Genomic DNA, 69672 nt, shown 5'->3' on the forward strand with positions numbered 1-69672 from the left:
GATCAACACGTGGCGTGTTAAACTGGCTTTCTGGGGAAAAAACCAAAAAAGTTCTGATGCGTAGCATTGCTGGTTTCTGTAGTATAAATGCTTCCACCACGGTCAATGTCAAGCTACCAATGGTTAACAGTTGCCTCTCAAAATTCCTGAATGTTTTACAATCTGCTCTTGTTAGGCTGTTCAAGACAGCCCCAGCACATCACTTTTCTTTTTTAAAAAGAGATATTCATGTTGTATATTGTCTTTACCTCTTGGCTTCATTTATTTCTTAACTTTACTTTGTCTTTGCTCTAATTTTCTTTCTCTTCTCCTCCTCCTCCCCCTCCCCCTCTTCCTTCTCCTTCCTTCCTCCCCCCTCCTCTTCCCCTGCTCCTCCCCCTCCTTCTCTTTTTCCTCCTCCTCCTTTTTAAATTGTAAGCTGCTACAAGCCCTTTTTTGGAATGAGGGGCGTAAGGATGCAGTTTTTTGGCCAATAAAGAAAAAGATAGCCATCTAATTTTAAAAGATTTACATCTTAATTCAGTTCTCAAAGTCTTTGCTGTTTTGTGCTGGTTGTGTCATATGTGCAGCTCAGGAGTAACCCGGCTGTCATGAGGATTCATACCTAGAATTAGGGAGCCCTGTCCCCAGCTCTCTCATCTGGGAGATTCCCCTACACTCTCCTGCCCACAGGGGCCCCTTTTCTCAGTTCCTCCAGCCAGAACGGCAGTGGAGATTCAGCTCAGAAGTGCAGCTCTGTAGCTGATGCCTGACTTCAGGGCAGAGCCATGAGAGGAAAGAGAAAAAACATTGAACCCTCCTTTTCCCCCCAGAGCGTTGCCTTCCCAAGTTTTGACTCTCTCCACAATCCCCCTGCTTTTGTTTATTTTTCAGAGTGGTTTAGTACTTGCTTTTGTCCACTCTCCAGAGTTCGAGTTGGGGAGTTGTGATCGGCAGGAGAGACAGGCTCTTAAACTATTATGTTAAATTTCAAAATAAGTTAAATCTCATGGCTAGAAAGAACTCAAGGCTCTAGTAATTTATTTTTTATTTATTTTTCAGTTTAAACGGTTGATCTAATTTTTATTTGAAATGTACAATTTATTTATTTAACATCTTTATTGGAGTATAATTGCTTTACAATGTTGTGTTAGTTTCTGCTGTATAAAGTGAATCAGCTATATGCATAGATATATCCCTATATCCCCTCCCTCTTGAGTCTCCCTCCCACCCTCCCTATCTAGAGGGCTAGGTGGTCACAAAGCACCGAGCTGATCTCCCTGTGCTATGCGGCTGCTTCCCACTAGCTATCTATTTTACATTTGGTAGTGTGTATATGTCAATGCTACTCTCTCTTTGTCCCAGCTTACCCTTCCCCCTCCCCTAGGCTCTAGTAATTTTAGATTATTTTTCTCCAAACCAAATACACACTACCAAGGACATAGGAATGTCTTAGGGTACTTTGAATTTGTATGTTGAGCCTGAGATCCAGAAAGAAAAGCAGACAGACGCTTCCTGGGTAGCCTACTAGGATTTCTGTTAAATACACCTCTTAACTGCTCACTTATGAGCAAAATGGCATTGAATGTCAAAACTATAAAGCATCTTAGAAGTCACTCAACACCTTCATTTGACAGAAGAGAAAATGAGGGCTCAAAGAAGGGGAGTAATTTGTCCTCTCACTCAGAAAGTGCCTGGCAACGATAGGACCAGAACTCAGCCTGTTTCATACAGTTACTCAAACATCTAGTGATGACTCTGTAAGAGTCAAATCATGGGCTGGGCTAATTATTGCAGATTTCAAGGAGGAGATACCATATGAACCTTGCGGGAATAGAAGGTTTCATGTTGTGGTAGAGGAAAGGCATATGGTAAACTAAATCCCACATCTCAGCTTTTGAACTTGCCATGACTTACTCTTCCTAAGTTCCCATCTATCCGTACACAGAAGTAGTTGTCCTACCTACATAAGATTTTTTTGTTTGGGTTCTAAGAAATAAAGTTTATAAGCATGTAGCTAATGCTTGGTTCAATAAATGTAGCTTTTTTGGTTCTTGTTATTATTCTTTGAAATTCACAAGTACCCCCCCCCCCACCAAATATTTAAGTACTTATCAGTTTTTGGTCTCTAATGTGAATGAACGCATTATGAAAGGAATTCTTTTCCATGTGAGTTTGCTGGTGCTCTTAGCTAATTCTCACGTGTGTAGCTGTCTTAGCTACCTATGGCCTGTCATGTGTAGAGCTCTTCCTAGTTCTAGTATACACCCCGCCTCCCTGCCCACCTGTCTCTCCTGTGGGAAAGATGTTTTAGACCTGGGGACAAAAGAGTAAAAAAGATATGCTAACATCTGGGTGGGAAGAAGCCCCCTTCCCAAGCTTTATCTCCCTGAGTGACCATGACCATACCAGCTTCCGGTCCCAGAAAGTTTATTATAAAATAAAGAAGGGAAGTCTGAGAAAGATTCACTCGTCATAGAATTTCGGCAGCTCATTGCCCAAGATGACTCGATGGTCCACACCAGCGGCTGTGATCGTGACCAGGTAGATGACGCCCCCACTGGAGCCATCCCGGTTCATGGCCAGAGCAATAGCTGCAGAGGGTTTCAAGTTGCAGAGACGAAGAGAGAATGGCTTAGCTTCAAATATCGTTTCCCTTCCCTCCGGTCCATATGCCTATGACCACTTTCAGACTTCAGAGCCCATCTCCTAGAGATGCATATTTAGTGGTGGTCAACCAACTTTAAAAAAAAAAAGTCTTCACATGATGTCCATGGTCTCAATACTCCCGCCATGATTGATTTCAAGTTATAAATAGATAAATAAGCAGCTCCCCAACCTTGAATATTTAACAATCGACTCTTATGAGCGGGCCCAAGCTAGCTCACCACTGGTTCTTGTGGTCACCCATAAACCTAGTCCTGGTTTATGCCTTTTATCCTGAAAGCCCATCTAGTTTAGCCTTTGTCCTGCCATCTCTCACTCTCAAAAGTGTCCCAGTTTCCCAGTTTGGACATTTTCTCTCTCTCTTTTTTTTTTTTTTTTTTGGCCGTGCCGCATGGCTTGCGGGATCTTAGTTCCCCCACCAGGGATCCAACCCGGGCCCAGGGAAGTGAAAGCGAGGAGTCCCAACCACTGGACCGCCAGGGAATTCCCATTGGACATTTAATTAAATGGTCACCCACGTATTCCTATTCCTCATACTCTACCTCCTTCCCACATTTAACAACCCCTGCCCCAGGTACCCTTCCACTTGCTGAGTTACCATTCGTGGTGAAGCGCCTGCACTCCTCTGGGGACATGCCTGGTTTGTACGCCGCGTCCACGTAACCGTAGATATAGGTGCTGCCAGAGCCACCGATGGCAAAGGGCTGTCGAATCAGCATCCCTCCCATGGTCCCATATACCTGGGGGAGGCATCCTCAGGTCAGACTCTAGAAGCCTCCCTCCTCTGCTCACCACTGAGACAAGCAGGTGGTGTCCACACTCTGCAGTGAAGCCCCAGCATCTCATGCCCTTCTCCTTTGAGACTATCCTGCATTTTCGAGGCAGTGTCTTTGGAACTCTTGGCGAGAATGCCATATGACCTCCATCTCCCTCTCTGCGGGAGAGGGGAACCCCAAGGGACGGAGGACATTGGGAGAGACTCACCTGGCCCCCTTCGCGTCGGTCCCAGCCTGCTACCATGAGATGTGCAGACAGGTCCTCCCGATACTTATAGGTGATATTCCTCACCACGTTTGCAGCAGCCAGAACAAGTGGGGGTTCCTCCAGTTCCATTCTAAAGGAAGGGTTAGTAATAGGCAGCAATATGATTTTCCTGAAGTTCCACCCTCCTGGGCCATTACCATCATCGCTGCCGGGGGAACACCCGAAACCTATAGCTGCAAGGATTCAAACTCTAGCTCCCCTCCCACATGTGCAGGGGAACCAGAGTCTCACATCACCCACTGGGAAGAAGGCTTCAATTGCTAATTGTTCTCCCTCCTTTACTCTGTCCCACCCCCAGCCCGCAATGACATAATTCTCCTGACTGCCAGAGCCCTGCCCATGTGGGTAAAAGCAGGTAAACTTTACTTCTGCCCTAATGACCTTGGTTTCCCCCACGGTCACCACCTGATATTATGGTGGCCCACGTCCTAATCTTCTTCCCCACTATTTATATTAGGAGAGTGATTTGCAGTTTTTGAACTACTTTCACTCATATTTTTTGATTCTGGAAATAACCGTCTGGTGAGGTAGGGTAGGTACTATTAGTTATCTCTACTCTACAGGTATAGAAACCAGCTTCGAGAGATTCAAGTGCCAGTTCAACACTAATGAAAGCCGGAGGCAAAGCAAGAATTTTTCATTTTCCACAGCAGTGCTCCTGGAACAGGACTCTGTATAGGGGTTCACTGGTTGGGGGAACTCTAGGTGGTGTGGACTGGGGACCCCAAAACTTCATACCCATGGAGCTCCAGCTGGTAGGCAGCCATGTCCGCTATGGCCTGAGCATCAGCAGCCGAGCCAGAGAGAGCACAGTAGATGCGCTGGTGCAGGGGGGACAGCTTGTCAAACACTCGGTTCACCACCGCCTCTCTGTCACGAAGGAGTCAAAAGTCATCAACGTTAGAGATGCCAATTTTTTACAAAATTTTATTGAAGTATAGTTGATTTACAATGTCGTATTCATTTCTGCTGTACAGCAAAGTGATTCAGTTATACATATACATATTCTTTTTCATATTCTTTTTCATTATGGTTTATCACAGGATATTGAATAGAGTTCCCTGTGCTATACAGTAGGACCTTGTTGTTTATCCATCCTATATATACTAGTTTGCATCTGCTCACCCCAAACTCTCAATCCAGCCCTTCCCCACCCCCCTCCCCCTTGGCAACCACAAGTCTGTTCTCTACGTCTGTGAGTCTGTTTCTGTTTGGTAGATATGTTTATTTGTGTCATACTTTAGATTCCACATATAAGTGATATCTTTTGGTATTTGTCTTTCTCTTTCTGACTATGCTTAATATGATAATCTCTAGGTCCATCCACGTTGCTGCAAATGGCATTATTTCATTCTTTTTTATGGCTGAGTAACAGTCCATTTTATTTAAATATATATATATATATATATATATATATATACACACCACATTTTCTTTTTTAAAAAAATTTTTTATTGGTGTATAGTTGATTTACAATGTTGTGTTAGTTTCAGGTGTACAGCAAAGTGAATCAGTTACATATATACATATATTCACTCTTTTTTTTTTTTTTTAGTATAAAGACAACCCTCAGAATGGGAAAACATATTTGCAAACGAAGCAACTGACAAGGGATTAATCTCCAAAATATAACGGCTCATGCAGCTCAATATCAAAAAACCAAATAACCCAATCAAAAAATGGGCAGAAGATCTAAACAGACATTTTTCCAAATAAGACATACAGATGGCCAAAAAGCACATGAAAAGATGCTCAACATCACTAATTATTAGAGAAATGCGAATCAAAACTACAATGAGGTATCACCTCACACTGGTCAGAATGGCCATCAACAAAAAATCTACAAACAATAAATGCTGGAGAGGGTGTGGAGAAAAGGGAACCCTCCTACGTTGTTGGTGGGAATGTAAATTGGTACAGCCACTATGGAGAAGAGTATGTAGGTTCCCTATAAAACTAAAGATAGAACTACCATATGACCCAGCAATCCCACTCCTGGGCATATACCTGGAGAAAAACATAATTCAAAAAGATAGATGCACCCCAATGTTCATGGTGTACCACGTCTTCCTTACCCGTTCCTCTGTCGATGGACATTTAGGTTGCTTCCATGTCTTGGCTACTGTAAATAGTGCTGCTATGAACATAGGGGTGCATGTATCTTTTCGAATTATAGTTTTGTCTGGATATATGCCCAGGAGTGGGATTGCTGGATCATATAGAGAGTTGCCAAAATTTTTGATGTTCATCTTTCGGTGTTTCTCAAATTTATTTCACGAGAGAATGGCTTCAGAGTACATGAAATTTAATGCTTGGATTAAAGCAGGAAGCAAAGAATTGTCTCAAACAAACGAAACACTGCAAGTAATGATCAAAATTAGATTTATTTTCAGGCTTAGATTTTTATAATAAAACAAAAAATACGAAATTAAGCTAAGAATAATCTTCCCCTTATTAATTTTTCTTTGTTATTAACCATCTTGAGAAAGTTATGTGTTCTATGGAACATAAAGTAAGTACTATTGATCTAATCCTGTATACTTATTTTCTATGTGAGGAAACTGGCCAGAAGGGAGAAAGACAAACTTAGTTCAACATGTGATGGATCAGAAACCAGAATATCTGCTTGGCAGGACCATCTTTTCTATCTCTAAACATAGATGGAAGGTGGGCCCCTGAAATCTCTATCTCCTAAACTCTTTTCAGACCCGATTCCGTGACTCCCTGGGACAGGCCACATTAGCATCCAGGCCCCAGATTCTTCCCCATGAATTCAGAGACCCAAATACCCACCCAATATCTTATCATAGTGGCCTTTCTGAAAGGTTCACTCAGTTTCTCCAATGCTTCAGTTTGCCAGTCTCTTTATGAATGGTTAAGAAAAATGTGCACTGGGGGCCATTAGCTTCCTTCCAAAAGTACACACCGGCACTGGTACTCACCCTGCAGACACCCGGGAATCAGATCCCACCACGACGCCCCCATCAAACTCTACCGCCATGATGGTTGTCTGCAGAGACACAGAGGATGGAACGTCAGAGCAGCAAGAGCCTTGATCCCTTCATGTTACAGATGAGGAAACATTCTCAGAATGGGGAGGCGACTGGCTCAAGGTTATACAGTAATTTAGGCCAGAGCTGACTCCCAGAATGGGATTTTTTTGTTCATCTTTCCATTTTCTCTCGTCTCTCCCAGCAGCAAGGGAATGTCAGAGCCTGGCAGTGGTATCACACAGAAAGAATGGCATCCCTAGAATCCTTTCCACTGTAAAGAGAGAGAGGTGGAATGAGGCTCCCAGAGGCATAAGTGCTCCCTTTGAGTGAAGGGCTCAGGGGGGGCACTTCCAAGTCCCGGTGACGCAGCTCCACAAATGAATTACCTCCGCATGCGCTTGTTGTGTGTACAGATGTGCTACAGACCTCCCCACGCAGCGAGTGACCGTGACCTTGGGAAACAAGCTCAAGCCCTTTTTTTGGGCCCACAATCATCCACCCCACCACCCCTTAATCAGAAGTGAGCTCTTTCAGTTTACTGAACAACACAAAACATCTCAGGGGTCAGTGGTTAGCATGGCCACGTGTCAAGGAAGGAGGAAAGCAGTAAGAAACACATGGGACAGTTTAAAATAGAGGTCTCATTTAAGGATTTCTTATCAAGAGGTAAATAGCCAGGGGAAGAGAGTAGCCAGGGAAAGAGATCTGTACCAAAAGAGGATTTGATTGGGGAGTTTGAGATGACTTTTTCAGGTCAAGAAAAGAAATTAAACAAAAGAATTAAGGAAGAGTGAAGGAGGATAAAGCTACATTTTTTTACTCCTGTTGAACTGGAAAGAGCCTTAAAGATCCTACAAATGAAGAAACTGAGTCATAAAGAACGCAAATGACTTGTCCAAGGTCACACAGGACTAAAACCCATGTCTAGCTCCCATGCTTTGTTTTGACTTCTACTTCTTACTTTTCACTGCTCATCTGGCAGTGAGGAGAGATATTCTAATTTATAAATGGTTTTACGGCTATACTTCTCACCACTCCATAAGTTACTCTGGCCTCCAGGGATGTTGGCCGAGTGTTCATTTTGACATACTGATTCATCATGAATAGCACAGCAGAGAACAGGGGCAACCCCATCCAAGAGGTTATTCCTATATAACAAAGCTGCCCCAAAGCTAAGCTTGGTGGCAGTAGTTTGAGAGCAGAAGCCGGCCTGCCTTGGGCTGCTATCTGCCCCAGGGGTCCAGCCTGGGCAAAAGTCGTCCAGCAGGTTGTGGAGGTGGGTGGGGAAGACAAGGGGAAGGGAACACGGTGGCACCTGGGCCAAGGAGGAGCCTTCCTGGGCCAGGCTGGGGAAGGGCACCTCCAGCTCACATGGAACCCCCATTATCAGTGCTGGGGCTATGAGTTACCCACGGGCTAGTTTATCAAAGGTCTGTGTGATGCGTCCCTTCTCAATCAGTGCCCATACTCCCCTCTCTCAAGTGCTGTCCTACTTAACCCAGGGCACCGTTTCCTCTTCTCTGTGCACCTTCTCCAACCCCCTCCCTTGATTTAACCAGGCGCTCTCTCTAGCCTAGAGTGAAAGCGAAAGCGCTTTAGGGCAGCTTCTCCTTAACGCTTCCAGCTCAGAACCAAAGCACCCCTTCTCCGCCTGCCTCCCGTGCCCAGTCCCTTCGCGGACCCCTAGACGACCCCTTCAGAATACAGACGCCCGTGTTCATTTCGGGATGTGAGCACTGGCTGCTACAAGCTATCTCCCCACTCTTGTTAGTCTCCAAATTCACTCTTTGGCGCTTCCAGGGTCCCCCTATCGCTCCATTTCTTCCACCCCTCCGCTAACCCTCAAGCCCAGACTCATTACCCCGGTGTGGACTTCTCTGGCCCGGGGTAAGTCTCCGGTGGGTGCTCCCGCCCGCAGCATCCCGGCGCCGCGCTCCTCGCCGCCTGGGGCACTGGTTTGCGACCTGGGACAGCGCGCCGCTCGCTGCCTACAGCTCCGCCCCTTCTCTACGCCCGCCAGGGGGCGCCCGCGTCCATGCCGCGAGGCTTCGCATCCGGGCGCTAACTTGCGCGGGGCAGAACTGCCCGGAGACAGATGACGTAGGAACCCCACCCAGAGGCTGGAGTGAGAAAGTCGCGACAAGTGGATCCCGCAAGTGGAGGCGAGGACAGGAGGGTCGGGTGTTGGGAATGGAGAAGGTGGGGCACCAGGGCTGCTCCCCTAAACCTCGGATCTGATGTCGACGCCCTCCCCCCACATAGTCGGGGCGGACCGCCTTCGGAGTGGGCGGGTCTGGAGAGCCGGAGACGCTTTCGTTTTCCCTTTAGCGTAAACCGCTCACTTCTGGCCGGCGCCGGCGCCGGCGGGTCCCGGGACTTTCCGAAGCCCCGCCCCGGCTCGCCCTGCTCCCTGCCCGCCGCGGTCCGGGCGCCCGCCCTGCTACGACTCCGACAGCTTCCAGAGACTCCGTCCTGGCGAGGACGGCGAGTCCCAGGACCCGGGCCGGCCTCGAACCGCGCGCGCCCATGGCCTGCTCGGAGTCCCCCGCTCCCTGCGGGTGTCTCCGCCTCTCCCGAGCCTCCCTCGCGTGCCTGGGGACAGCGCTGCTGCTCCTCGCAGACTGGATGCTGCTCCGGCTGGCGCTGCCCCGAATAGCCTCCCTGCTGGTACCCCCTGCGCTGCCGCTGCTCCGGGTCTGGGTGGCGGGCCTGAGCCGCTGGGCGGTGCTGTGGCTGGGAGCCCGAGGCGTCCTCGGGGCAGCGCTGGGCTTCCGGAGAGAAAGCGCAGGAGTCCGGGGATGGCTGGCTGCTTTGGAGCCGCTGGCGGCGGTGCTGGGCTTGGCCCTGCCGGGACTTGCCTCGTTCCGAGAGCTGGGCTCGTGGGGAGCCCCCAGGGACGCTGACAGCACCCGGCCACTGCACTGGGGAAGTCGCCTGGACGCCTTTGCGCTCAGCTACACGGCGGCACTGGCCGCGGCCGCCCTGTGGCATAAGATCAGGAGCCTTTGGGTGCAAGGAGCTCACGGCGCTTCTGGAGTGGCGGTGAGCCGGCTTCTAGGCTTCCTGGGCCCAGAGAAAGAACGCCTGCCGCTCATTCTGACCCTGTTGGTACTCTCCTGTCTTGGTAAGGGGGATGCAGGGGGAGAGGGACGAGGCTAGAGGACTGGGAAGGAATCGAGAGTAATGGTCAGTGAGATAGATTGGTATGAGTTCTCGGAAATGTGGATGAGGGGAAGGGGACCCAGCTCAGGTCTTGAGAAGAGCCCCCACTCCCCATCCCAGTGGAGAGGGAAGAGCCCTGTACTGGGTAGGAGTCAGGAGTCCTGGACTCCAGGGCTGCCCCGGGCGTTGCTTCACTGGCCACCTTGGACAAGGGCTTTCCTCTGGGGCAGCCCATCCTATGATCCCTAGCCTTCCTCATTCAACCTCTAAAGGTCTGGTGGGGCCACAGGGTTTTGAGTTCCCAAGTGGCCTGTTTAGGTGTAGATTGTGTCTTTCTGCCACTGCCCTCCAGGATTATGGGCAAAGGTGAAAGGAGGGTGGGCCGGGGGCCATCTGGTTAGAGCTGACCTGCTTAGACTTGATATTTCTCTCCCTCCCCAGGGGAGATGGCTGTTCCATTCTTCACGGGCCGTTTCACGGACTGGATTCTACATGACAGGACAGGCGCTGCCTTCACTCGAAACATAACTCTCATGTCTGTCCTCACCATAGCCAGGTCTGGGGGCTGAAGTTGGAAGGCTGGGGATGGGGGAACCCTGAAAAAGAGGGAGTTGAAAGTTGGGGCTACCGTCCAGAGTGCATTTCTGGGGGGCCCCCTGACCATGCCCGGCCCTCCTTCTCTGTCTCCCTCTAGCGCAGTGCTGGAGTTCATGGCTGATGGAATCTACAACAGCACCATGGGCCGCGTGCGCAGCCACCTGCAGGGAGAGGTGTTTCGGGCTGTCCTGCGCCAGGAAACAGAGTTTTTTCAAAAGAACCAAACAGGTTTCTCGTGAAACTCTTCACTATCCATCCACTTACTGTTTACATCCCCATACATCTTTTTACTTATAACCTTGATCCTTCTCTCACACGTAAACATCGTCATGTCTTATTCTTGACGTACCTCAAGAGCAAAATACATATACTCCTTACCTTCAAAAAAACCTAGTGTTTCCATCCAAGATTTTCCCACAAATATATCCCTCTGTGTGTACTTAGATAGAAATGACAGGAATTTCAAACCTGGAAATTTTGAGATCACAGAGTCCAACCACCTTGTTTTACAGAGAAGGGAACTGAGGCCCAGACCCTAAATGCCAACACTTGCATAGACACGTATGGATAGAGATGAACTTGGGAATAGAAGCCATCTCTTGATTCCCAATCCAGGACTTGCTACAGTTTCCTGGACTGCTTTCTAGCAGCACCTTCGTTTTTCTCCAGCTCTGTTATATGATCAGTTTGTTTTTCCTGCCTATGTGCAGGGGATATACAAGTTCTTTAGAGAACAGAAATCTGTCAGAGAATTAGAAATTCACAAGGGCATCAATTTCTTTAGAGTTAAAAGGAAGGTCTTTGGCTAGGCTTTTCCTCTGGAACCCATTCTCCTTGAGTTGAGATTCCAAGCCTCCCTAAACCACTGACCTTGTTTTCCAGACCTTAGAACCCCTCCCCCTGGCACCCTGGCTCATTGCCAGTCCTTCCCATCACTCTGAGCTTCTCACTCACTCACTCTCTTCTCAACCCTTGGCAGGTGCCATCACATCTCGGGTCACAGAGGACACGTCCACCATGAGTGAGTCTCTGAGTTCGCAGCTGAGCCTCTTGCTGTGGTACCTTGGGCGTGGACTGTGTCTCTTGGGGCTCATGCTCTGGGGGTCCCCGTCCCTCACCATGGTCACCCTGCTCGCCCTGCCACTACTTTTCCTTCTGCCTAAGAAGCTGGGAAAATGGCACAAGGTATGTCCAGGGAGTTGCCTCAACCTATACTGACCCTCATCGCCCAGACTTGGTGGGCTCTCCTCACAAATTTCTTTCCTGGCACCTTCGCTGATTCTTCATCTTTTTGAAACTCCTTGTCCATGTTCCTGGATTGCTCAGTGTCGATCTTCACATTCTCTGTGTCTTCTAACATCTGCCTACAATCTGTCTTTAAGCATATGATTATCGAGGTTGGGATTAACATATACATACTACTATATATAAGATAGATAAGGAACAAGGATCTACTGTATAGCACAAGGAACTCTACTTAATACTCTGTAATAGCATATATACGAAAGAACTCTGGAAGAGAATAGATACATATGTATGTATAACTAAATCACTTCGCGGTATACCTGAAACTAACATAATACTGTAAATCAACTATACTCCAATATAAAATGAAAACTAAAAAAAGGAATATGATCACCAGTCTCAAGAATATGATCCTCTATGACCCTTCTGAGTCATTTTCCTCTTCTCTGTATCTCTTTAGTATCCGTGGGGCATATAGCTGTGTCCCTTTCTCTTCTGTCTCTCTGCCCTTTCTCACCTTTAATCTCTAATTGGATAACTCAGGTCCTAGCGTCCCTTATGGTTTGCCAACCACGTGTGACATCTCTTGTCCATGTCTCCACAGGTGCTGGCAGCACAGGTGCAGGAATCTCTGGCAGAATCCAGCCAGGTGGCCATTGAGGTGCTGTCAGCTATGCCTACAGTCCGGAGCTTTGCCAACGAAGAGGGTGAGGCCCAGAAGTTCAGGCAAAAGCTGCATGAAATGAAGACACTCAACCAGAAGGAGGCCCTGGCCTACGCGGTCAACCTCTGGACCACCAGTGTGAGCACCTGGGGATGAATGCCTATTCCCTGGTCCCCAAGATGCTTCAGTGCCATTCCCTGTCCCATGACCCTGCTCCACACTCTTCCTCCGCTGGGCAATGGTGGGTTCAGTGTCTGTATCCCAGCAACCCGAGGCTCCATGACCCCACTCAGTGTTCCTAACCCCCTCCCTCTTTTCAGGCATGCTAGATGGCTTCCTTTACCTAGGGTGCACAAAATCTCCCCGACCCCCTTTGTAGGAAAGTGCCAAGTCTTCCAGTCCCAGGGCCTTCCTCTGCCTCATGGGGGGTGCTCAGGGAGCTATACATTCCTGCACCTGGGCCTGCTTCATGCCGGAACTATGCGGATGTACTCCTGAGAGCCATGGGAATAGCGGAAGCCAAGGATGCGGGGCATCTTGTGATGTAATTGACAGAGAACTAGATCAGCGATCAGAAGTTCCTGCCTTGATGCTGCCATTTACTAGCTCTGGGACCACGGGCTATTAACTTATTTTCTCTGAGACTTTTTTCTCATTTTAAAAAATGGGAGTAATATAACCTAGTTTATAGGGCTCTTGATATGAATATGAGATGACATTACATTCATGAAAGCCTTTTGTGAAGAGCAAGATGCTTCCCAAACAAGGCGCTACTGGTGATGGTGATGGTGATAATTGACTTCTATCATGGGTTACCGAGTGAGACTCCATGGGATGCTATGGTTCATTCTTTAATACCTATTGAACCCCCTGAGTTACTTGGGGAAAGGGGACGCTATCTCTCCTTAATGTTAACGATTCTGGTTCTTTGCACCAGAATTTTAGATTTTCCTCCCACAGTCCCTTTTCTCTGTGGTCTCCACAGATCTCAGGATTGCTGCTGAAGGTGGGAATCCTGTATTTCGGTGGGCAGCTGGTGACAAGTGGGTCTGTAAGCAGTGGGCACCTGGTCACCTTTGTTCTTTACCAGATCCAGTTCACCACAGCTGTGGAGGTGAGGTCCTTCCCTTCTTACTCCCCAGTGCTTTTCCTTCCCCTGTGCCGTCACCATCTGAGTCAATTTCCTTCCCTCCTTTGCCCTTCTCACATCACGTAATCCTGGTAACAGATTGGGTCCCTCCCATCTCCCGCCTCACTATTCATACCTCCCCTCCAGGTACTGCTGTTCGTCTATCCCAGGGTACAGAAGGCTGTGGGCTCTTCAGAGAAAATATTTGAATACCTGGACCGGATCCCTCGCTGCCCAGCCAGTGGTGTGTTCACTTCCTTAAAGTTGCAGGGCCTCGTCCAGTTCCAGGGTGTCTCCTTCGCCTACCCAAACCGTCTAGATGTCCCAGTGCTGCAGGTACAACCTACCAATCCCTGTATTCTACCAACCTCACCCTCAACTCGACTACCCTAAATTTTCTCCCTGCCTTCAACCTGCTTAGCACCAGGTTTAGACAGAGCCTCCCTCACCCTTCAGAGGCAAAGTCGAGATCACGCGTTCCATAAAACTGCCCCCAAGCTCAAGGACCAGGCTGGATTTCCAAGAAGAATGGAATAGGAGGCTCTCAGGGAGAAGGCTCTCCTATCCTAAGGCGTCATGGAAGCAAAAGCTGTGTCTCCAGTCTTCCTTTTTCTTTCCATCTGTAGTTTGGAATGTGATTTTTTTCTTTCTTCTCATGCTATCTGAGATTGAGTGTGTGGCACAGTGGTGCTTAGTCTTTGCCTTTGTGTTTGTTTCATCTTCCATCTCTACTCCATGGGGAGGTGTCTGTGCATGTGGAAGGGGAGTAGTTGCTGTACTTCCCCATTTTCCTCCTTTCTTCTCTGGGGGAAGACATTGACAAGACAACGTAACAAGACAATGACTGACAGGTCTCAAGGTTAGGGGCCTCCGGCTGCCTCTTAGTGTGTGTGATTCTGTGGCTTCCAGGGGCTGACGTTCACCCTTCGTCCTGGTGAGGTGACGGCGCTGGTGGGGCCCAATGGGTCTGGGAAGAGCACAGTGGCTGCCCTGCTGCAGAATCTGTACCAGCCCACCGAGGGGCAGGTACTCCTGGACGGGGAGCCCCTTCCCAAATATGAGCACCGCTACCTGCACAGACAGGTGAGCAAGAAGATGGCATGGGGGAGGGCAGGGAGCCTCAAGTCAGAAGAGCATTCTTACTGAGCACTCTGAACAGAGTGTTAGGAGACCTTAGATGGAGGTGAGCGTGTGGTCAGGAGAGAGGCCGTGTAGTTTTGTGATATGCTTCCAATAGAGATTCTCAGTCTTCAATCTCTAGAGAACCACACTCCTGTGTTCCTTGTTCTATGACTCTGCATCGTATTTTGTCCCAGGTGGCTGCTGTGGGACAAGAGCCACAGCTATTTGGAAGAAGCTTTAAAGAAAATATTGCCTATGGCCTGGTCCAGAAGCCAACCATGGAGGACATCACAGCTGCTGCAGTGGAGTCTGGAGCCCACGGTTTCATCTCTGTACTCCCTCAAGGCTACGACACAGGTGCTCTCTCCACTCACATCACCACCCAGACATCTTCACCTTCCTTGTAACCGCAGTAGTCTTGCCTTGATTCCTTAGCTCCCCCCACCCCACTGACATCAATTTGAAGTTACAAGATCTTGTTCCTGTGGCTCTTTCATCCTCATGTCCTCAGAACTCCTTTACTTTCCCAGAACCTTCCCTATCTTGCTGCATCCATCAGTCCTTGGTGTGCGTGTACATGTGTGTGTGCGTGCGCACACATGGGTGCACATGTGCTTATTCAGCTCTCACCTTGGCCCTTGTCTCTGCAGAGGTAGGTGAGGCTGGGGGCCAGCTGTCAGGGGGTCAGCGACAGACAGTGGGCTTGGCTCGAGCCTTGATCCGGAAACCATGTGTACTCATCCTGGATGATGCTACCAGTGCCCTGGATGCAAACAGCCAGTCCCGGGTAAGAGAGTCATCTTCTTAATGCCTATTTCCCATCCAGTCCTCCTTCCTTCACTCATCCTTTGTTATTATACTAACATCATAATTCTCCAAACTGGTCCTTGCAATTCTCAGTTCCCATTAGCTTCTCCCCAAGATGCCTAAAACCAGTTAAAAGAGATGATCTACAGACCCTGAATCTGTGAAGCCAAACATAAGCAAAAGACCGTCCTCATAATACTAATATGAGTTGAAATTTTACTATGTGCTGGACATGCTGGATAGCCCTTAACATGTATTCTCTTGCTCACTTATTCATCGTGAATGCTTGTGAGCTGGGTGTTGTTATCCTCATCCAACAGATGATAAAACGGAGGCTAAGAGAGGTTGAATAACATGCTCACTGTCATTCAGCTATTGAATAGCAGAGCCTGGACCCCAATTCAAGTCTGCCTGACTTGAATGCTCATGCTCTTTACTAGTAAGTTATATTTCCTTAAAAGAGAATATAAAAATTAGAGAGGAGAGACTCTTCAATACCCTTCACTCTTTTCTTATGGGTTTCACCCTAGGGCTCTTTCTTTCATTACTTTTTTAAAAATTTTTGTTGGAGTATAGTTGATTTACAATGTTGTGTTCATTTCAGGTGTACAACAAGGTGAATCAGTTATACATATACATATATCCACTCTTTTTTTTTTTTTTAAATTTTTTTTTCCCATATAGACAATTACAGGGTACTGAGTAGAGTTCCCTGTGCTATATAGTAGGTTCTTATTAGTTATCTATTTTATATACAGTAGTGTGTGTATGTGAATCCCAATCTCCCAGTTTAGGACTCTTTCTTTTATTCCACCGTTGCCACCCCATGTAAACAGCCCTTCACAAATCAAAGGTTTGACAGAGAAGCACCCAGAAGGAGAATCTTCAGTTTCCTTGGGGTTATTGGCAGAGGTGGCAATGATCCTGGCGAGGTCTGTCCCAGGTCTGGAAACACGGATGTCTCCCTGAGCTGGGAGTGGTCCCCTAGTCTGACAGAGTGTATGTTTTTTCTCAGGTGGAGCAGCTCCTGTATGAAAGCCCTGAGCGGTGCTCTCGGTCTGTGCTTCTCATCACCCAGCGCCTCAGCTCGTTGAAGCAGGCTCACCACATCCTCTTTCTGGAAGGAGGCACCATCATTGAGGCGGGAACCCACCAGCAGCTCATGGCGAATGAGGGACGCTATTGGACCATGGTTCAGGCTCCTGGTGGGTCAGGTGCTCCAGAATGAAAGACTCCTCAGACCCGCACACTCCATCTCCCTTCCTTTTTCCCTCCTCTCTATAGTGGAGAGTTTGAGAACAAAGGTCTTACCAGAGTTGCAGAATGGGCAGCTGCTACTGGGAGGGGTGACATTCTAAAACGTAACCCTTGAGGAGATGCCTGAAATTTTGCCATGAGTGTTAGTTGCTCTCCAAGCTCCTCTTGGTTATACAGATTTCCTGGAAGAAAACAGGCTTTAGAACTCCTTAGTGTAACTGGGTTTGGAGCCAGGGTTGGTGTGGCTAGCGTAAGAAATATTTAGAATACACAGAAAGGGAGGGTCAGCTCCTTTTCAACCTGACCCGAGGCATATGCTGGCCCATAAATACCCTGTGGTTTCTTGATATTTATAATAAAATTGGTGTCTTGTACTGTGGTTTCTCGTGTTTTCAGTGGACCAAATGGCCCATCGACCATTGCAGTACCATATTCAGGAGCTGGGTCCCTCCCTCCTTCAGCATCCTCAGTGTTTCCCAGCCCTAAGTGTGCCATCTTCTCCCTTAAGTTTTCTGTTTCCTATGGTTGCCCCCTTCACTTCTCCATCCCCCTGTGCCCGCCCCCAAGGATGAGCCAGACAGGGGGGTACAGTGTCCTCCAAGGCACCAGCAGCTTCAGTGCCTCAGAGCCCGGAGATGGAGGATGGAGGATGAGCACGTCTAGAGGAAGTTCACCACCTCGTTCGCTCGCCCATCCCGGTCCTTTACAGCAGGGCTCGCCCGGTTCTGCAGTGGCACCTGCCCCGGTAACTCAGCGTAGTGGGCGGGGTGGTCTAGTAAATCTCTTCCATTCAGGGAGGGCCGTGGTAGTGTGACGTCAACAGTTGCCGGGCAGATTAGGCCAACTCAGGTTGCAAGGAGAGGCGGGTTTTAGAGACGTTGAACACGACAGTGCTCAGTCAAGCAAGAATTACGCGAGTAGGTGCGGGCAGAAAGGGCAGTTCTTGTGGGTGGCTACAGGTCAGGGAGACCCTTGAACCGGGAGAGGCCCTAGGAGGGACCAGGTCGAAGGATTCAGAGGCTGCACCCTCTCCTTGGTGCTCCCTTCCCCCACAGGCTGCTGGTGTATTCTATTGCCGGTCTCCCCAAGACCTGTCTGTCCTCAAGACTCAGTGCCCCCATGTACTCCTATCCCTCCCCTGCTTTTATAAAGCGATGCTCCTAGGCACACCCCTCCCCCATTCCGGATTTGAAACTGCTCCCAGGTTCTCGCTGACTTCCAGATTTCTGGTTAAGGCTACGCTTTTGATGCTATGACCCCTGCCCACCCCATAACTGTCCCCGGAGGATGCCCCAGCCTGTCGGTGTCTCTTACAGTAACCTCATCGCCCAGGGAGCTTTCGAGCTGCTCGCTCTCTTTCTTCCTTTCTTCTGGCAGTCTATCACCCCCGTTTCCCTAATTTCCATGAAGGCGGAGCAGAGAAGCCTGTCCCCAACATAATACTCCTGGTACCCATACGCCCACTGGACACTTCTCAGGAAGGGCAGGGGGATGTGGAAAAAATTCTGGTTCCCTCCCCTTAAGGCTTCGGGCTTTCGCTTTCACTTCCTCCTTCGAGAGCCGCCAGATCTCCGGGTGCTGGGCGGTCATGGCGCTGCTGGACGTGTGCGGAGGCCCCCGCGGGCAGCGGGAGGACTGGGCTTTCCCTCACGCGGGAAGCCGGCAGCGCTCGGACCCCGGTCACTACAGTTTCTCTCTGCGATCTCCGGAGCTCGCCCTCCCCCTGGGAATGCAGGTCAGGGCTGTAAGAAAATCCCGTGGGAGGCGGGCAGGAGGGAGCAGAGTAATGGAGGGTCTGCCTTGAGACTGTCCGGAGGCGGGGAAATGCGGAGGGGGCCATCCTTTAGTCTAGCAGAGCCACGTCCAGGGTCTAGGGCCAGAGCCAGGGAAGAGGCCACGTGGGACTTGGGGGCTGGCCGCCTGAGGGTTAGGAGGTGCAGATTAGGACAAAGAGGGAGAGGTGAGCGGGGAGGGGGCTCCCATCGGGAGACCAGAGAGCTTTCCTGCTGGTTCTCCATCACAAACAAATCACGAAGCTTTTCTCATAGGCCTATCCTATGATACAGGGGCTGTGTAGTGTCTTGCAAAACCTATGAACTCGAGCGTTTAGCCTGGGCTCAGCCACTCACAGTTGTGTGCCTTGGATCAAGTCCCTTAGTCTAGGTCTTGGGTCTCTCTTCTGTAAAATGGGGATAATATTCATAAAACGTTTTTCCTGAGGGTTAAATGACCTATGAATGGAAAACCATTACAGTCACCCTTAAAATGTTTAGTTATGGTACCACTTATTTTATTTTATTTTTTCATGTCTATTGTGCTGGCATATGGAAAAGGTTGGTGTCATGGCCTCTTCTTTTCCTTCTCCCAAACCATTTCCTTGTAGAGCTGGGTTATTAACTGTTTCATTTATTGGTGGTTGGAGAATTTCTGGGTATCTCCTTCCTCTAAATTCCTTTCCTGGAGCGTCCAGCTTCAGAAGTTTTCAGTGGCCCTTTCTCTGCCTTTTCTGTCTCCTTAGCCCACTGAATTCTTCCGGTCCCTGGGTGGGAATGGAGAAAGGAACATTCAGATCGAGATGGCTCATGGCACGACCACGCTGGCCTTCAAGTTCCAGCATGGGGTGATTGTGGCCGTGGATTCTCGGGCCTCGGCCGGGAATTACATTGGTGAGTGTGTGTTCTCCAGCTGGCAGAATCTGGGGAGCTGGGCCCTCCTCTCAGCAGGAGCCCAACATCTACACCAAAGTGGGACCAGATATTGATTTAGGACACACAGGGAGAGCTGTGAGGTCATTCCTCCTCTCCCCAAACTCCATCTTCTTCCAGCCACATTAATGGTGAACAAGGTGATTGAGATTAACCCTTACCTGCTTGGTACCATGTCTGGCTGTGCAGCTGACTGTCAGTACTGGGAGCGTCTGCTGGCGAAGGAGTGCAGGTAGGCCTGGCCCCTTACCTCCCTTCTAAGCCTGGATTCTGCATCTTCCAGATCACTGCTCCTAACCGCCCCCAGCATCTTAGTGCTAATGTCGTATTTCACAAAACAGCCTTTTGGTGATTAAAAACCTTCTCCCAAATCTCAGCCTGTGCTCCTGCCAAGAAGCCAGATCATTTGTCAATTATCAATATTTAGCACCGACACCATCGCCCCTGGTGGGATCCTATCATTTACTGGGATTTCTTTTTTTAAATTTATTTATTTATTTTTGGCTGCATTGGGTCTTCGTTGCAGTGCACGGGCTTCTCTCATTGAGGTGGCTTCTCTTGTTGCAGAGCACGGGCTCTAGGCGAGCGGGCTTCTGTAGCTGTGGCATGCAGACTCAGTAGTTGTGGCTCGAGGGCTCTAGAGCGCAGGCTCAGTAGTTGTGGCGCACGGGCTTAGTTGCTCCGCTGCATGTGGGATCTTACTGGACCAGGGCTCGAACCCGTGTCCCCTGCATTGGCAGGCAGATTCTTAACCACTGCGCCACCAGGGAAGTCCCTACTGGGATTTCTTTATGTGGTTTTGACGACTTCCCTGGTGGTCCAGTGGTTAAGACTCCATCTTCCAATGCAGGGGGCGCAGCTTCCATTCCTGGTAGGGAACTATGCTCCCACATGCCGCATAGCCAAAAAATAAAGAAAAGTTAATTCTATATAAATTCCAAATCTTTCCCCATCCTTAGATCCTACAAAACCACTCCTTTCAAATGCTTATCTCTTCAATCATTTTCTGCCCATCAAGTGGGCTGCTAGGAGGGCTAGCCTTCTCCTGTCACCGCTAAGTCCTCTCCTGGAACCACCCTGTCCTCACCCAGGCTGTACTATTTGCGGAATGGCGAGCGTATCTCTGTGTCTGCAGCCTCCAAACTGCTCTCCAACATGATGTGCCAGTACCGGGGCATGGGCCTCTCCATAGGCAGCATGATCTGTGGCTGGGACAAGAAAGTGAGTCCCCCCCCTTCTCCATATTCCCACGTGTGGATGAGAGGTCAGTTTCCCCACCGTACACTCCCACTCCCTCCCCTACAGGATACGTGGCACAGAGAACACTCGGTTATAGAACTGTTACCCACTGGCAATTTCTGGGTCTGGATGTGGACCATTGTTTCATAAGCTTGTCCCTTTGGATCAAATAGCTGATTCCAAGTTTGTTTTTCCTCCCTTAAGTTCTATGATTGTTCCCAAAGTGTTCTCCTAGTTCAAATGTTCCTGGGGTCAGCCTAAGTCTTTGGTCCACTTCTCATGGCTCACACTTGAATCTGGATGTTACCAACAACTTCCTCTCCACTTCCAACCTAGACCCTTCTTGCATCCTATAGGGTCCTGGACTCTACTATGTGAATGAAAATGGGACTCGGCTCTCGGGAAATATGTTCTCCACCGGTAGTGGGAACTCCCATGCCTATGGGGTCATGGATACTGGCTATAGACCTGACCTTGGCATTGAAGAGGCCTGTGACCTGGGCCGAAGGGCAATTGTTCATGCCACCCACCGAGACAGCTATTCTGGAGGCGTTGTCAATAGTAAGAGACCAATGCCGTCCTCCCCTGCCACGCCCCTGGGGAGGGAGAAAGAAGGGGGGTTGAGATTGGGAGACATGGGGGAGGCTGAGTGGCAGGGAGCGGGTTTTCAGAGCCTGAAGGGGCATTGCAATCCCCGTAATAAGGGCTTTGAGAGTGTGTGTTGCTGTTGTCGCCTTCAGCATAACATCATTAGCAGGATCTTGCTGAAGGGAAGGTGACTCTGTTCTTTCTCCTTTGCCTGCAGTGTACCACGTGAAGGAGGACGGTTGGGTGAAAGTGGAAAGTACAGACGTCAGTGACCTGATGCACCAGTACCGGGAGGCCAGTCAGTAATGGTGGCAGTGGTGGACTTGGGGACCTGGGCCAGGTTACACCCCAGGAGAAAGAGGGGCCTGACCTGACCCAGAGATAGAGAACCAGGGGCCACTGGGAGGCAGCGTGGAGTTTATCCTTTTGTGTGTTCTCTGTCTCCATGAGTATCACCCCCAGCCCAACCTTCTGGGTGCCCCACTAAGCACAATAAAGGAAAACGGTTATAAAAGCCTCTGTGTTGTGGCCTTATGGGGGCTCTGGGCTGGGCTTGTTGGGAGGAGGGATCAGGAAATAAAGACAGACTTTTCCTGAGAAAAGAGACTCAAACCCCTACCTAAGAAATGGGGTCTCATCAAATATTTCTCTGGGCTTTCCTTCCACTTTCATCTCTCCAGGACCTCGGGAGGTTCAACATTGTCTGTGGACACTTAGGTGCAATTTAATTTAAGTTAGGCATACAACCTGGAGGCTCCTGTGTGGTCAGTTGTTAATGGTTTGGGTATCTGGGTGTAGTGCGCTTAGAACAACTGTTTTTGACTTTGTAAAGTAGAATGAACAAGCTTCCTCCTCACATGTATGTGGTAATTGTAAACACGGTCCCATTTATCTCAAATAACCCCGTGGCGAGATTGGATATTACATGGAAAGATGGACGTTAGGGGTTCCATTTCATGACGGGTCACACTCCATTGCAAGATGACAAGACTGTGATTGAAGTGGAAGAGGAGATAAGGAGGACTCGCTGAAGTTGGAAATATGAGGAAAAGGTAACCAGGTTAGAAAGATGAGACAGAATGAGATTTTCTGAATCACGCTGGGACTTCAGGAAGGAGCAGGACACTGTCACCTCTCCAAGGAGAGTTCGTCAAAGGAAGAGCTTGTAAGTAGCAAGCAGCTGAACATGGAGCTTTTTCATTAGAGAGAGATCCTTAAAATCCCAGAATGGACGGGGTTGGAGAAGTTATAGTCATCCCCTAACTTCAAATCTAAATTTGAAGTGACTCATGGTAGTGGTGCCAATAACATTTCAAACGGGTGCATTGGAATCCACGTGGCCCTCCCTTGGGGAATATGTTGAGTCTGGGAGGTGGTTTCAGCCAGAAGAGTTATTTCTGGAATAAACCAATCTGCCTGTCCCATAGATGGGCTCTGGGTCTGGCAGGACCTATAGAAACCTGATTACTGTGCTAATCAGTGTTAAAATAGACTAAGAAACAAAGTCCACTTCCCTCATATGAGGAAGGTGGTTCCACCATAATCTGAAGCACAAATCTAGAGGCGTCTGAACACTTTCTCTGCTCAGGAGCTGTGTTGAGAAAGACAGATGAAGATGTGCAGTGGGGGCCTTCTCAGCTCAGAATCTGTAAGTGGAAACTCACTTAGGTCCTGGTGAGAGTAGCTGGGCCTTCTGTATAGAAGTCCTGTGTGTTTCTCGCTTGGACTCTGGCTCTGTTTCATGTGTGTGTGTGTGTTTTGTTTGTTTGTTTGTTTGTTTGTTGTTGTTTTAAACCCCAAGATCCTACAACTGGAACTTGGATTGGGAAAGAGGGCAGTTCTCAAAATAGGTTCAGAGCTGAGGTATGAAAATCCAGCGGTTCTCCAATTACAAAGCATCCCAATCCTCGAAACAGCTTTATTTTACTTAGTGGCAGTTTAACAAACTGCAGTAGCTTCCTATGACAGAGAAACTGTTGCTGTGGGTGGAGACTAACCGGAGCCTGGCACGTGGAGCAGGACTCCGAGGTCTGTTCCGCGGGCTGCAGGTGTCGCGCGCCCCCTGCTGGCCGCCGGGCCCACAACCGGGCACCGGCTGCGGAAGCGAAAGCGAAAGCCGAGGGAACCCGGCCGCCCTGGCTCGGGGATCCTCGCCCGCCGACAGAGGGGAAACGAAGCGGAGGCGGCGCGAGGGGACTTCAGAGCTCGGCCCGCGGCACGTAAAGGAAAGACCCCTGAGCTCCAGCCCAGAAGCCCCCTCCGGTGAGTTGGTGCGCGTGGGAACCTGGAGTGCTAACAGGGACGCAGCCCACCCACCAGCCACTCCGCGCCCCAGGCTTCCTGCCCTTCTGGACCCCGGGAGCAAGGGAGCGGGGCGGGACCGCCTGGCCCTTTGGAACTCGGCGGCGGCGGCGGCGGCTGGCGGGGTCGGGGTGGGGGGAGGGGGTCACGGGTCTTTGTTTTAGAGGAAGAGGCTGCAGATGGTCAGGCTTCCCAGCTCCCTCTGTCAGGCCGAATGCCTGGGGTCCTAGGAGGGAGATACTGATGCGGACCAAGCACCTTTCAGGCATCTTTCAGGGTAGCACTGGGTAAATAAAATGGGAAGCCCGTGGACGCGTTCAGCGGAGTGCGAGTGGGGAGGAGTGGGGACAAGGATTGGGACTCACCTCTGTCGTGTCTCACCTTCTACCCCTAGATCTCGCCATGCGGCTCCCTGACCTGAGACCCTGGGCCTTCCTGCTGCTGGCCGACTCGGCGTTACTCTGGCTGCTGCAGGCGACCCTGGGGGCTCTGCTTCCCCGCGGGCTTCCAGGCCTGTGGCTAGAGGGCACCTTGCGACTGGGAGGGCTCTGGTGGCTGCTGAGGCTGGGAGGGCTGCTGGGGTTTGTGGGAGCACTGCTGCCCCCCCTCTGCCTGGTGACCCCTCTGTTTCTCTCCCTGAGGGCCCTGGTTCCAGGGACCTTGAGTGCTCCCCCAGCCAGGGCGGCTTCAGCCCCTTGGAGCTGGCTGCTGCTGGGGTACGGGGCGGCAGGGCTGAGCTGGGGCGTGTGGGCTGTGCTGAGCCCTCCAGGAACCCCGGAGAGGGAGCAGGGCCAGGAGAACAAAGCCTTGATGTGGAGGTTGCTGAAGCTCTCCTGGCCAGACCTGCCTTTCCTGGGTGTGGCCTTCTTCTTCCTCGCTGTTGCCGTGTTGGGTGAGTCGGGAGAGGGCGCTGTGACTTGGAGGTGGGAAAAGGCCCTGGGCGCCAGCACATTCACTGTTGTCCTCACGCAGGTGAGACATTAATCCCTTACTATACTGGTCGTGTGATTGACATCCTGGGAGGTGATTTTGATCCTGATGCCTTTGCCAGCGCCATCTTTTTCATGTGTCTCTTCTCCGTTGGGAGGTAGGTGATGGAGATTTGCTAGCCCCCAATTTTTACAGGGACCCTCACTTTCCTAACTCTGTTTTCAGACCCTCTTGTGCCCAAAGCACAAAATACTTAAACTAAAAATCTGTATTTGTTCATTCACCATTCTGTGTCATGCATCCATTCATTTATTCCTCCGTTCACCACGTGGCTCCAACATCTTCAAAGTTTATATTACTTATTATAGTTACAGATAGGAGTGAATGTAGTACAAAAGGTGTTTATGTGTCGAATGGAATGTCTCTCAGTTACCTCTCAACATTTTTATCTCCATGAAGTTCCATTTCTCTTTTCTGTCTCCAACCTCCCACCCTGTGTTTGTTTCCACAGTTATCCTGTTGTCAGGGTGGGCACGTTTCTTCCTCCTGACTCTTCGTCCTTAAGTCATCTTGTCTATCCTGGAAGATCTTACTCTGAGGCTTGTCACCTTTCTTTCCAGCATCTTTACTCTTTTCCACTTCATTTACTTTTCCTTCTGTTTTAAGACGTAGCCAGGAGTCTGCTGTCTACAAACTAACTAACTAATTACCTAACTGCTTGGTAGGGCTGGGGCTAGGATGAGGTGAGTCAGGCACCTAGGCTGCAAAATTTAAGGAGGTGCTCATTCTCAGGGTCGTGCGAGTACCTCACTAGCCTTCCCCAAATACCAGCCGGCTGCTTGATCCTGCTCCTTTGCTATGGTCATACTTCATTTAGAATCCCTCAAAACCCAGTTCTTCATTATTTCATACTTACTACTCTTTGCTGAAACTAACTACTTAAAAGTGAACTTCTTATTGATCAAGCTGCTGCTTTAAAAAAAAAAATCAGCCCTCAGTTCTCTATGTGTCTGTAGCATCTGGCATCAGAACAATCTCTCTTTTTTAAAAAAATTATTTACTTATGTATTTTATTTATTTGTCTGTGCTGGGTCTTAGTTCCGGCATATGGTCTGTCAGCTGCAGCATGCGGGATCTAGTTTCCTGACGAGGGATCGAACCTGGGCCCCCTGCATTGGGAGCTCGAAGTCTTAAGCACTGGACCACCAGGGAAGTCCCAGAACAGTCTCTTATGATTGATCTTGTTCTTCAGGTAGCTTTTATGAACTCCCTTTCTACTTTCCAGTCCACTCTCCCTCTTCTGGAGAACCGTCCTCCTCTGGATCCTTAATTATGGACTTTTCTCAGGACTCAGTTCTTTGATCTTTAAGAACATTTTTCCTGTTGAGCTAATGCAGCTCACGTCTGCAGGACATTCCCACATCCACATTCCCACATCCAGCTCCAGTCTTGTAATCCAGAGGCCTTCCCATTGGATGACGCCCTGTCACCTCAGACTCCATGCACCCAGAGCTCCAAGTGCATCCCACTCCCTCCTGGTCTCCTTGAAAATGCCTCCCTCTTCTTATTCCCATTCATGAAACCATCAGTATCCTCAGCTCCAAGCACCAGCATCGTCGCTGCCTTTCTCATGTTCTGGCATTTTCCACACTCAAAATGTGCTCCTATGGCTCCTTTCTCTCCATTCTCACTGTGATCACCAAAGTCCAAACCCTCACCATTTCATGTCTGAGTATGCCAACAGCCCTCTAAACATGGTAATTAGATTTGTATTAGAAACCCATATTTTGTACAGTTCCTGCTTGTGTGCTTTCACATTTTTCCTTTGAGTTTGACTGTAAAAATTCACTTGGTCTAAGAGGAATTCTCCAATCCCAAGGACAGTGGAGAGGGGAGAACAGCAGGATCCCAAGGCTTTGGAGATGGGAGGGCAGGGAGTCCATTGCTGCAGTTCCCACAAGAAAGTATCAATATCTGGAAGTAGGAAGAAGGACGCCGGGGGTGGGGAGGAAGGAGACCAAGACCAAGGGGAAAGCTGGAGGGATGGCCCTGAGGGAGACCAGGTCAGAAGCAAGCCATAGGCTCTTTCCCTTCACAGCATCTTTCCATTTCTGTTGTACTGTTCCTTCCTGTCTAGCACAGAATGAACTAGTGATGCTGGTGAATCTGTCCGTGTTATGATGTGGTTCCCACAGCTGGCTCACCGTGTCCTCTTTTCTCTTCGTCTGTTGATTCCTGCCCCTTGTGTCTCCCTCTCTCTTATTTGTTTCTCTTCTGCTCTCTTGATGTACTGCCCCCAACTTTGTATTTCTTTTCTTTCCATTCTTTCTCCTCTGCTTCTCTCCCTCCCTCCGTCCTTCTCTGCATCTCTCCTCTTCATCCTCCGCTGCCCTCCTTCCCCGCAGCTCACTGTCCGCAGGCTGCCGAGGAAGCACCTTCACCTTCGTCATGTCCAGAATCAACCTGCGGATCCGGGAGCTGCTTTTCTCCTCCCTCCTGTGCCAGGACCTTGCTTTCTTCCAGGAGACTAAGACAGGTAGGGCCTGGAGTCCAGGTCTGGGGTCCCCCAGGACTTCCTTTCCCCTCCAGTGCCCTCCCCCTGCATCCCTGGTGCCAAGGCCTGGAGCTGTTTTTCTCTCTTTGGGGACCATGTAGAGAGGTGGTCTCCACCTGTCTGTCTGCACGGAGGGAGGGCTGTGTGAGATTGGGAGCTCAGGAGGGAGTTTCTGGGGGTTCTGCATTACAACACGTGGTTTCCTCACCTGCTTTGTCCTGCCCAGGGGAGCTGAATTCCCGGCTGAGCTCGGATACCAAACTGATGAGTCATTGGCTTCCTCTTAATGCCAACGTGCTGTCTCGAAGCCTGGTGAACGTGCTGGGACTTTACAGCTTCATGCTCAACCTGTCACCTCGACTCACCCTCCTTTCTCTGCTTGAGGTGCCTCTAATGATAGCGGCTGAAAAGATGTACAGTGCTCGCCATCAGGTACGTGTGGATGGTAGGGAATCCCCACGGAAGAAGAAAATTCTCCTAGAGGCCTTCTCCTCCAGGCCCTTAGAGGCTTCAGAAGGTCCATGACCCTCTGGGACTTTGTGTGTGTGTGTGACAGAGGTGGGTGGTGGGAAGGGAGAGAGAGAGGGAGAGGGAGAGAGAGAGAGGGAGAGAGGGAGAGAGGGAGATATTTTCAGGTTATTTTCCATTATAGGTTATTAAAAGATGTTGAATGTAGTTCCCTGTGCTATGCAGTAAATCCTTGTTGCTTATCTATTTGTGTTAGTAGTTTCTATCTGTTCATCTCAAACTCTTAATTTATCCACTCCCCCCTTCCCCCACCTTTGGTAACGATAAGTTTGTTTTCTACATCTGTGAGTCTGTTTCTGTTTGTATACAGATTCATTTGTATTATTTTTTTAGATTCCACATGTAAATGATATCATATAATACTTGTCTTTCTCTGTCTGACTTACTTCACTTAGCGTGAAGAGAGCGTTCCAAGGGCTGGAATGAGACGTGGGGGTCGGCTGTCTTCTGCCGAATCAGCCTCTCCCATCTCCTGCCCCACTTTTCCAGGCAGTCCTTCGGGAGATCCAGGATGCTGTGGCGAAAGCAGGACAGGTGGTACGTGAGGCAGTTGGAGGGCTGCAGACTGTGCGCAGTTTTGGGGCGGAGGAGCAAGAGGTCCGTCGCTATAAGGAGGCTCTTGACCGATGCCGGCAGCTGTGGTGGCGACAAGATCTGGAAAAGGCTGTCTATGTGCTCTTCAGGAGGGTGAGAAGGCTGAGTGGCTGGAAGAAGGGCCCAGGGAGGGGGCAGGGAAAGTGATGGTCCTCTTCCTACAGCTGGGCCGGGGTTCGCTCAGTGTCATAGGGGTAGGGAGGCCAAAGAATGGAAGATTCTCAGGCTCCCTTTCCTTCTCCCTCCAGATGCTGCACTTGGCAATGCAGGTGCTGTTGCTGAGACGTGGGCTGCAGCAGATCCTGGCTGGGGACCTCACCCGGGGCGGGCTGCTCTCCTTTCTGCTCTACCGGGAGGACGTGGGCAACCACGTGCAAGTGAGTCAGGAGCTGTGCACGCTCTTTTTTCCCACTTTGGCTTCTATTTGTTCCCCTTAAAAAAAAAAAAAACTGAAATAACCCCAACTCATTGTGATGGAGAATTTCAAACATGGGCAAAAAAAGAGAAAAAAACTATAATGTGAACCCCCATGTACCCAGCATCTGTTTTTTTTTTTTTAACTTTCTTTATTTTATTAAAAATTTTTGTTTTATATTGGGGTATAGTTGATTCACAGTGTTGTGTTAATTTCAGGTGTACAGCAAAGTGAATCAGTTATACATATATCCACTCTTTTTTAGATTCTTTTCCCATGTAGGTCTTTACAGAGTATTGAGTAGAGTTCCCTGTGCTACACAGTAGGTCCTTATTAGTTATCTATTTTATATGTAGTAGTGTGTATATATCATAGGATATTGAATATAGTCCTCTCTGCTATACAGTAGGACCTTGTTGTTTATCCCCCATCATCTGTTTTAACAATTACCAATTCATGGCCAATCTTATTTAATCTGTAACCCCACCCACTTCCCTCCCCCCATATTATTTTGAAGCAAATCCAAGATACGGTTTCATCTGTAAATACGTATCGCTAAATGTAAACATTAAAATACATGTAACCACAAAGCCATGACCACACCAAAAGAATTAACAACAACTTCACCAAATGCAAGTCAATGATCAGATTTTCACATTTCTCATAGAGGTATATATTACACTGATCTCTTTCTCTCTCTCATATACATCTGTGGTGGCAGCAACCAGTAAAGCTTAGTGCCCAGATCCATTAAATCATTTGGGGTGGCAAAATGGTGACACTCCACCATTCCTTCATTTATTAGCCAGATGTATGTCTCAAGGGAGATGTCTCCTCATCTACTGTTTGGTTGCCAAGTGGTACAGTTTGATTAGGAAAGGCAGAGTAAGTGTTTAGTTCCTTCCCTATATTTACCAGTTTTCAAAAATAATTAGTTACTGCATCTTGGGCTTTATTTTATAAGTTTCGTAGACACTGATTAAACATCTTTTATGGGTGGAGAGCTGTGCAAAGCAGTCTGGCATCTGCAAAGAGGAGGTGGGCACAGCACCCGCTTTTGAGGAGTTCCCTGTGTAATTGGGCCAGACAGAACTGTGTACGAGTAACTGGAAAGGTCTGGGGATGGAAGGACTATGGTCTCCATCCTTTACCTGGCAAATTGGAATAATGGGGTATTGGTGCCCCTTTGAAATTCAAGCAAATTGCACATTAGGGGGACTTCCCTGGCAGTCCAGTGGTTAGTACTCCATGCTTCCACTGCAGGGGGCACGGGTTTGATCCCTGGTTGGGGAAACAGGATCCCGCATGCCCTGTGGAATGGCCAAAAAAAAAAAAAAAATCGCACATTAACAGTAGGGAATCGGGACTTCCCTGGTGGTGCAGCGGTTAAGAATCTGCCTGCCAATGCAGGGGACACGGGTTTGATCTCTGGTCCGGAAAGATCGCACATGCCGTGGAGCAACTAAGCCCGTGTGCCACAACTACTGAGCCTGCGCTCTGGAGCCCATGAGCCACAACTACTGAGCCCGCGCGCCACAACTACTGAAGCCCACGTGCCTAGAGCCCATGCTCTGAAACGAGAAGCCACTGCAATGAGAAGCCCGTGCACTGCAACGAAGAGTAGCCCCTGCTCACCGCGACTAGAGAAAGCCCGCGTGCAGCAACAAAGACCCAACGCAGCCAAGAATAAATAAATAAATAAATAAATAAACAAACATATATATATGTATGTATATATAGATATATAAAAAAAAGGTAGGGAATCTTTTTTGGCTGAGGGGAGAAGCATGGCTGGGGTGGAGTGTGGCAGGGAGTGTGTGAGGAGTTGGGAAGTTGGTTCCTGGTGGAGCTTCCTTTGCTTGGCTGACCCCTGCCTTCCTGTTTTGCAGACCCTGGTGAACATGTTTGGGGACATGCTGAGCAACGTGGGGGCTGCAGAGAAGGTGTTCTGCTACCTGGACAGAAAGCCAAATCTGCCTCCAACTGGGACACTGGCCCCGCCCACTCTGCAGGCCCTGGTGAAATTCCAAAACGTCTCCTTTGTGTATCCCAGTCGCCCTGACCAGCCTGTGCTCAAGGTGCCCAACGGAGACCCCAGGGAGGGAATCTGGGCCCCTCACGCCCTGAGTGATGAGAAGCTTATCTTCCTCTGATAGAAAGAAGAGGAGAGGGAGGGCAAAGAGGCAGGCCCCTAACTCTTTCCTGGCTTTTCTAGGGTCTGACATTCACCCTGCGTCCTGGGCAGATGACCGCACTGGTGGGGCCCAATGGATCTGGAAAGAGCACAGTAGCTGCCCTGCTGCAGAATCTGTACCACCCCACCGAGGGGCAGGTGCTGCTGGACGGGAAGCCCATCTCCCAGTATGAGCACCGCTACCTACACCAACAGGTGGGTGGGGAGGAAGGAGAGGGATCGCAGACTGGAGGGAAGAAGGATGTGCAGAGAGCAGGGGGTGGAGATGGAAGAAACACAAGGGGTCCATTGTGAGGTAGGTAGGCGGGGAGGAAAGGAGGGTCCCTGCCATGGGGGTTTCCACATGGTCCTCTGCTCCTGTCGCCTCTGCCCAGGTGGTTTTGGTCGGGCAGGAGCCTGTGCTGTTCTCGGGTTCGGTGAGGGACAACATCACTTATGGGCTGAAGGGCTGCAGCGATGAGAAGGTGCTGGCTGCTGCACGGGCGGCCAGAGTGGAGGAGTTCATAAAGGAAATGAAGCACGGACTCGATACAGGTACCTTTTTTTTTTTTTTAAACATCTTTATTGGAGTACAATTGCTTTACAATGGTGTGTTGGTTTCTCCTTTATAACAAAGTGAATCAGCTATACGTATACATATATCCCCATATCCCCTCCCTCTTGCGTGTCCCTCCCACCCTCCCTATCCCACCCCTCTAGGTGGACACAAAACACCGAGCTGATCTCCCTGTGCTATGCGGCTGCTTCCCACTAGCTATCTGTTTTACATTTAGTAGTGTATATATGTCCATGCCACTCTCTCACTTCGTCCCAGCTTACCCTTCCCCCTCCCCGTGTCCTCAAGTCCATTCTCTACATCTGTGTCTTTATTCCTGTCCTGACCCTAGGTTCTTCAGAACCTTTTTTTTAGATTCCATATACATGTGTTAGCACACGGTATTTGTTTTTCTCTTTCTGACTTACTTCACTCTGTATGACAGACTCTAGGTCCATCCACCTCACTACAAATAAATCAATTTCATTTCTTTTTATGACTGAGTGATATTCCATTGTATATATGTGCCACATCTTCTTTACCCATTCACCTGTCGATGGACACTTAGGTTGCTTCCATGTCCTGGGTATTGTAAAGAGAGCTGCAATGAACAGTGTGGTACATGACTCTTTTTTTTTTTTTTTCTCTCCATCCAAAGCACTTTATTTTAATACTCCAGTTGGCATGGGAATTTATTTCAGGAACACATTATGAGATCTAAGGACAATTCCGTTAGACTCTGTGTGTGCATGTTTAGTTGTAAGACTTCATAAATCTTTGAATCTGCACATGGAGTTTGGAGGATTTTGGTTTCAGGTCGCTCCTCTAAGGAATGACTCTTTTTGAATTATGGTTTTCTCCGGGTATGTGCCCAGTAGTGGGATTGCTGGGTCATATGATAGTTCTATTTTTAGTTTTTTAAGGAACCTCCATCCTGTTCTCCATAGTGGCTGTATCAATTTACATTCCCACAAACAGTGCAAGAGGGTTCCCTTTTCTCTACACCCTCTCCAGCATTTATTGTTTGTAGATTTTTTGATGATGGCCATTCTGACTGGTGTGAGGTGATACCTCATTGTAGTTTTGACTTGCATTTCTCTAATGATTAGTGATGTTGAGCATCCTTTCATGTGTTTGTTGGCAATCTGTATATCTTTGGAGAAATGTCTATTTAGGTCTTCTGCCCATTTTTGGATTGGGTTGTTTGTGTTTTTGATAATGAGCTGCCTGAGCTGCTTGTAAATTTTGGAGATTAATCCTTTGTCAGTTGCTTCATTTGCATATATTTTCTCCCATTCTGAGGGTTGTCTTTTTGTCTTGTTTATGGGTTCCTTTGCTGTGCAAAAGCTTTTTTAAGTTTCATTAGGTCCCATTTGTTTATTTTTGTTTTTATTTCCCTTTCTCTGGGAGGTGGGTCAAAAAGGATCTTACTGTGATTTATGTCATAGAGTGTTCTGCCTATGTTTTGCTCTAAGAGTTTTATAGTGTCTGGCCTTACATTTAGGTCTTTAATCCATTTTGAGTTTATTTTTGTGTATGGTGTTAGGGAGTGTTCTAATTTCATTCTTTTACATGTAGCTGTCCAGTTTTCCCAGCACCACTTATTGAAGAGGCTGTCTTTTCTCCATTGTATATTCTTGCCTCCTTTATCAAAGATAAGGTGACCATATGTGCATGGGTTTATCTCTGGGCTTTCTATCCTGTTCCACTGATCTATATTTCTGTTTTTGTGCCAGTACCATACTGTCTTGATTACTGTAGCTTTGTAGTGTAGTCTGAAGTCAGGGAGCCTGATTCCTTCAGCTCCGTTTTTCTTTCTCAAGATTGCTTTGGCTCTTCGGGATATTTTGTGTTTCCATACAAATTTTGCAATTTTTTTTTCTTGTTCTGTGAAAAATGCCATTGGTAGTTTGATAGGGATTGCATTGAATCTGTAGATTGCTTTGGGTGATATAGTCATTTTCACAATGTTGATTCTTCCAATCCAAGAACATGGTATATCTCTCCATCTGTTTGTATCATCTTTAATTTCTTTCATCAGTGTCTTATAATTTTCTGCATACAGGTCTTTTGTCTCCTTAGGTAGGTTTATTCCTAGGTGTTTTATTCTTTTTGTTGCAATGGTAAATGGGAGTGTTTCCTTAATTTCTCTTTCAAATTTTTCATCATTAGTGTATAGGAATGCAAGAGATTTCTGTGCATTAATTTTGTATCCTGCTACATTACCAGATTCATTGATTAGCTCTAGTAGTTTTCTGGTAGCATTAGGATTCTCTATGCATAGTATCATGTCATCTGCAAACAGTGACAGTTTTACTTCTTCTTTTCCGATTTGTATTCCTTTTATTTCTTTTTCTTCTCTGATTGCTGTCACTAAAACTTCCAAAACTATGTTGAATAATAGTGGTGAGAGTGGGCAACCTTGTCTTGTTCCTGATCTTAGTGGAAATGGTTTCAGTTTTTCACCATTGAGAACGATGTTGGCTGTGGGTTTGTCATATGTGGCCTTTATTTTGTTGACGTAAGTTCCCTCTATGCCTACTCTCTGGAGGGTTTTTATCATAAATGGGTGCTGAATTTTGTTGAAAGCTTTTTCTGCATCTTTTGAGATGATCATATGGTTTTTCTCTTTCAATTTGTTAATATCGTTTATCACAATGATTGATTTGAGTATACTGAAGAATCCTTGCATTCCTGGGATAAACCCCAGTTGATCATGGTGTATGATCCTTTTAATGTGCTCTTGGATTCTGTTTGCTAGTATTTTGTTGAGGATTTTTGCATCTATGTTCATCAGTGGTATTGGCCTGTAGTTTTCTTTTTTTGTGACGTCTTTGTCTGGTTTTGGTATCAGGGTGATGGTGGCCTTGTAGAATGAGTTTGGGAGTGTTCCTCCCTCTGCTGTATTTTGGAAGAGTTTGAGAAGGATAGGTGTTAGCTCTTCTCTAAATGTTTGATAGAATTCGCCTGTGAAGCCATCTGGTCCTGGGCTTTTGTTTGTTGGAAGATTTTTAATCACAGTTTCAATTTCAGTGCTTGTGATTGGTCTGTTTATATTTTCTATTTCTTCCTGGTTCAGTCTCGGAAGGTTGTGCTTTTCTGAGAATTTGTCCATTTCTTCCAGTTTGTCAATTTTATTGGCATAAAGTTGCTTGTAGTAATCTCTCATGATCCTTTGTATTTCTGCAGTGTCAATTGTTACTTCTCCTTTTTCATTTCTAATTCTATTGATTTGCCTCCTCTTCCTTTTTTTCTTGATTAGTCTTGCTGATGGTTTATCAATTTTATCTTCTCAAAGAACCAGCATTTAGTTTTATTGATCTTTGCTATCGCTTTCTTCATTTCTTTTTCATTTATTTCTGATCTGAACTTTATGATTTCTTTCCTTCTGCTGACTTTGGGGTTTTTTGTTCTTCTTTCTCTGATCGCTTTAGGGATACAAGTACCTTCAGCCAAACCCATTCACCTCCCTCCCCAGCATCATGAGTTCTGTAGCTGCCTGTCCAGCTCAGGAGCCTTTGTTCCCGGAGAGCAGGGCAGGGTGATGATGCTCTATCTACACGGGCAGCCCTAGAGGTCCCTCCCCTACCCCAGGCCCTCATCCACCTAAATGTTGGCTGTGGAAATACCAGCTGTGCTTGTGAGGAGGATGTTGTCGTGGTCACCTGTGTCTGAGGAGAGGGATTTCTCGGTTTCCTCAGAGGTGGGGGAGAAAGGGAACCAATTGGCTGTGGGACAGAAGCAACGTCTGGCCATCGCCCGGGCCCTTGTGCGGGACCCCCAGGTCCTCATCCTGGATGAAGCCACCAGTGCCCTGGACGTGGAGTGTGAGCAGGCTGTGAGTACTGGGCTGGGAGGGGCAGGGGCGGTGGGACCCTTCTTAGGGCTGGGATGGAATGGAGGATACGTGGGGTGGTGTGGGGACATCCCTGATGCCACCATGGCTCCCGTCCCATCCTCCAGCTGCCACAGCCCCGCTGAGAGAGGAGGGCAGCGCAGACCTTTCCCTCCCGCTTTGTCTTATCTTCTCGTGTTTCATGCCTTCTCTACCCTAAGTCACTAGAGATGGTGCCCAGTGGGGCCGTGGCGTCCATCTCATTCTTATCTTTCTGAGGCATTACGATCCTCCCCCTTCAGCTGCAGGACTGGAAAGCTCACGGGGGCCGAACGGTGCTGGTGATCACCCACAGGCTGCACACGGTTCTGAGCGCCGACCAGATCCTGGTGCTGAGGCAGGGGGAGCTGCAGGAGCACGTGCAGCTCATGGAGGAGCAGGACCTCTACTCCCGCCTGGTGCAGCAGAGCAGGAGGACTGAGACCCCAGAGATGCTGGAGCCTTCTCAGGGCCATCTCAGAGACCCAGAGTAGCTCCTGCTTTGGCTTTCCCTGGGGGTGTTCCCCTGGGTGGTTGTTCTTGGAGCTGGAGGAACGATGATGGAGATTTAGACCATGTGTACTTTTGTCAGGGCCATGGGAGGGCAGGGGGTTGCTCTCTGTATCCAGGGACCTTATTTCCTTGATGAATAGAGCTTTGCCTGGTGCTGAGTACTGTACTGTGGCATCATAAATATATTTCAAAATATTTTTTCCTTGTATAAATAGCACACATTCGTATAGGAAATGTAGACAATAGAGACAGGTAGGAAGGAGAAAAGTGAAACTACACACTGTTTCACATCCCAGAGATAATCACAGGGACTATTTTGCTGGCTGTCTTATCAGCCTTTGAATTGTTCTTTGAGATACATATTAACCAGTATGACATAAATATTCATGAGTGTGCCTTTCTGTGTCCTTCCCCATTCCCACCAGGACCGGATATTTTGTTGGGGAGCTAGGGTATGGTGGGACAGAGCACCGTTCCCTAATTAACAGTATGAATAAAATATTGATGAGTTACTGTGTACAGAGTTTTAATATGAGTAGGAACTATGCTAAGCCTTTTTCATGTATTATCATTTTTAATCCTTATCCTCAGCCCTTTGAGATTGTTAGTTATTATCCCCATTTTATGGATGAGAATACTGAGTCTCCAAGAGATTAAAGGACTTTCCCAAGGTTGCACAGTGGTGGAATTGGACTTGGAATCCAGGCCTGACCCCAGAGTCCATGCTCTCAACTAATACATTATATTGCATCTTGTGTCATAATCTACTTTATAATCAGATCAAGTAAAGCTCTTTCACTTCTAGCTCCGAACAGCTCTGAATCCCTTATCTTCTCTCTGATCTCGTTGTTGTAACTTTCATTCATAGTGTGAGATAATCTCATATTCAGAGAGGTTCCCCTACCGTTGGTGCACCTCTTCCAGCCATTGTTCACAAAGTCATTCTTCTTTCTAAAAGACGCATAAGACGATGTCACTCCTGTAAAATCCTCCCTGTGTCTTCACCCCTTTTTCTGCTCAGATCTTCCTCAGAGACAGTTTTTCTAGCCCGTTTGTCTCACCCTTTCCTGTTGGATTAAGTTCTATCCACAACAAACTTCCTGCCCTCCTGATGCCTTTGTGCCTCTGAATATGTTGTTTCCTGCCATTTGGTGAACGACGCTCCCGGATTTGCCCCAGTTCTTTAAGATTCAACTCAGGATTTAAGTCTCCCAAGAAGCCTTGCTTTATCTTCTCAGTCTGGAGAAAGTGCCCTTTCTGCATGCTCCTGTTGCTCTGCTCCTGGGGCGTACCTCTCTCACAGTCCCTATTAAACTCTCCACCGCCCACTGTAGACTTCTGTCTGTCCACTAGACCATGAGCCCTTGCGGGGGAGGCTGTCGGTCTTATTAAGCTTTATATCTACTACCTGGCACAGGGCTCCATTCATAGTGGACAATAAATAAATGTTTGTTGGGTAAATGAATAAATCTCCTTCCTCTACTGTCTTCCATCTTAATGCTCCCTACACGTACAAATCATGGAAAATCCAAAGCTGTACACGTCACTGGTTATTGGAAGGGTCTTAAATTGGACGGTTCCTATTCTAGGAAATTGAAACTTTCACTTTCCCAGAAATAGCAGGTACTTTCCCGGCTAGCAATGAACTCACCGGAACTTTTTGTTGTTTTGGATTTTTTTTTTTCTGCCTGGCAACTGTTGGGAGCGAGGTGAGGCCAGAGTAAGGAACTTCTTATGCAGATAAACCTCTGCTTCAGCCTGCTGCTGTCCTACTGCTCCACACCTGTTTATCTCTCAAATTTCACCGAGGGTGAAATAAGCATTGGGAAAGAGAGAAGTCTGGCCTGATTCCTTCCCCTCCCCACCAAATGTCCTTCTTCTATTAATAAAGTAGGAATAATAATTTCTGTATCTCCCAACCTTATGGAAACTATAGTCCTCACAGAAGATCTATTAATCTTTGACGTCCTCAGTACAAATTATACCCATTGACTCAAAACACTTTAAACTTGGAAGATATCTTAAAAATAGTATAGCTGTCAAATCTTACTTTACAGATAGGGAAAGTGGCCTGAAATCACACAGCTAATCAGTGACAGAGCTGGGAGGAAAACTCAGGCATCCTGATGGGCAGTACGGGAAGATACAGCAGACTTTAGGATCATAAGCGGTCATGAAAACTTGTTATCTCAGGGAAACTTCCAGGTACGCCTTATTTCAGGGACACAGAAAAATGTTCTCCGACAGAGTATTCAACAAATCCCTACAAGTGTGGTCTGCCTGGTAACCACAGACATTAATAGTTCTGATTTGTCCAGAGTTCTTTCCATTTCCCCCTCCTACTACCCATCATCATTTGACTTCCGCCCCTTAATTTCCCCTTCTTCTTGTCACTTACCTTCAGTGCCTTTCCTGCTCAGCCATGTACTACTCTTTCCAAAGCGAGATATGAATGGAGAGGAGGAACCTTAGGAAACTCTCAGATTACTTTGGAGCCCCAAACAACCTCCCGCCCCATCTGCCCTGCCCAGTGTGGGAATAACATTGAACTTAAAGTACTTTACACCCCAGCCGAGTGGGGCAGCCACTTGTAGTCTGCATGGCAGTCGTGGTTCAGGAGAAGCAAGTGTGGAGTCAGAATTTGGGGGGGAAAGGACAAGGGAATAAGGAAAACAAAAATCTTCTGTTTTGGGCGCTGAGTGAAAGGAGCATCCATTCACTTGGGTCCGATGCCACCTGCTGGCCCTAGGAAAGACGGAGTCTTCAACCTAGAGTTTCAAGGACTTTTATGAATTGTAATAATTCAGTATCAATAATAATCATTCACGGAGTGCCTTCTGTGTGCTCCTGCTGTGCTAAGTGCCTGCCATATACCGTCTTACTTTATCTTTAAGATAATCCTATGTGGCAGGTGTTACTATCCCAATTCTAAGAATGAGAATGGAGATTTAGAAACATTTACTCACTTGCCTGGGACACAGAGCTAGGAAAAGGTGGACTTTGCTTAACTTTACAACAGAACTCCTCAAAAGAGTTCGCTATACTGCCTGTATCCACTTACCCTCTTACTATTCTCTTTTTTAAAGATACAATTCATGTGAATAAGCAATACATTAATTAATGTGGTTTAAAATTCAAAAAAGCACAACATGGTCTCTGGAGGAAAGCTTTACTCCCATCCTTCCCCACAGTTTGCCAATACCCCTTGCTTTGGCAATCCATACTTCAAGCTTTATCCTTCCAGAGAAACAATGTACTGTATATTTAAGCATATATATGTATGTATTCTTGCTCCCTATTTTTACAAATAGCAGCTCCCTAAATTCCCAGTTCTGAAATTTACTTTTTTAAAATAAATATTTATTTTATCTATTTTTGACTGCTTTGGGTCTTTGTTGCAGCATGCGGGCTTTCTCTAGTTGCAGCGAGCAGGGGCTACTCTTCGTTGCGGTGAGCGGGCTTCTCATTGCGGTAGCTTCTTTTGTTGCGGAGCACGAGCTCTCGGCACGCGGGCTTCAGTAGTTGTAGCATGTGGGCTCAGTAGTTGTGGCTCGAGGGCTCTAGAGCGCAGGCTCAGTAGTTGTGGCACATGGGCTTAGTTGCTCCTTGGCATGTGGGATCTTCCCTGACCAGGGTTCGAACCTATGTCTCCTGCATTGGCAGGCGGATTCTTAACCACTGCACCACCAGGGAAGTCCTGAAATTTACTTTTTAAACTTTAGAAATATATGGCTCTAATGTATGCTATTTTATGGAAGTACCATATTTCATTTAGCCTGTCTCCTTTTATTGATGAGTAGTTAGGCTATCAGAAGTCTTTTGCTATTATAAGCAATGTCTTGTATAGACATTGTTATACACATGTGCGAGAATAGGACTAGGATAAAATCCTAAAGAAGATGTTGCCAAGACTAAGTGTTTATGTATTATTAATATTGATAGATATTGGAAAATTGCCTTCATGGAGATTGTATGAATGCAGAATTCCATCAGCAGTATATGAGTTTATCTCTTTCCCCACATTCTCATCAACACAGAGTGTTGTAAAATTTTTAGATTTTGTGACTCTTATAGATAAAAAGTGGCATCGTACTGAAGTTGTCATTTGCTTTATTTTTGTTACCACTTAAGGAAGAAGGATACTGAACCCAGAAAGAAAAATTGGGATGCAATAAGCAAAGATGAGTAAACACACACACGTGCGCACACACCACCACAACCATCATTAACTGAGACCTGTCTAAAATATTGGTAAATCAGACTGAGGAATGAAAAATGACTATAACTACAAAAATCACTGGCAATAATGACAATTAAATTTAAGAACATGATGGAATAATCAGAAATAATATGAGAGTGAGGCAGATAAAGTAAAAGCATTCTAAAGTCTTGGTCTTCCACTCTTGGAGGGCGCACACAAAATAGTGTGTGCATCGGGACCCAGGGGAAGGAGCAGTGACCCCGGGGGAGACTGAACCAGACCTACCTGCTAGTGTTGGAAGGTCTCCTGCAGAGGAGGGGGGTGGCTCTGTTTCACCATGGGGACAAGGACACTGGCAGCAGAAGTTCTGGGAAGTACTCCTTGGCATGAGCCCTCCCAGAGTCTTTCATTAGCCCCACCAAAGAGCCCAGGCAGGCTCCAGTGTTGGGTTGCCTCAGGCAAAACAACCAACAGGGAGGGAAACCAGCCCCACCCATCAACAGTCAAGTGGATTAAAGTTTTACTGAGCTCTGCCCACCAGAGCAACACCCAGCTCTACCCACCACCAGTCCCTCCCATCGGGAAGCTTGCACAAGCCTCTTAGATAGCCTCATCCACCAGAAGGCAGACAGCAGAAGCAAGTAGAACTACAATTCTGCAGCCTGTGAAAGGAAAACCACATTCACAGAAAGACAGACAAAAATGAAAAGGCAGAGGACTTTGTACCAGATGAAGGAACAAGATAAAACCCCAGAAAAACAACTAAATGAAGTGGAGATAGGCAACCTTCCAGAAAAAGAATTCAGAATAATGATAGTGAAATGATCCAGGACCTCGGAAACAGAATGGAGGCAAAGATCGAGAAGATGCAAGGAATGTTTAACAAAGGCCTAGAAGAATTAAAGAACAAACAAACAGAAATGAACAATACAATAACTGAAATGAAAACTACACTAGAAGGAATCAATAGCAGAATAACTGAGGCAGAAGAATGGATAAGTGGCCTGGAAGACAGAATGGTGGAATTCACTGCTGTGGAACAGAATAAAGAAAAAAGAATGAAAAGAAATGAAGACAGCCTAAGACACCTCTGGGACAACATTAAAAGCAACAACATTCGCATTATAGGGATCCCAGAAGGAGAAGAGAGAGAGAAAGGACCCGAGAAAGTATTTGCAGAGATTATAGTCAAAAACTTCCCTAACATGGGAAAGGAAATAGCCACCCAAGTCCAGGAAGCGCAGCGAGTCCCATACAGGATAAACCCAAGGAGAAACATGCCGAGGCACATAGTAATCAAATTGGCAAAAATTAAAGACAAAGAAAAATTATTGAAAGCAGCAAGGGAAAAACGACAAAAAACATACAAGGGAACTCCCATAAGGTTAACAGCTGATTTCTCAGCAGAAACTCTACAAGCCAGAAGGGAGTGGCATGATATACTTAAAGTGATGAAAGGGAAGAACCTACAACCAAGATTACTCTACCCGGCAAGGATCTCATTTAGATTTGATGGAGAAATCAAAAGCTTTACAGACAAGCAAAAGCTAAGAGAATTCAGCGCCACCAAACCAGCTCTACAACAAATGCTAAAGGAGCTTCTCTAAGTGGGAAACACAAGAGAAGAAAAGGACCTACAAAAACAAACGCAAAACAATTAAGAAAATGGTCATAGGAACATACATATCGATAATTACCTTAAACGTGAATGGATTAAATGCTCCAACCAAAAGACACAGGCTTGCTGAATGGATACAAAGACAAGACCCGTATATATGCTGTCTACAAGAGACCCACTTCAGACCTAGGGACACATACAGACTGAAAGTGAGGGGATGGAAAAAGATATTCCATGCAAATGGAAATCAAAAGAAAGCTGGAGTAGCTATATTCATATCAGATAAAATAGACTTTAAAATAAAGAATGTTACAAGAGGCAAGGAAGGACACTACATAATGATCAAGGGATCAATCCAAGAAGAAGATATAACAATTATAAATATATATGCACCCAACATAGGAGCACCTCAATACATAAGGCCACTGCTAACAGCTATAAAAGAGGAAATTGACAGTAACGCAATAATAGTGGGGGACTTTAACACCTCACTTACACCAATGGACAGATCATCCAAAATGAAAATAAATAAGGAAACAGAAGCTTTAAATGACACAATAGACCAGATAGATTTGATTGATACTTATAGGACATTCCATCCAAAAATGGCAGATTACACTTTCTTCTCAAGTGCGCATGGAACATTCTCCAGGATAGATCACATCTTGGGTCACAAATCAAGCCTCAGTAAATTTAAGAAAATTGAAATCATATCAAGCATCTTTTCTGACCACAACACTATGAGATTTGAAATCAATTACAGGGAAAAAAACGTAGAAAACACAAACACATGGAGGTTAAACAATACGTTACTAAATAACCAAGAGAGCACTGAAGAAATCAAAGAGGAAATCAAAAAATACTTAGAGAGAAATGGCAATGAAAACACGACGATCCAAAACCTATGGGATGCAGCAAAAGCAGTTCGATGAGGGAAGTTTATAGCTATACAAGCCTACCTCAAGAAACAAGAAAAATCTCAAGTAAACAATCTAACCTTACACCTAAAGGAACTAGAGAAAGAAGAACAAACAAAACCCAAAGTTAGCAGAAGGAAAGAAATCATAAAGATCAGAGCAGAAATAAATGAAATAGAAACAAAGAAAACAATAGCAAAGATCAATAAAACTAAAAGCTGGTTCTTTGAGAAGATAAACAAAATTGATAAACCATTAGCCAGACTCATCAAGAAAAAGAGGGAGAGGACTCAAATCAATAAAATTAGAAATGAAAAAGGAGAAGTTACAACAGACACCACAGAAATACAAAGCATTCTAAGAGACTACTACAAGCAACTCTATGCCAGTAAAATGGACAACCTGGAAGAAATGGACAAATTCTTAGAGAGGTATGATCTTCCAAGACTGAACCAGGAAGAAATAGAAAATATGAACAGACCAATCACAAGTAATGAAATTGAAACTGTGATTAAAAATCTTCCAACAAACAAAAGTCCAGGACCAGATGGCTTCACAGGTGAATTCTATCAAACATTTAGAGAAGAGCTAACACCCATCCTTCTCAAAGTCTTCCAAAAAATTGCAGAGGAAGGAACACTCCCAAACTCCTTCTATGAGGGCACCATCACCCTGATACCAAAACCAGACAAAGATACTACAAAAAAAGAAAATTACAGACCAATATCACTGATGAATATAGATGCAAAAATCCTCAACAAAATACTGGCAAACAGAATCCAACAACACATTAAAAAGATCATACACCACGATCAAGTGGGATTTATCCCAGGGATGCAAGGATTCTTCAATATACGCAAATCAATCAATGTGATACACCATATTAACAAATTGAAGAATAAAAACCATATGATCATATCAATAGATGCAGAAAAAGCTTTTGACAAAATTTAACACCCATTTATGATAAAAACTCTCCAGAAAGTGAGCATAGAGGGAACATACCTCAACATAATAAAGGCCATATATGACAAACCCACAGCGAGTATCATTCTCAATGGTGAAAAGATGAAAGCATTTCCTCTAAGATCAGGAACGAGACAAGGATGTCCACTCTCACCACTATTATTCAAAATAGTTCTGGAAGTCCTAGCCACGGCAATCAGAGAAGAAAAAGAAATAAAAGGAATACAAACTGGAAAAGAAGAAGTAAAACTGTCACTGTTTGCAGATGACATGATACTATACATAGAGAATCCTAAAAATGCCACCAGAAAACTACTAGAGCTAATCAGTGAATTTGGTAAAGTTGCAGGATACAAAATTAATGCACAGAAATCTCTTGCATTCCTATACACCAATGATGAAAAATCTGAAAGAGAAATTATGGAAACACTCCCGTTTACCACTGCAACAAAAAGAATAAAATATCTAGGAATAAACCTACCTAGGGAGACAAAAGACCTGTATGCAGAAAACTATAAGACACCGATGAAAGAAATTAAAGACGATACCAACAGGTGGAGAGATATACCATGTTCTTGGATTGGAAGAATCAACATTGTGAAAATGACTATACTACCCAGAGCAATCTACAGATTCAATGCAATCCCTGTCAAATTACCAATGGCATATTTTACAGAACTAGAACAAATCATCTTAAAATTTGTATGGAGACACAAAAGACCCCGAATAGCCAAAGCAGTCTTGAGGGAAAAAAACGGAGCTGGAGGAATCAGACTCCCTGACTTCAGACTATACTACAAAGCTACAGTAATCAAGACATTATGGTACTGGCACAGAAACAGAAACATAGATCAATGGAACAAGATAGAAAGCCCAGAGATAAACCCACACACATATGGTCAACTAATCTATGACAAAGGAGGCAAAGATATACAATGGAGAAAAGACAGTCTCTTCAATAAGTGGTGCTGGGAAAACTGGACAGCTACATGTAAAAGAATGAAATTAGAACACTCCCTAACACCATACACAAAAATAAACTCAAAATGGATTAGAGACCTAAATGTAAGACTGGACACTATAAAACTCTTAGAGGAAAACATAGGAAGAACACTCTTTGACATAAACCACAGCAAGATCTTTTTTGATCCACCTCCTAGAGTAATGGAAATAAAAACAAAAATAAACAAATGGGACCTAATGAAACTTCAAAGCTTTTGCACAGCAAAGGAAACCATAAACAAGATGAAAAGACAACCCTCAGAATGGGAGAAAATATTTGCAAACAAATCAACGGACAAAGGATTAATCTCCAAAATATATAAACAGCTCATTCAGCTCAATATTAAAGAAACAAACAACCCAATCCAAAAATGGGCAGAAGACCTAAATAGACATTTCTCCAAAGAAGACATACAGATGGCCAAGAAGCACATGAAAAGATGCTCAACATCACTAATTATTAGAGAAATGCAAATCAAAACTACAATGAGGTATCACCTCACACCAGTTAGAATGGGCATCATCAGAAAATCTACAAACAAGAAATGCTGGAGAGGGTGTGGAGAAAAGGGAACCCTCTTGCACTGTTGGTGGGAATGTAAATTGATACAGCCACTATGGAGAACAATATGGAGGTTCCTTAAAAAACTAAAAATAGAATTACCATATGACCCAGCAATCCCACTACTGGGCATATACCCAGAGAAAACCGTAATTCAAAAAGACACATGCACCCGAATGTTCATTGCAGCACTATTTACAATAGCCAGGTCATGGAAGCAACCTAAATGCCCATCAACAGATGAATGGATAAAGAAGTTGTGGTACATATATACAATGGAATATTACTCAGCCATAAAAAGGAACGAAATTGAGTCATTTGTTGAGACGTGGATGAATCTAGAGACTGTCATACAGAGTGAAGTAAGTCAGAAAGAGAATACAAATATTGTATATTAACGCATGTATGTGGAACCTAGAAAAATGGTACAGATGAGCCGGTTTGCAGGGCAGAAGTTGAGACACAGATGTAGAGAACAGACATATGGACACCAAGGGGGGAAAACTGCAGTGGGGTGGGGATGGTGGTGTGCTGAATTGGGCGATTGGGATTGACATGTATACACTGATGTGTATAAAATTGATGACTAATAAGAACCTGCAGTATAAACAAACAAACAAAGCAACTAATACTAAACTTTCATTGGGTTATTTGTATGGAAATATGTTAATATAAATGTTTCAGACATTACATGAAATTTCTAAAAATCTTATATGTTCTGGTATAATGTTATAAGCCATAATCCCAGTTATTACTTTAAAATGTATATCTCAGAAATAACTAATTTTCTTGTCAACTGCATTATTATGAACTTTCATCAAATCTTTAAAAAAAAAAAAAAAAAAAAAAAAAAAAGAGTGGCCCCCACTTGCCGCAACTAGAGAAAGCCCTCACACAGAAACGAAGACCCAACACAGCCATAAATAAATAAATAAATAAATAAAATTTAAAAAAAAATGTAGGGGTAAATCTTAATTAATAAAAATTAAAACTCCTAAGCCAGTAGGGGGAAATTAGAGATTACTTAGAATATTTAATTAGTTTAATGTAAGTGATGAAAGGAGAAAAAAGGAAGCAAAGAACATAGCACAATATGTGATAATAGAAACAAATCCAGACAACTTAGTAGTCACAGAAATGTAAATAGCTTAAATTTAGAAGTTAAAAGAAAGAAGTTCTCAGAGTGGATTAATACTATCACAAAATCTAGTTATAAGCCCTTGACATGAGTCACAAAGAAAACTTAAATACTTGAAAAGGTTAAAATCAAAATGTGTAATACGATGTGTAAAGCTAACACTAATAGAAGATAGTTCATGTAGTTACATTGACATCTAAAAATATGCATAATGGGACTTCCCTGGTGGTCCAGTGGGTAAGACTCTGCTCTCCCAGTGCAGGGGGTCCAGGTGTGATTCCTGGTCGGGGAACTAGATCTTGCATGCTTGCTGCAACTAAGAGTTTGTACACCGCAACTAAGACCCGGCGCAGCCAAAATAAATAAATAAATAAATAAATTAAAATATGCATAATGATAACAAGAAGTCACCAGGACATTATACTAAAACTGAATCAGTCTGCACCTAGCAATAAAGTCATATAGGTAAGAAATTCTCTGGCAGTCCAGTGGTTAGGACTCCCCGTTTTCACTTCTGAGGGCTGGGGTTCAATCCCTGGTAGGGGAACTAAGATCCTACAAGCCGAGCAGCGTGGGCAAAAAAATATCTATATCTATATCTGTATCCCAAATTATAGAAGAAATTGACAAATAGAAACACATTTCTTAATAATTGTAGATAAAGTGGAAAAATGAGTAAGGACATAGAATAAGCTTGCTGATGGCCTAGTCTTTAATATCTGAGAGTCAAAAGATAGCCCTAAGACTGATAAATCAAGTAGTTGTACTTAGAACATATGTAAGAGTACAAAGTTATACACAAAGACAATGGAAGAGAAAGGGAGAGAATATAAGCTTGTTTTCTGATGTTTATAGTAGAAAACTAATAGGAACTATCTAAAGAAGAGAGGAACTAACTGAATTATATAAAAATAAAATTATCAAGACAATCCCAACATATACACTTTCCTAAATATCTGAAAAACTGCAATTTAGAAAACCACAAAATGACATAGTGAAAGATTTTAAAAATGAAATACTCGGGGCTTCCCTGGTAGTGCAGTGGTTGAGAATCCGCCTGCCAATTCAGGGGACACGGGTTCAAGCCCTGGTCCGGGAAGATCCCACATGCCGCGGAGCAACTAAGCCCGTGCGCCACAACTACTGAGCCTGCACTTTAGAGCCCGCAAGCCACAAATACTGAAGCTTGCGCACCTAGAGCCCGTGCTCCGGAACAAGAGAAGCCACCACGATGAGAAGCCCACACACCGCAATGAAGAGTAGCCCCCACCCGCCTCAACTAGAGAAAAGCCCGCACACAGCAATGAAGACCCAATGCAGCCAAAAAAATAAAAAAAAAAAAAAAAAAAAAATAAATAAAAAAGAAATACTCATATAAACATCATATTTAACAGAAAATAATAATCTCCAAATTACACTGAACTATTTGCCATATTAATAATTGTAAATGAACTTAACTCATTAAAATATTAAAATTAAAAATATTTTCAGATTAGATTAAAAGAAAAACTCTGCTGCTTGCAATATACAAAAGATATGCCTAAAAATAAAGTGACTCAAATAGATTCGTTCATTTATTCAACAAATAAAATGATGGACAAAGGCATAAAAAGAGAATGCAAACATAAAGAAAGCAGAGGTCACAATCTTATTATTAAACAAGGTGAAATTCAGACCAATCTCCCCAGATTGACTGAGATAAGAAGACACTTTATAATGTAAAGTGTAAAATTAAAAATGCATATCTAAGAAATATGTAAGTTCTAAATAACATATAAGTAACCCTCACAAAGCAGAAATGAAGGTAGATACCAGGAAAATATTCAGAAATGTAGTAATAGGTGATTTTAATTCACTTTTCTTAGGACTAAGCAAATCAAGTAGACAAAAAATAAATATGAACACAGAAAATATTACTAACATAGTCAAAAATTAGATCTGATGGCTCTATACTGAAATTTCTTCATTGAAAATTGAGAACACAATTTTTCAAGTTTCAGCAAAATATTAATGAAAATAGACCACACATTCTGGCACTCAATCATTTCCCCAAAATGGGAATGATACAGATACTATTCTCTGACTATAATGGAGCAAGCTAGATAATAATCAGGTCAGAAAAGGTAAATGCCCTTCCACATAGGAACGTAAAGAAATGGTCTTTCTCTTGGGCCAGAGAGTGAGAAAACAAACAAGCAAACAAACAAACAAACAACTGAAGATTTTCTAGAAAAATGACAATTAAAAATTGTTACCAAGTCACTCTGCTCGCCGCACAACAGGCCAATAAATCGGGAGACGAGGTGTTGAGGCAAGGAATAGCGACTTTATTCAGCAAGCCGGCAGACCGTGGAGATGGGGGACTAGGGTCCCCCAAGAACCATCTTATCAGGGTCTGGATGGCAGTTTCTTTTATAGAACAGAGATGGGGAGGAGGTGAGGAAGTAAAGTAAAAAGGCCATTAGTTTTGCCTGGCTTGGCCAGCATCGGGAAGGGGATGTGTTAATTTCTCCTTTTCTGCAGCCATTCACAGGTGGGCAGAGTCAGATTGTCTCCCTGGGAGCTGAACAAAGGCACTTTATTACAACATTCAAGCAGATGGGCAGGGTTCCCTGAGGCAGGCCATTATATATGATTATAATAACAAAAGCAACGAAAAACAAAGTTTAAAATCAAAGAAACAGATCCAACATGGAGTCCGACTTTGCTCTTCCCTGTTACAATTAAATCACATATCAAACTTTTGGGATATAGCTCCTCAGTGTTCAGAGGAGAATTCATGACCTCAGTTACTTACATCCATGAAAGGAAAGAATGAAATGAAGTGAATTAAGTGAAAGGAAAACAAAATCAAACAAATGGAAACAACTTAAGTGTCTATCGATAGATGAATAAAGAAGACGTGGTATGTATACAATGGAATATTATCCAGCCATAAAAAAGAAATAAAATCATGACATTAACAACAACATGGATGGACCTAGTGGGTATCATGCTAATTGAAATGTCAGAGAAAGACAAACACTGTATGGTTACAGTTACATGTGGAATCTGAAAAACAAAACAAGTGAACAAACAATTACAAAGCAGAAAGACTCATAGATACAGAGTGGTTGCCAAAGGGGAAGAGGCTGGGGAGAATAAGTGAAATAGGTGAGGGAGATTCAGAGGTATAAACCTCCAGTTACAAAATAAATGAGTTACAGGAATGAAATGTACAGGGTGGGGAATATAGTCAATAATATCATAATAACTTTGTACGGTGACAGATGGTAACTAGACTTATCATGGTGATTACTTTGTAATGTATAGAAATATCAAATCACTATGTTGTATATCTGGAACTAACAGAGTGTTGTAGGTTAATTATATCTCAATAAAAATTAATAAAGTCACCAAGATAGCAATGGAAGATATTTTTATCAGGTAATTAGGAGAATGATTTTTTACCACCTCAATGAACAACCACATCTACCACACCCAACTTCTCTCACTCCCTAGGGAACGGGGAGGGAATGAGAAAGAGGGATGCAAAATATGAGTATGGGGGAAAAATCACAGAAAAGCCCGTGTCTCTATGAGGTAGGGCTCTTGGCTGAAGTCAGGCTGGAAGAGATAGATGAAAATGCCCCACTTTATTTTTCAAACTCATACAAGTAGAACACAAAAACAAAAATGTGGGAGAAAGCAACCAGGGCATGACCTCTCCCTTTATTAGTTGTCTCCCCAGAAATGTCTATTTTCTCTGATGAGCCTCTGAAGCTCAGATCCTTCCACTGTAGACATTGACAAGAAGCACAGAAAATGACTCAACAAAGCTTCCAACTGGACAAATCAGAGGCTTCGATTTATTCAAGATGTATCAGAGGCCATTGACAAGGGAGATTCCCAGGTTGGTATTGCTTTCTCTTCTTGGTTGACATTGCTACCTCTTCCTACAGATGGTCTCCATGTCATTCCTTGCTTGTGATATACGAAACCACTGACTTCTTTTGAAGAGATGGGGATGGAAGTCTGTCCTGGTATCAAAGTTATAATACAATTCTTCAGTTATTTTGACCTTTTGTGCATCTTATCATTACAAGGATGTTAAAGGTGTAGAAATAAAGTTTCCAGGGTTCTCAAGTAAGAAATGTAGTGCAATGGAAATAGCACAGCCTATGGATTTACTACTTGTGACCTTTGGTTCATTCTTTCATTACTTCACCTGTAAAAGGGAGGTCATAATGGTATCTACAGTGAAGGGTTGTTCTGATGATTCTGTCTCTCTTCCTTGCTTTCTCTCTCTCTCCCTCCTCCTGCCCCACACATTCATATAGTGCTTAGAAAATTGACTCATAACAAGCAATCAAAAAGTATTAGCTCTTACTGTTATGATGTAGTCAGGTCAGATTTCAGAGTTTATGGGCTTTAGACACATTCACACCGGAAGAAAGAAAAGGGAGCCCTCCTAAATTTCCGGTTCAGCATCCGTATCTTCCAATCTTCCCTCACCACCACTTGCCATCTAGTAACTCCTCGTCCCTCTAAATCCAGCACAAGCCCCAATTTAATCTATGTTCTCTGGGCCCCAGAGTTCTCTTCTCCTCATGGGCTCTCGTTCATCTCCGAGAGAAGCTGCAGAAGCCCAGCCAGGGTACTGCCTGCGGAGGAGGGGAGACAGGCTTAGGCATAAGCAGCCTTGTCATCTCCTGCTTTTACTGCTTCTGATCACCCCCATATCATGTCCTCATTCACTTAGCCTCAAGTAAAACATTTTTCTCTATTTCCAGATGAGATACACAGGAAAGACTGAGGTAAGTGTTTGTATGAAGAAAGAAGGAAATTAAAATTCAGTGGCTTGAACTCCTTCTGATTGCCACCTTTCTACTCAGCGTCACACACACCCCTCCAACTGGGAGCAACACAACCATCCACTTCTAGAAAAAGCACTCACAACCATGGCTCATACATCTGTACACAGAGTTGAATTTCTGGCCTGTGGTCAGGCTTCTAATTCATGAATATTCTAATCTATCTGAGGGATGTGGGGAGGGGGATACATTCTGGTTCCTGTCCTATTAGTCAGGTTAAGTGAGGCTGTAGTAACAACAACCACCAGTGCCTTTTTTTTTTTTTTTTTTTTTTGGCCTCACTGCGTGGCTTGCAGGATCTCAGTTCCCTGAACAGGGATCGAACCTGGAACCCCTGCAGTGGAAGCATGGAGTCCTAACCATTGGACTGCCAGGAAATTCCCACTACCAATGCCTTAATTAAGCAAGTTATTTCTCATTTATGCAGTGTCTCTTGTAGGTTCAGGTGATTCTCTAGCGCATCTTCTTTCCCTGATGACTCATCTAATTAGACTGCTTTTATATTCTGGTTTCAACACTTTATATAACACAAGGCTGTCTTAGTTGACTTGGTAGTGTTGCCGAAATTCGACCTCTGTATACCGGTGCTGGATTAAATCTCGGAGACAGAGTTTTGGATGAAGTAGAAAGAAATAGCTTTATTTCTTTGCCAGGCAAATGGAGAGACAGGGGGCTAGTGCCCTCAAGCCTGCATGTCCTGCCTTGGAGGGGGTAGTGAGGAGTCTTACAGTGTTCAAGGAGCAGGGCATGGTCAGCTCGTGGACATTCTTCTGATTGATTGGTGGTGAGGTAATTGGAAGTCAGCATCATCAACCTTTTGGTTCCAACTGGTCTGGGGTCTATGTACTTCTGGGCAGTGTACAGTTAACTTTTCCCACCAGGTGGGGATTTCAGTATCTGCAAAACAACTCAAAGGACATGGCTTAGAATATTACTTATAGCTCTTGAGGAAGAACTAAAGGTCCTTCACTTCGTTTAATGGCTAAAGTATTATTGTTTTGTCTTGCTTGACTATCTTCCTTTTTTTCCTGCATTTTCTCACTTCTCTGATTAAATTTATTCTTTGACTAAAGTTTTTCTAAGACCAAAGGCAGGCAGAGGACATGGGTGGGGGTCTATTCTGGGAAGGCCTCACAGGGTCCTGCTTGGTTACAGTAGGGGAAGAAGAAAAGAGTCAGGCATTGGTAGTTAAATTCTTTGACCAAGAACCTTTTGTCCACTAACCATTGGCTAGAACTAGTCTCTGGGATGTATCGGAGACTAGGTGGTATAGTTCTTCCATATGCCTAAGGAGTAGAGAAAGTTGGTGAACACTAGTAATGTCTTCCATACCACCCCATCTTTTTCTTATTCTACCTGTCATGACCTCCCAGGGGAAGAAATGATTTTTTGGATGGCTCAGATCCCAGGGCAGGACATGTTTACTAAGAGTAGCAGGGGAGGGGTGTCAGAGGACATTAAAGGTTACAGAGTTGCATTTCACCTTTCTTTCCTGAATCTTATTTCCGCCATCTTGAAAAGAGTCCCTTTGTGACCCATCATCTGTTTTTTTTTTTTTTATTGGAGTATAATTGCTTTACAATGTTGTGTTAGTTTCTGCTGTACAACGAAGTGAATCAGCTGTATGTATACATATATCCCCTCCCTCTTGGACCTTCCCCTCACCCACCCCCACACGATCTCACCAATCTAGGTCATCATAGAGCACTGAGCTGAGCTCCCTGTGCTCTACCACAGGTTCCCACTAGCTATCTATTTTACACATGGTAATGTATTTATGTCAAACCTAATCTCTCAATTCTGCCCACCACCCCTTCCCTCTCTGTGTCCACACCTCTGTTCTCTACATCTAAGTCTCTATTCTTGCCCTGGAACTAAGTTCTTCTGTACCATTTTTCTAGATTCCACATATATGTGTTAATATACAGTATTTGTTTTCCTCCTTTTGGCTTACTTCACTCTGCATGACAGACTCTAGGTCCATTTACATCTCTACAAATGACCCAAGTTCATTCCTTTTTATGGCTGAGTAATATTTCATTGTATATGTGTACCACATCTTCTTTATCCATTCATCTGTTGATGGACACTTAGGTTGTTTCCATGTCCTGGCTATTGTAAATAGTGCTGCAATGAACATTGGGGTACATGTGTCCTTTTGAATTATGGTTTACTCAGGGTATATGCCCAGTAGTGGGATTGCTGGGTCATATGGTAGTTCTATTTTTAGTTTTTTAAGGAACCTCCATCCTGTTCTCCATAGAGGCTGTATCAACTTACATTCCCACCAAGAGTGCAAGAAGGTTCCTTTTCTCCACACACTCTTCAGCACTTATTGTTTGTAGATTTTTTTATGATGGCCATTCTGACAGTTGTGAGGTGATACCTCATTGTAGTTTTGATTTGCATTTCTCCAATTAGTGATGTTGAGTAGCTTTTCATGTGCTTCTTGGCCATCTGTATGTCTACTTTGGTGAAATGTCTACTTTGGTGAAATGTCTATTTAGGTCTTCCGCCCATTTTTTGGGTTGTTTGTTGTTTTGATATTGAGCTCCATGAGCTGTCTGTGTATTTTGGAGATTAATCCTTTGTCTGTTGCTTTGTTTGCAAATATTTTCTCCCATTCTGAAGATTGTCTTTTCATCTTGTTTATGGTTTCCTTTGCTGTGCAAAAGCTTTTAAGTTTTATTAGGTCCCATTTGTTTATTTTTGTTTTTATTTTCCTTACTCTAGGAGGTGGGGTCAAAAAAGATCTTGCTGTGGTTTATGTCAAAGAGTGTTTTTCCTATGTTTTCCTCTAAGAGTTTTCTAGTGTCCAGTCTTACATTTAGGTCTTTAATGCATTTGGAGTGTGTTTTGGGGTATGGTGTTAGGGAGTGTTCTAATTTCATTCTTTTACATGTAGCTGTCCTGTTTTCCCAGCACCACTTATTGAAGAGATTGTCTGTTCTCCACTGTATGTTCTTACCTCCTTTGCCATAGTTGAGGTGACCATAGGTGCGTGGGTTTATCTCTGGGCTTTCTATCCTGTTCCATTGATCTATATTTCTGTTTTTGTGGCAATACCATATTGTCTTAATTAATGTAGCTTTGTAGTATAGTTTGTAGTTGGGGAGTCTGATTCCTTCAGCTCCATTTTTCTTTCTCAAGGTTGCTTTGGCTATTCAGGGTCTTTTGTTTTCCATACAAATTGTAAAATCTTTTGTTCTAATTCTGTGAAAAATGCCATTGGTAATTTGATAGGGATTACATTGAATCTGTAGATCGCTTTGGGTAGTATGGTCATTTTCACAATATTGATTCTTCCCATCCAAGAACATGGTATATCTCTCCATCTGTTTGTGTCATCTTTGATTTCTTTCATCAGTGTTTTATAGTATTCTGAGTACAGGTCTCTTGCCTCCTTAGGTAGGTTTATACCTATGTATTTTATTCTTTTTGTTGTGATGGTAAATGGGATTGTTTCCTTAATTTCTCTTTCTGATTTTTCATTGTTAGTGAAGAGGAATACAAGAGATTTCTGTGCATTAATTTTGTATCCTGCAACTTTACCAAATTCATTGATTAGCCCTAGTAGTCTTCTGGTGGCAACTTTAGGATTTTCTATGTATAGTATCATGTCATCAGCAAACAGTGACAGTTTTACTTCTTCTTTTCCATTTTGTATTCCTTTTATTTCTTTTTCTTCTCTGATTGCCATGGCTTGGACTTCCAAAACTATGTTGAATAATAGTGGTGAGAGTGGACATCCTTGTCTTGTTCCTGATCTTAGAGGAAATACTTTCAGTTTTTCACCATTGAGAATGATGTTTGCTGTGGGTTTGTCATATATGGCCTTTATTATGTTGAGGTAGGTTCCCTACCCACTGTCTGGAGAGTTTTTATCAAAAATGGGTGTTGAATTTTGCCAAAAGATTTTTCTGCATCTATTGAGATGATCATATGGTTTTTATTCCTTAATTTGTTAATATGGTGTATCACATTGATTTGCATATATTGAAGAATCCTTGCATTCCTGAGACAAATCCCACTTGATCATGGTGTATGATCCTTTTAATGTGTTGTTGGATTCTGTTTGCAAGTATTTTGTTGAGGATTTTTGCATCTATGGTCATCAGTGATATTGGTCTGTAATTTTCTTGTCTTTGTGATATCTTTGTCTGGTTTTGGTATCAGGGTGATGGTGGCCTCATACATCGATTTTGGGAGTGTTCCTCCCTCTACAATCTTTTGGAAGAGTTTGAGAAGTATAGGTGTCAGCTCTTCTCTAAATGTTTGATAGAATTTGCCTGTGAAGCCATATGGGCCTGGACTTTTGTTTGTTGGAAGATTTTTAATCACAGTTTCAATTTCATTACTTGTGATAGGTCTGTTTATATTTTCTAATTCAGCCTTGGAAAGTTGTACCTTTTGAAGAATTTGCCTAATTCTTCCAGGTCGTCCATTTTATTGGCATATAGTTGTTTGTAGTAGTCTCTTATAATCCTTTGTATTTCTGTGGTGTCAGTTGTAATTCTCCTTTTTCATTTCTAATTTTATTGATTTGCATCCTCTCCTTTTTTTTCTTGATGAGTCTGGCTAAAGATGTATCAATTTTGTTTATCTTCTCAAAGGACCAACTTTTAGTTTTATTGACATTGCTATTGTTTTCTTCGTTTCTATTTCATTTATTTCTGCTCTGATCTTTATGATTTCTTTCCTTCTACTGACGTTGGGTTTTCTTTGTTCTTCTGTCTCTAGTTGCTTTAGGTGTAAGGTTAGATTTTTCATTTGAGGTTTTTCTTGTTTCTTGAGGTGAGATTGAATTGCTATAAACTTTCCTCTTAGGAAGTCTTTTGCTGTGTCCCATAGGTTTTGGGTCGTCGTGTTTTTGTTGTCATTTATTTCTATGTATTTTTAATTTCCTCTGTGATTTCTGCAGTGATCTCTTGGTTATTTAGTAGTGCACTATTTAGTCTCCATGTATTTGTGTTTTTTACAGTTTTTTTCCTGTAATTGATTTCTAATCTCATAGCGTTGTGGTCGGAAAAGATGCTTGATACGATTTCAATTTTCTTAAATTTTTGAGGCTTGACTTGTGACCCAAGATGTGATCTATCCTGGAGAATGTTCCATGTGAACCTGAGAAGAAAGTGTATTCTGCCACTTTAGGTGGAATGTCCTATAAGTATCAATCAAATCTATCTGGTCTATTGTGTCATTTAAAGCTTGTGTTTCCTTATTTATTTTCTGTCTGGATGATCTGTCCATTGGTGTAAGTGGGGTGTTAAAGTCCCCCACTCTTACTGTGTTACTGTTGACTTCCTCTTTTATGGCTGTTAGCATTTGCCTTATGTATTGAAGTGCTCCTATGTTGGGAGGATATTTAAATCATATTTATTTTATTTAAATCATAAATATTTATAATTGCTATATCTTCTTCTTGGATTGATCCCTTGGTCATTATGTAGTGTCCTTCATTTTCTCTTGTAACAGTCTTTATTTTAAAGTCTATTTTATCTGATGTGAGTATTGCTACTCCAGCTTTCTTTTGATTTCCATTTGCATGTGATATCCTTTTCCATCCCCTCACTTTCAGTCTGTATGTGTCCCTAGATCTGAAGTGGGTCTCTTGTAGACAGCACATATATGGGTTTTGTTTTAGTATCCATTCAGCCAGTCTGAGTCTTGGTTGGGGCATTTAATCCATTTACATTCAAGGTAATTATCGATATGTATGTTCCTACTGCAATTTTCTTAATTGTCTTGGGTTTGTTTTTGTGGGTCTTTTTCTTCTCTCATGTTTCCCACCTAGAGAAGTTCCTTTAGCATTTGTTGTAAAGCTGGTTTGGTGGTGCTGAATTCTCTTAGCTTTTGCTTTTTTGTAAAGCTTTTTAAAAAATTTTTTTATTTATTTATGGCTGTGTTGGGTCTTTGTTTCTGCGCGAGGGCTTTCTCTAGTTGTGGCAAGCAGGGGCCACTCTTCATTGCGGTGCGCGGGCCTCTCACTATTGCGGCCTCTCTTGTTGTGGAGCACAGGCTCCAGACGCGCAGGCTCAGTAATTGTGGCTCACGGGCCCAGTTGCTCCGCGGCATGTGGGATCTTCCCAGACCAGGGCTCGAACCCGTGTCCCCTGCATTGGCAGGCAGATTCTCAACCACTGCGCCACCAGGGAAGCCCTTGTAAAGCTTTTGATTTTTCCGTTGAATCTGAATAAGATCCTTGCTGGGTAGAGTGACCTTTGTTGTAGGTTTTTCCCTTTCATCACTTTAAATAAGTCCTGCCACTCCCTTCTGGCCTGCAGACTTTCTGATGAAAAATCAGCTGATAACCTTTTGATGATTCCCTTGTATGTTATTTTTTGTTTTCCCTTGCTGCTTTAAAAATTTTTTCTTTTTAAAAAATTTTTGTTAGTTTGATTAATATGTGTCTTGGTGTGTTTCTCCTAGAGTTTATCCTGTATGGGACTCTCTGCACTTCCTGGACTTGGGTGGTTGTTTCCTTTCCCATGTTAGGGAAGTTTTTGACTATAATCTCTTCAAATATTTTCTCAGACCCTTTCTCTTTCTCTTCTTCTTCTGGGGCCCCTTTGATTCGAATGTTGGTGTATTTCATGTTGTCCCAGAGGTCTCTGAGACTGTCCTAAATTCTTTTCATTCTTTTTTCTTTATTCTGCTCTTTGGCAGTTATTTCCACCATTCTATCTTCCAGCTCACTTACTTGTTCTTCTGCCTCAGTTATTCTGCTATTGATTCCTTCCAGTGTATCTTTCATTTCAGTTATTGTGTTGTTCACCTTTGTTTCTTTGTTCTTTAGTTCTTCTAGGTCCTTGTTAAACATTTCTTGTATTTTCTTGATCCGTACCTCCAGTCTATTTCTGAGATTTTGGATCATCTTTACTATCACTAGTAAAGATGAATTCTTTTTCAGGTAGGTTGCCTATTTCCTCTTCATTTATTTGGTCTTGTAGGTTTTTACCTTCCTCCTTCATCTGTAACATATTTTTTTGTCATCTCATTTTTTTGATGGGTGGGGCTGTGTTCCTGTCTTACTGGTTGTTTGGCCTCTGGCTTCCAGCTCTGGAGTTTGCAGGCCGTTGGGTAGAGCCGGGTCTTGGTGCCGAGATGAAGACCTCTGGGAGACCTCACTCTGATTAATATTCCCTGGGGTCTGAGGCTCTCTGTTAGTCCAGCGATTTGGACTCGGCACTGCCACCACAGGAGCTCAGGCCTGACCCCTGGTGTCCTGGGAACCAAGAATCCACAAGCTGTGTGGCACAGCAAAAAGAAAAGAAAAAAAAAAAAAACAGAAGAATAACAAAGAATAAAAAATAAAATTAAATTAGAAAAGTAAAAAATACATTAGGAAAAAAATAAACAACAACAAGGCAAAACAAAACCACAGCAGCAAAAAAAAAAGAAAGAGGGTCCAGAAAAGTCCTTGGCTGGGGGGGTGGGGAGGGGCTTAGGTGGGGGCGGGGCTTAGGGGCGGGGCCTACGCTCAGGACCCATGCAGGTTCTGAGAGGGGTGGCAGGGGCAGGGCTTAGGCTCAGCGTGCCTGGAGGCAGCCTCGGAGAATGGAGGTTCAGGCCTGGGACTCCAGCAGGCTCCTCGGAGCCCAAGTACACAGGGGGAAATGCTGGATCCGTTCCTTTCCCATCCTCTGATCCCCCAAAAGTCTACTCCCATCTCCGCTAATTCTCTTGCTGTAAGTGGGCCCCTCTGAGCGTGGGAACCCCTTCCCTCCCCGATCCGCCCCTCAGGGGTACCGGTCCTGTCACACCTCCACTTCTCCTCATCCCCTCCCTCCCTCCCAAGTCCTACCCAGTCGTGCGGGGATTCCTCCTATCCCCTTAGGTGTCCGAGGTCCCCCACCAGTGCCTGGTAGGTGTCCTAGTTGTGAGGAGACGTGAACTCCACGTCCTCCTACTCTGCCACCTTGACTCCCCCTGTCATCTTTCTTCTTCCCACACTTCATATGCTTGGAAGTTCTAATCCTTCAGGATTTACAGCTGGCTAGCAGTAAAAGTGGGAACATGAGACCTTGCTTGGGGTCTCATGCTTCACAGAAGCTTAGCATAAAACTCTCTATTAGAGTATCAAGGATTTGATCAGCTAATAAAGGCTTTGATTTACAATTTGCTATCACATTTATGGGTAGAGCTGTCCTGAGGGCATCTCAGCATATTTGGTAAGGCATAATTCAAGTATTCCAGGCTCACCTGGTCAGTTACCATCATAATCCCACATTACACATCCATCAAAGCATGTGTTCCTTTAGGGAAATGAAGGAGAAAAAAATTCTATTGTATCTTCTCATTCAATGAAGTAGTGTGTGTGTGTGTGTGTGTGTGTGTGTGTGTGTATAAATTATATATACATATTTATTTGTGGCTAATCAGTAATTTTTAAGGAATTCCAGATACACTTTTTGTTTAACTGTTTATTTCCTCTCTTTTGTCCACATGCACAAATGTGGAGTTATAAAATTCTCTGTTGGTCACGTGTATCAAATATCAACTTTATCAATTTCATCATGAACTCTTTCTTAGATGGTTAGAATTTTCTCTTCTTGTGTGCTCAAGCATTACAATGTTGATTTGATTCTTCCTGACATTACAGTGGATTGTTTCCCTGTCTTTCCACCCAGGTTTTACATTTCTTGAGGACAAGAAACATGTCTCTTTCATCTTGCACTGTCCACAATATTGGGCCATAGAGCGTGATGCTAATTAAATGATAATGCACTTACAGACCACTTTGGCGAAAAAGGAGTCTTGCTCTCCTTAGTTATCAAATATTTTTTTTCCAGTTTCTTTTTAGCAGAAGATCTTGCCTTGTTCTAAACTGAGTTTATTGAAGCCACACAACTGGAACTTCCTCATTCCCCTCTTTATCACCCAAACCTTCCTATTTCATTCATGTATCTGAAAAAGTCTTTCTCTTTTTATTGCCAGGTGTGACAATTATTTGGATTCCAATCAACATTTGGAGGGTAATTTCTCTTTTCTTCTCCTTTTTATCTTCAATTTCTCCTAAGTACAGGTGACTTTCACTTGACTCAGAAACTTAGGAAGGTCTTTTCTAGCTTAAAAGCAATTTTCCCTTAGTGTTGCTTCTCTCTCAAGAGAGAGTCTCATCTTTTCCCTTGTTTTCACTTCCAAAATTCCCGAAGGACTGCTTACATCTGCTGCCTTCATTTTCTCATTTTAATTCACTCTTTACCTTTCTGAAATATTGCTTCTACCTTTAACACTCTGTTCCACTGAAGGTTTTTGGTGCCCCATTACTTATAAAACGCAATAATGCTTTCTTCTTTTTTATCCTCTTAGCCATTTTTGCAGTATTTTATTCTTTTGAGAATCCTCTCTCCATGTTTTTTTTTTTTTTTTCTTCCTCCTTTCTTGGTTTACAAGAAATCCTCTTCAGGTAATTCTCAGTCTCTTCAATTTCTTCTCTGATAATCCTTTCCCTAACTCCTCGTAAGGTCCATGCTTCAGAATGCTGTCTACTGTCTTCTTTATTTACACACTCTCTGTAGGCAATGTGAACCACCCCATCGGCATGGAGATCTATTAGTCACAGCAGGCCAGGGACAGTGCTATATGAGGATAGTAAGATCCATGATAAACAATCTGCCCAGTTCTTCTAAGACCACATACCTTGCAGAGTAGTTTTTTCTTTTTCTCCTAGCTGGTTTCCTTGTACCTAAACTGCTGCCAGTGATTCTGCAGGTAAACAGTTCTTGAGTGGTAACAACTTTATGAAAGTATTCTACCCAGCACCTAATGACACAAAGCTCCTCTGTCTTGATTGGTTATCCATGTGAGGAGTTTCCAATCCTGGGGAGGCCAGAAAGTTATCTCTATTCTTCATGAATATCTTTGACTGAGTTGTGTGTGGGCAAGCCCCATTCTGAAGAGGTGGACGATTTTTCTGTCTCGCTTGTTTTCTTCCAGAATGGGTTCTAGCTGGGTTCCCTGGGTGGTGGCTTTGTTAGTGGCGGTAATCAGGCTGGATTCCTCCATGACTCAAGGCAGAGATTCTCCAGGTAAGGACACAGTGATTTCTTTCAGGTGTACATGCAAAATCTGGCGTGGGGGAAGAAGGCCTTTCCCTACAGGTCCAGGCTCCAGTCCAGACTGGAAGTGGCTTCTGGGTTCAAAGAGAGTCTTCTTCCTTTTGACAGGAAATTATTCCTTCCCTCTTTACCACATGCAATGGACCGGCAGGAAAAGGGTGTTCCTGTCCCAGAGCCACGGATTCAAGGAGTCCGGAGGCAGGAAAAAGGGAAACATTGCTTGCTTAGGGTCCTTATGGTATTAATGTCAGTCTGGAGAACTGTAAAAAATTGAGGCAGTCTGAGAATAGCTGCTATCCTTCAGCCAGGAGTTTGATGATTGTGACTGTTTCTGTATGTATCCAATTGGGGTATATGTGAACAAAAGAACTTGGAAACGAAGGTCGCTTCATTTGACATTTTTAAGCCCCTATAATATGGTCAGACTGTATGAAGTGATCTTGAGAAATGAGAGAAATTGAATGTATTAGCCCTGTCCTCGTGTTACCAGGTACATGTATTTACTGCTGTTATTTTTCTAGCTGAGGAGTTAAGCTATGCAAACATGAAGTGGTATTACATTCTGAAAACATATTTATCAGAAGAAAACAGGATATAATGTGCTAAAAACCAGAACCCCTTTGAATGTCAAAGTCTCATTAAACACGAAAGAGGAACAAACCTAGGGGTGTGGGGGGTGGGTGTGAGGAGATCATTATTCTTGGAGAACAGAAACCTCTCTGAGCTTATAATATTAGCCATTTTTGCAGTATTTTATTCTTTTGAGAATCCGTTGAACAACAACAACACATACACAATCAGTAAGATCTAAACTCTGACACAGATCTGACTGAAAACTAACTTTAAAAAAATTTTTATTTAGAATGTAAGACAAAATAGAGATTTGGAGGTTAGAGCCTTGTTTGAAATTAGCTGAGTTCGAGATGAGTCTGGCTGACCCAGGAAGGATGCTGCTGTCCTGACACGCAGTCCAATAGTTCCTCTGAACGTAGAAATGAAGGAAAATCTACACTCGAGATTAGTAACAATTATCCTTCAAGTCTCAACTGAAATGCCATTTCTTCAGGGAGATCTTTCCTGATCAACTTACATTATTAACCCATTTGAATGTCCTTTTATATTGTTCTCAAATGCACAGAATGGAGTTAATCTTCCCCAGTGACTTCACAGCACCTTGTAATCACTGATCAGAACAAGGACGCTCTCCTCTCTTCCCTTGTCTCCATTCTCACTCCCTCCCTTCCATTCTAATGTGTCTGGTATGTCTTTAAGTATGAGGGTGGCTTTTAAGAAGATGTAGCATTGTTTTCCTGTGTGTATTTTAAAAAAATTGTTTTTATTGGAGTGTAATTGCTTTACAATATTGTGATAGTTTCTGCTGTACAACGAAATGAGTCAGCTATATGTATACATATATCCCCTTCCTCTTAGACCTCCCTCCCAACCCCGATCCCACCCATCTAGGTCATCACAGAGCACTGAGCTGAGCTTCTTGTGCGTTATAACATGTTCCCACTAGCTATCTATTTTACACATGGTTGTGTATATATGTCATTCCTAATCTCCCAATTCGTCCCACCCTCTCCTTCACCCCTGTTTCCACATGTCCGTTCTCTATGTCTGCGTCTCTACTCCTGCCCTGCGAATAGGTTCATCTGAACCATTTTTCTAGATTCCACATATATGTGTTAATATACGGTATTTGTTTTTCTCTTTCTGGCTTACTTCACTCTGTATGACAAACTCTAGGTCCATCTACATCTCTGCAAATGATCCAATTTCCTTCCTTTTTACGGCTGAGTAATATTCCATTGTATATACGTACCACATCTTCTTTATCCATTCATCTGTCGATGGACACTTAGGTTGTTTCCATGTCCTGGCTATTGTAAATAGTGCTGCAATGAACATTGGGGTACATGTGTCCTTTTGAATTATGGTTTCCTCAGGGTATATGCCCAGTAGTGGGATTGCTGGGTCATATGGTAGTTCTATTTTTAGTTTTTTAGTTTTTAAGTTCTATTTTTAGTATTTTAAGTTTTTAGTTTAGTTTTTTAGTTTCTCCATAGAGGCTGTATCAATTTACATTCTCACCAACAGTGCAAGGAGGTTCCTTTTCTCCACACCCTCTTCAGCATTTGTTGTTTGTAGATTTTTTTATGATGGCCATTCTGACAGGTGTGAGGTGATACCTCATTGTAGTTTTGATTTGCATGTCTCCAATTAGTGATGTTGAGCAGCTTTTCATGTGCTTCTTGGCCATCTGTATGTCTACTTTGGTGAAATGTCTACTTTGGTGAAATGTCTACTTTGGTGAAATGTCTATTTAGGTCTTCCGCCCATTTTTTGGGTTGTTTGTTGTTTTGATATTGAGCTCCATGAGCTGTCTGTGTATTTTGGAGATTAATCCTTTGTCTGTTGCTTTGTTTGCAAATATTTTCTCCCATTCTGAAGATTGTCTTTTCATCTTGTTTATGGTTTCCTTTGCTGTGCAAAAGCTTTTAAGTTTTATTAGGTCCCATTTGTTTATTTTTGTTTTTATTTTCCTTACTCTAGGAGGTGGGGTCAAAAAAGATCTTGCTGTGGTTTATGTCAAAGAGTGTTTTTCCTATGTTTTCCTCTAAGAGTTTTCTAGTGTCCAGTCTTACATTTAGGTCTTTAATGCATTTGGAGTGTATTTTTGGGTATGGTGTTAGGGAGTGTTCTAATTTCATTCTTTTACATGTAGCTGTCCTGTTTTCCCAGCACCACTTATTGAAGAGATTGTCTGTTCTCCACTGTATGTTCTTACCTCCTTTGCCATAGTTGAGGTGACCATAGGTGCGTGGGTTTATCTCTGGGCTTTCTATCCTGTACCAGTGATCTGTATTTCTGTTTTTGTGCCAATACCATACTGTCTTGATTACTGTAGCTTTGTAGTATAGTTTGAAGTTGGAGAGCCTGATTCCTCCAGCTCCATTTTTCTTTCTCAAGATTGCTTTGGCTATTCAGGGTCTTTTGTGTTTCCATACAAATTGTAAAATCTTTTGTTCTAATTCTATGAAAAATGCCATTGGTAATTTGATAGGGATTGCATTGAATCTGTAGATCGCTTTGAATAATATGGTCATTTGCACAATATTGATTCTTCCCATCCAAGAACATGGTATATCTCTCCATCTGTTTGTGTCATCTTTGATTTCTTTCATCAGTGTTTTATAGTATTCTGAGTACAGGTCTTTTGCCTCCTTAGGAAGGTTTATTCCTAGGTATTTTATTCTTTTTTTTTGCGATGGTAAATGGGATTGTTTCCTTAATTTCTCTTTCTGATTTTTCATTGTTAGTGTATAGGAATGCAAGAGATTTCTGTGCATTAACTTTGTATCCTGCAAGTTTACCAAATTCATTGAGTAGCTCTAGTAGTTATCTGGTGGCATTTTTAGGATTTTCTATGTATAGTATCATGTTATCTGCAAACAGCAACAGTTTTACTTTTTTTTTTTCCAATTTGTATTCCTTTTATTTCTTTTTCTTCTCTGATTGCCATGGCTAGGACTTCCAAAACTATATTGAATAAGAGTGGCAAGAGTGGACATCCTTGTCTGGTTTCTGATCTTAGTGGAAAGGCTTTCAGTTTTTCACCATTGAGAATGATGTTGGCTGTGGGTTTATCATATATGGCCTTTATTATTCAGTGGGCCAAAAAGTGCCTTTGGTTTTTTAAGTAAAAATAAAAGGCACATTTTTCATTTTCACCAAGAACTTTATTGAACAACGTATTCACCATTTTTTTACACTACCTTCTGCCAGTTTTCAGGCAACTTCATAATTCCATCTTCCCAAAACTTTTTATATTTTTGAGCAAAGAGCTGTTCCAGGTGCCTTGTACGGTCTTCCAGGGAATTGAATTTTTTTCCATTAAGAGAATATTGTAAAAACTGAAATACATAGAAATCCGAAGGCGCAATGTCTGGTCAATACACCAGATGAATCAGAACTTCCCAGTGAAGCTGTAACAGTTTCTGCCTGGTCATCAAAGAAACATGCGGTCCTGCATTATCCTGATGGAAGATTATGCGTTTTCTGTTGATAATTCTGGAAACTTTTCGTTGAGTGCTGCTTTCAGTTGGTCTAATTGGGAGCAGTACTTGTTGGAATTAATCGTTTGGTTTTCTGGAAGGAGCTCATAAGAGAGGACTCCCTTCCAATCCCACCATATACACAGCATCACCTTCTTTGGATGAAGACCGGTCTTTGGTGTGGTTGCTGGAGGTTCATTTCGCTTGCCCCACGATCTCTTCCATTCCACATTATTGTATAGTAACCACTTTTCTTCGCCAATCACAATTTGTTTTAAAAACGGAACGTTTTCATTATGTTTCAGTAGAGAATCACATGAGGAAATATGGTCAAGAATGTTTTTTTCGCTTAACTTATGTAGAACCCAAACATCAAAGCCATTAACATAACCAAGCTGGTGCAAATGATTTTCAGTGCTTGATTTGGATATTTTGAGTATGTCAGCTGTCTCCTGCGTGGTATAACACTGACTGTTCTCAATTACTGTTTTAATTTGATCGCTATCAACTTCAACTGGTCTACCCGACAATGGAGCATTGTCCAGTGAGAAATCTCCAGTACGAAACTTCGTGAACCACTTTTGACACGTTTGATCAGTCACAGCACCTTCTCCATACATTGCACAAATCTTTTTGTGCGTTTCAGTTGCATTTTTACCTTTCTTGAAATAGTAAAGCCTAATATGTTGAAAATGTTGCTTTTTTCTTCCATCTTCAATATTAAAATGGCTACACAAATATTCACCAATTTTGATAATTTTTTAAAAATGTATGCTGATATGACAGCTGTCGTATACAATCTAACAAAATTGTTTTGAATGAATTTAAAGACAATTAAGTTCTACTAGAGCCATCTTACAGAAAAAAACCACACAAACCTTTTGGCCCACCCAATATGTTGAGGTAGGTTCCCTCTATGCCCATTTTCTGGAGAATTTTTTTTTTTTTTATCATGAATGTGTGTTGAATTTTGTCAAAAGATTTTTCTGCATCTATTGATATGATCATATGGTTTATTTATTTATTTATTTGCTTGTTTGTTTATTTTTGGCTGCATTGGGTCTTTGTTGCTGTGTGCGGGCTTTCTCTAGTTGTGGCGAGTGGGGGCTACTCTTCATTGTGGTGTGCGGGCTTCTCATTGTGGTGGCTTCTCGTTGTGGAGCACAGGCTCTAGGCACACAGGCTTCAGTAGTTGTGGCACGCAGGCTCAGTAGTTGTGGCTCACAGGCTTAGTTACTCCGTGGCATGTGGGATCTTCCTGGACCAGGGCTCGAACCCATGTCCCCTTCATTGGCAGGTGGATTCTTAACCACTGAGCCACCAGGGAAGCCCGATTATATGGTTTTTATTCCTTAATTTGTTAATATGGTGTATCACATTTATTGATTTGTGTATATTGAAGAATCCTTGCATTCCTGGGACAAATCCCACTTGATCATGGTGTATGATCTCTTTAATGTGTTGTTGGATTCTGTTCGCTAGTATTTTGTTGAGGATTTTTGTGACTATGTTCATCAGAGATATTGGTCTGTAATTTTCTTTTTTTGTGTGTGATACCTTTGTCTGGTTTTGGTATCAAGGTGATGGTGGCCTCATAGAACGAATTTGGGAGTGTTCCTCTCTCTGAAATCTTTTGGAAGAGTTTGAGAAGTATAGGTGTCAGCTCTTCTCTAAATGTTTGATAGAATTCGCCTGTGAAGCCAACTCGTCCTGGACTTTTGTTTGTTGGAAGACTTTTAATCACAGTTTTAATTTCATTACTTGTGATAGGTCTGTTTATATTTTCTAATTCTTCCTGGTTCAGTCTTAGAAAATTGTACCTTTCTAAGAATTTGTCCATTTCTTCCAGGTTTTCCATTTTATTGGCATATAGTTGTTTGTAGTAGTCTCTTATAATCCTTTGTATTTCTGTGGTGTCAGTTGTAATTCTCCTTTTTCATTTCTAATTTTATTGATTTGCATCCTCTCCTTTTTTTTTCTTGATGAGTCTGGTTAAAGGTTTATCAATTTTGTTTATCTTCTCAAAGAACCAACTTTTAGTTTTATTGACATTGCTATTGTTTTCTTCGTTTCTATTTCATTTATTTCTGCTCTGATCTTTATGATTTCTTTCCTTCTACTGACGTTGGGTTTTCTTTGTTCTTCTGTCTCTAGTTGCTTTAGGTGTAAGGTTAGATTTTTCATTTGAGGTTTTTCTTGTTTCTTGAGGTGAAATTGAATTGCTATAAACTTTCCTCTTAGAAAGTCTTTTGCTGCGTCCCATAGGTTTTGGGTCATCGTGTTTTTGTTGTCATTTATTTCTATGTATTTTTAATTTCCTCTGTGATTTCTGCAGTGATCTCTTGGTTATTTAGTAGTGCACTATTTAGTCTCCATGTATTTGTGTTTTTTACAGTTTTTTTCCTGTAATTGATTTCTAATCTCATAGCGTTGTGGTCGGAAAAGATGCTTGATACGATTTCAATTTTCTTAAATTTTTGAGGCTTGACTCGTGACCCAAGATGTGATCTATCCTGGAGAATGTTCCATGTGAACCTGAGAAGAAAGTGTATTCTGCCACTTTAGGTGGAATGTCCTATAAGTATCAATCAAATCTATCTGGTCTATTGTGTCATTTAAAGCTTGTGTTTCCTTATTTATTTTCTGTCTGGATGATCTGTCCATTGGTGTAAGTGGGGTGTTAAAGTCCCCCACTCTTACTGTGTTACTGTTGACTTCCTCTTTTATGGCTGTTAGCATTTGCCTTATGTATTGAAGTGCTCCTATGTTGGGAGGATATTTAAATCATATTTATTTTATTTAAATCATAAATATTTATAATTGTTGTATCTTCTTCTTAGATTGATCCCTTGGTCATTATGTAGTGTCCTTCATTATCTCTTATAACAGTCTTTATTTTAAAGTCTATTTTATCTGATATGAGTATTGCTACTCCAGCTTTCTTTTGATTTCCATTTGCATGTGATATCCTTTTCCATCCCCTCACTTTCAGTCTGTATGTGTCCCTAGATCTGAAGTGGGTCTCTTGTAGACAGCACATATATGGGTTTTGTTTTAGTATGCATTCAGTCAGTCTGAGTCTTTTGGTTAGGGCATTTAATCCATTTACATTCAAGGTAATTATCGATATGTATGTTCCTACTGCAATTTTCTTAATTGTCTTGGGTTTGTTTTTGTGGGTCTTTTTCTTCTCTCATGCTTCCCACTTAGAGAAGTTCCTTTAGCATTTGTTGTAAAGCTGGTTTGGTGGTGCTGAATTCTCTTAGCTTTTGCTTGTCTGAAAAGCTTTTGACTTCTCCGTCGAATCTGAATGAGATCCTTGCTGGGCAGAATGATCTTGGTTTTAGGTTTTTCTCTTTCATCACATTAAATATATCCTGCCACTCCATTCTGGCCTGCAGAGTTTCTGATGAAAAATCAGCTGATAACCTTATGGGGATTCCCTTGTATGTTATTTTTTGCTTTTCCCTTGCTGCTTAAAAATTTTTTCTTTTTATTTAATTTTTGTTAGTTTGATTAATATGTGTCTTGGTGTGTTTCTCCTAGGGTTTATCCTGTATGGGACTCTCTGTGCTTTCTGGATTTGGGTGGCTATTTCCTTTCCCATGTTAGGGAAGTTTTTGACTATAATCTCTTCTAATATTTTCTCAGACCCTTTCTTTTTCTCTTCTTCTTCTGAGACCTTTATAATTCGAATGTTGGTGTATTTAATGTTGTCTCAGAGGTCTCTGAGACTGTCTTCAATTCTCTTCATTCTTTTTTCTTGATTATGCTCCTTGGCAGTTATTTCCACCATTCTATCTTCAAGCTCACTTATTTGTTCTTCTGCCTCAGTTTTTCTGTTATTGATTCCTTCTATTGTATTTTTCATTTCAGTTACTGTGTTGTTCATCTTTGTTTATTCTTTAGTTCTTCTGGGTCTTTGTTAAACATTTCTTGTATTTTCTCGATCCGTGCCTGAGTTCTATTTCCAAGATTCTGAATCATCTTTACTATCATTACTCTGAATTCTTTTTCAGGTAGGTTGACTATTTCCTGTTCATTTAGTTGGTCTTGTAGGTTTTTATCTTGCTCCTTCATCTGTAACATATTTTTTTATTGTCTCATTTTTTTTGTTTTTTTGGATGGGTGGGACTGTGTTCTTGTCTTATTGGTGGTTTGGCTTGAGGCTTCCAGCCCTGGAGTTTGTAGGCTGTTGGGTAGAGCTGGGTGTTGGTGCTGAGATGAGGGCCTCTGGGAGACCTCACTCTGATTAATATTCCCTGGGGTCTGAGGCTGTTAGTCCAGCGATTTGGACTCAGTGCTCCCACCATAGGAGCTGACCCCTGACCCCTGGCCTGGGAACCAAGATCCTGCAAGCTGCACAGGGTGGCAAAAAAATAAAAAAGGGCAGAAAGTAACAAAGAGTAAAAAATAATATAAGATTAGAAAACTAACAAACATGTTAGAAAAAATAAAATATAAATGAAACAACAACCAGAAAGTAAAACAGAATCACAATAACAAAAATATAGGAAAAAAATGGCTGGAAAAGGCCTTGGCTGTGGGGGGTGGGGCTTAGGCATGGGCAGCTTTTAGGCGGGGGTGGGACGTACGCTTAAGCCCTTGGGGTGAGGGGTGGGAATTAGGCTCAGCGCCATTGGAGGGGCCCTGATATGCC

General features: G+C 43.8%; 5 protein-coding genes across 7 annotated transcripts in view; 4 read left to right on the forward strand and 1 right to left on the reverse strand.

The window, feature by feature from the left end:
• Positions 1-2392: 2392 nt before the first annotated feature.
• PSMB9 (proteasome 20S subunit beta 9) lies at positions 2393-8925 on the reverse strand. 2 transcript variants are annotated; one of them, XM_061196425.1, is made up of 6 exons: positions 8545-8921; positions 6633-6700; positions 4429-4560; positions 3631-3760; positions 3245-3386; positions 2393-2573 (listed from the first exon to the last, which is right to left on the reverse strand). In XM_061196425.1, the coding sequence occupies exons 1-6, from the start codon at positions 8602-8604 to the stop codon at positions 2446-2448; spliced, it is 660 nt and encodes a 219-aa protein (XP_061052408.1). In that variant the 5' UTR covers positions 8605-8921; the 3' UTR covers positions 2393-2445. The 2 variants fall into 2 exon arrangements, with proteins under 2 accessions (XP_061052408.1, XP_061052409.1); XM_061196426.1 differs by lacking the exon at positions 2393-2573 and adding an exon at positions 2586-2688 and having other exon boundaries at positions 8545-8925.
• A 60-nt stretch (positions 8926-8985) lies between these two features.
• On the forward strand, positions 8986-17045 carry TAP1 (transporter 1, ATP binding cassette subfamily B member). The gene is made up of 11 exons (XM_061196424.1): positions 8986-9807; positions 10287-10401; positions 10540-10670; positions 11422-11627; positions 12292-12489; positions 13337-13465; positions 13628-13816; positions 14390-14563; positions 14797-14959; positions 15253-15389; positions 16425-17045. Exons 1-11 carry the CDS (start codon positions 9210-9212, stop codon positions 16635-16637), a joined length of 2253 nt encoding a protein of 750 aa, XP_061052407.1. The 5' UTR covers positions 8986-9209; the 3' UTR covers positions 16638-17045.
• A 1153-nt stretch (positions 17046-18198) lies between these two features.
• PSMB8 (proteasome 20S subunit beta 8) lies at positions 18199-21712 on the forward strand. The gene is made up of 6 exons (XM_061195170.1): positions 18199-18401; positions 19185-19332; positions 19492-19603; positions 20463-20592; positions 20967-21171; positions 21416-21712. The coding sequence occupies exons 1-6, from the start codon at positions 18255-18257 to the stop codon at positions 21502-21504; spliced, it is 831 nt and encodes a 276-aa protein (XP_061051153.1). The 5' UTR covers positions 18199-18254; the 3' UTR covers positions 21505-21712.
• A 1568-nt stretch (positions 21713-23280) lies between these two features.
• TAP2 (transporter 2, ATP binding cassette subfamily B member) lies at positions 23281-36208 on the forward strand. The gene is made up of 12 exons (XM_061196427.1): positions 23281-23460; positions 23894-24391; positions 24472-24586; positions 26835-26965; positions 27210-27415; positions 28001-28198; positions 28354-28482; positions 30410-30598; positions 30736-30909; positions 31089-31248; positions 34951-35087; positions 35387-36208. Exons 2-12 carry the CDS (start codon positions 23902-23904, stop codon positions 35615-35617), a joined length of 2160 nt encoding a protein of 719 aa, XP_061052410.1. The 5' UTR covers positions 23281-23460; positions 23894-23901; the 3' UTR covers positions 35618-36208.
• A 24625-nt stretch (positions 36209-60833) lies between these two features.
• The window catches only part of LOC133095284 (HLA class II histocompatibility antigen, DO beta chain), a 14062-nt gene continuing 5223 nt past the window's right edge, over positions 60834-69672 (forward strand). For both annotated transcript variants that reach the window (XM_061196429.1, XM_061196428.1), the window contains exon 1: positions 60834-60924. In XM_061196429.1, coding sequence (XP_061052412.1) covers positions 60834-60924 — 91 coding nt within the window. The remainder of the gene's footprint in view (positions 60925-69672) is intronic.

Source organism: Eubalaena glacialis, chromosome 7, assembly GCF_028564815.1.
Source record: "Eubalaena glacialis isolate mEubGla1 chromosome 7, mEubGla1.1.hap2.+ XY, whole genome shotgun sequence".
In the NCBI taxonomy this organism is placed as follows: domain Eukaryota; kingdom Metazoa; phylum Chordata; class Mammalia; order Artiodactyla; family Balaenidae; genus Eubalaena; species Eubalaena glacialis.

Excerpts from the sequence above, each read along its gene's own strand:
- PSMB9 (XM_061196425.1), bottom strand. The coding sequence starts at position 8,604 with ATGCTGCGGGCGGGAGCACCCACCGGAGACTTACCCCGGGCCAGAGAA. Across the intron at positions 3,761-4,428 it reads TACCAGCTGGAGCTCCATGG|AATGGAACTGGAGGAACCCC; the intron begins GTATGAAGTTTT and ends CCCTTCCTTTAG. Across the intron at positions 3,387-3,630 it reads ACCGACGCGAAGGGGGCCAG|GTATATGGGACCATGGGAGG; the intron begins GTGAGTCTCTCC and ends TGCCTCCCCCAG.
- TAP1 (XM_061196424.1), top strand. The coding sequence starts at position 9,210 with ATGGCCTGCTCGGAGTCCCCCGCTCCCTGCGGGTGTCTCCGCCTCTCC. Across the intron at positions 10,402-10,539 it reads TCTGTCCTCACCATAGCCAG|CGCAGTGCTGGAGTTCATGG; the intron begins GTCTGGGGGCTG and ends GTCTCCCTCTAG. Across the intron at positions 10,671-11,421 it reads TTTTCAAAAGAACCAAACAG|GTGCCATCACATCTCGGGTC; the intron begins GTTTCTCGTGAA and ends AACCCTTGGCAG.
- PSMB8 (XM_061195170.1), top strand. The coding sequence starts at position 18,255 with ATGGCGCTGCTGGACGTGTGCGGAGGCCCCCGCGGGCAGCGGGAGGAC. Across the intron at positions 18,402-19,184 it reads CCCTCCCCCTGGGAATGCAG|CCCACTGAATTCTTCCGGTC; the intron begins GTCAGGGCTGTA and ends CTGTCTCCTTAG. Across the intron at positions 19,604-20,462 it reads CTGCTGGCGAAGGAGTGCAG|GCTGTACTATTTGCGGAATG; the intron begins GTAGGCCTGGCC and ends GTCCTCACCCAG.
- TAP2 (XM_061196427.1), top strand. The coding sequence starts at position 23,902 with ATGCGGCTCCCTGACCTGAGACCCTGGGCCTTCCTGCTGCTGGCCGAC. Across the intron at positions 28,483-30,409 it reads ACGTGGGCAACCACGTGCAA|ACCCTGGTGAACATGTTTGG; the intron begins GTGAGTCAGGAG and ends CCTGTTTTGCAG. Across the intron at positions 30,910-31,088 it reads ACCGCTACCTACACCAACAG|GTGGTTTTGGTCGGGCAGGA; the intron begins GTGGGTGGGGAG and ends GCCTCTGCCCAG.